This window comes from Neolamprologus multifasciatus, chromosome 6 (genome assembly GCF_963576455.1).
Source record: "Neolamprologus multifasciatus chromosome 6, fNeoMul1.2, whole genome shotgun sequence".
NCBI classification, from domain to species: domain Eukaryota; kingdom Metazoa; phylum Chordata; class Actinopteri; order Cichliformes; family Cichlidae; genus Neolamprologus; species Neolamprologus multifasciatus.
Genome location: NC_140444.1, coordinates 9,494,172 through 9,563,354, shown reverse-complemented (window position 1 = coordinate 9,563,354; position 69,183 = coordinate 9,494,172). Strand labels below are relative to the sequence as shown.

At 38.6% G+C, this 69,183-nt stretch overlaps 5 protein-coding genes across 5 annotated transcripts; 3 read left to right on the top strand and 2 right to left on the bottom strand.

The window, feature by feature from the left end:
- Window positions 1–12,411: 12,411 nt before the first annotated feature.
- Window positions 12,412–35,910, top strand: hap1 (huntingtin associated protein 1). The gene is given in 17 exon segments (XM_085163094.1): window positions 12,412–12,463; window positions 14,681–14,992; window positions 16,338–16,526; window positions 26,948–27,024; window positions 27,262–27,378; window positions 27,486–27,580; window positions 28,665–28,773; window positions 28,929–29,007; window positions 29,093–29,223; window positions 29,316–29,390; window positions 29,724–29,935; window positions 31,545–31,763; window positions 31,889–32,226; window positions 32,469–32,657; window positions 32,891–32,993; window positions 34,281–34,671; window positions 34,673–35,910. Coding segments are annotated over 17 exon segments (2,730 nt in total). The 3' UTR covers window positions 34,715–35,910.
- A 90-nt stretch (window positions 35,911–36,000) lies between these two features.
- LOC146516380 (uncharacterized) lies at window positions 36,001–39,203 on the bottom strand. Its single transcript, XM_085161443.1, has 2 exons — window positions 36,323–39,203; window positions 36,001–36,158 (listed from the first exon to the last, which is right to left on the bottom strand). Exons 1-2 carry the CDS (start codon window positions 36,855–36,857, stop codon window positions 36,082–36,084), a joined length of 612 nt encoding a protein of 203 aa, XP_085017569.1. The 5' UTR covers window positions 36,858–39,203; the 3' UTR covers window positions 36,001–36,081.
- Window positions 39,204–40,624: 1,421 nt separating this feature from the next.
- On the top strand, window positions 40,625–44,938 carry LOC146516379 (keratin, type I cytoskeletal 19-like). The gene is made up of 9 exons (XM_085161434.1): window positions 40,625–40,974; window positions 41,596–41,724; window positions 42,093–42,175; window positions 42,376–42,532; window positions 42,731–42,892; window positions 43,001–43,126; window positions 44,185–44,414; window positions 44,504–44,538; window positions 44,642–44,938. The coding sequence occupies exons 1-9, from the start codon at window positions 40,699–40,701 to the stop codon at window positions 44,746–44,748; spliced, it is 1,305 nt and encodes a 434-aa protein (XP_085017560.1). The 5' UTR covers window positions 40,625–40,698; the 3' UTR covers window positions 44,749–44,938.
- A 6,272-nt stretch (window positions 44,939–51,210) lies between these two features.
- Window positions 51,211–53,431, top strand: LOC146516378 (keratin, type I cytoskeletal 50 kDa-like). Its single transcript, XM_085161432.1, has 7 exons — window positions 51,211–51,776; window positions 51,953–52,035; window positions 52,145–52,301; window positions 52,412–52,573; window positions 52,671–52,796; window positions 52,891–53,108; window positions 53,205–53,431. The coding sequence occupies exons 1-7, from the start codon at window positions 51,285–51,287 to the stop codon at window positions 53,314–53,316; spliced, it is 1,350 nt and encodes a 449-aa protein (XP_085017558.1). The 5' UTR covers window positions 51,211–51,284; the 3' UTR covers window positions 53,317–53,431.
- A 3,041-nt stretch (window positions 53,432–56,472) lies between these two features.
- krt98 (keratin 98) lies at window positions 56,473–59,311 on the bottom strand. The gene is made up of 8 exons (XM_085161433.1): window positions 58,899–59,311; window positions 58,467–58,549; window positions 58,185–58,341; window positions 57,617–57,778; window positions 57,312–57,437; window positions 56,954–57,174; window positions 56,770–56,792; window positions 56,473–56,635 (listed from the first exon to the last, which is right to left on the bottom strand). Exons 1-8 carry the CDS (start codon window positions 59,229–59,231, stop codon window positions 56,535–56,537), a joined length of 1,206 nt encoding a protein of 401 aa, XP_085017559.1. The 5' UTR covers window positions 59,232–59,311; the 3' UTR covers window positions 56,473–56,534.
- Window positions 59,312–69,183: the final 9,872 nt, after the last annotated feature.

Below are 69,183 nucleotides of genomic sequence, written 5' to 3'. Positions count from 1 at the left end.
GAGTGGGATCCATGTGGGACTGCAGCTCATGCTGTGTCTGTCAAAACACTTTTGTTTTAGCACTGATCCAACTTTCAGCTTTTGATGCCTTTTCTTTTGTAATGCTTTCCTGTAGAAACAATAAAGAGGCTGTGCGGTTACACTCAGTAAGCTCACGTGTCTTCTTCTGTAATGTGACACAGGTGATATAAAATGCCCCACATAATGCCAGACACAGCCCACTAAATATGTTTCCTTTTTTAACATTGCGTACACACAGGTCAAAGAATCGTCTGCAGTTATGTCTGTCGTCTTGGCCCCAGACTTACCCAGTAACCTCCTACCAAACATATCATGAATCAGACTACACAGCCAAGTCTGTCTTTCATTTCAAGGGCAAAACACAGTGATATGATGTCTCTGCTTTACAATACTCGCCTGTTTCACAGCCCACAGGAAATGGGCCTATTGTCCTCGGGAGAGGAAGTGGCCTGGTGCAGACCACAAACTGACGGCACTGATGCAGACTGTGGTAAATTATTAATCATCTCTAACAAATGGAAGACGCTCACTCGAGTGGTGGCTGTCCACTTAGAAAAGTTATGGAGCAAAGGCATAGTAGAGTATTGTCAGAGATGTCCCAGTGCTTTGAGTATAAAATACAATTTTAGTGTTAGAAAACTGTAAAAGTTAATGTAACAAATGTAGTCAGAAAGCTTCTTAGGAGGTTGAGTTTTAAAAATATCATTTTACAAAATAACTCACACTCAATGCTGGCTCACGTACTCCCCTTTTATGAAGCCTAATGAGAAATGCTTACTCACTTAGCAACATAGACAAGGATCACTTGTCTATTTTGTCTTAAACAAAATAACTCCATTCAGATACTTAGCTGGTATTGCAAATCTGCCAGAATCTTCCAGCTAAGTTATAAATCCGTCTAAAATTGGGAGCTGTTTCACCTCAAACAAAAGTTAACTCATAAGTAACTGAACACTGAATTAAACAGACAATTTAAATCTTTTGGCAGATTCAGTGTGTCACCACTAGAGGTAGACAGAGACTCAGACAATCGGCATCGGTCATGTGATCACATCCACTCCGTGTTCGCTTTCAGGGTTAAAATAGGTCGGCATTTGCTCACATGTTGGAGTTGGCTTGGCAAGACGTAGATAAAATAACGGAGGCAGCTTAAAATAACATATAGCTGCTACAGACATCCCTTCCATAATAACAACACGACAGCTATCAGACAGAGAGAGGTTGCTGTCGCTAATAGAGGTGGTTACGCAGGAGACATGCAAATCAAAAAAATCTGAAATGTGTTTATTCCAAGTGTCAAACAAATGCTAAAATGTATTTACCTATTAGAGGAGCATCTCGTTGCATTCACAGCTACTTGTAATCTAATTCAACAGTGAAAGTTTGTTATCTGTCTGTCACACCCTGTGGAAGCTCAGACAGCGTCAGATAGGATGCCTAAAAATATCCACAGGGTGTGATGATGTGATTTCTCTGGCTTGAAATACTTTTCACGTGACGAGTTGCTTCGACAGAATCAATTTGCACATGCTATCCTGTCATTTAAAAGATGCAAAAGATGACACCAGGGGAAATGAAAGTGTTTGGATGTTCCTCTGGGGTTGAATGGTCAACGAAATACTATAGGCTTTTATTTTTACTGTAGGATGTGATTGAGTTATTATTTTTTTCTTGTTTTTTAACACTTCTCTGTGCAAATTTTTATACTGATTTGATACCATGTAAACAGGGCCAATATTGACGATACCAATACACATACCGATACCTTTAACTGAAAAAAGCAGCTTAGGCAGAGCAGTGTTCCCTGATTTATGAGATAAATCATCATTAATTTTGAACATGTTTACTGTGATTACTGTGATTGTATTTTCTTTCGATAATAATTAGTTAACACAGCAAAACACACCTTTCAGCTTGTCGTGTATTCTGAAACTGGTGTTTTTGTGAGATCTGGAATGTAGGCTATACCAGTCTGTATCAGTCTCTAAAGCTTCGGTTATTTGAATGTGCTATAGGCTACAAGTAAAATACACCTGACAGTCAATACAAAAAGGTCCAGATATTTTTCATATTTGAGGTATATATATATATTATATTTACATATTTTTTCCAATTCCAAAATAAAAGCATTTATTTAACAGATTATAAGGAGCTAAATACTGAACTTAGAGGGTGGAAACAAAGTATTGATCCTTTTGTGCAAGTATTGATCTAATACTGATACAAGTGTTAGTATGGATACTAAGATATTTGGATTGATCCGCCCATTTCTACCCCACAGACTGTTTTTGCAATTTCAAGGAAACTGATCTGGGTTCACTCCAAATGTGTTCTTCTTTTGCCGACTTTGCACTTTAGCCTGGTGTAATTTTGCAGATAATCACACAAACGGACAGACATGCAAATAGACATACAGACCCCAAAACAAATCAATGAATTGATCAACAGCTTGTAAAAAGTTTTTTTTAAATTGGGAATATAGCGCGTCATTGGAAAAACTACATGTCCCATGATGCCTCACTCTCAAGCTGACCAAAGGGAACGACCAGCCGTTCAGCTGAGCCTCAAGTTTGCTGAAGGAAACTTCAGCGCCGACCACGACCTTGAACAGATACACATGAAATAAACACGTAAGTTTAACTTATTTCTTTTTCTTCACCATGTCGCTGACATTTCGCACACACTTTTGTCTTTTGTTTGTTTCTGCACTGTCCAAAGGTGGCGAAAGGATATTTCCGTAACACTGCGGGAGGGTGGGCGACTCCTCTGTGGGTGGATGTGTTGATGCTGCGGTGTTCATGGTGTCATGTTTTTAATCTTTTAATAATCTGAATAACTTAAAATATGAGTTTAGTGACACTTTGGTCAAACCTAAATAAAACTGAGAGTAATAAATAAATAAACTACTGACATCCATGACTTCCAGCTTGACTTCTCTGGGGTTCTGATATTTATGTTATCCATAATAATGACTATAGGTGACAGGATTACTGGTCAACTGTTAGCCCATTATGACATTAGGATAATTAGTAGTTTTCTTACTATATAAAATGGGGGGTTTTGCTCCTTTCAGTACAATAGCCATTTTTTCCTTTATCGCCTCCTGTGATATAGCACCTGTGGGCTCAGCAGTCCTTCAGTCTCCCCTTTTTGCAGGATGTAGTCTTGAAGTTAACAATGGTTCCTGTAGGCTTGCACATGATAACATTACTACAGAATCAGGCAGCAGTGAGTCACAGAAGGTGCACCCTGTGTACACACGCAAACCGGTGGGATATGAATGGCACCTTTGTGTACAAAATGCCCTACATTCACTGTGTGCTGCCTGAGATGTGAAGCAGTGACAACACAAAGGCAGAATAGTAAACACTGCTAAATCAAGTCCAAACAGAATGAATGCTAAGCCTGTTGTAGCTCAGGAATATGTAACACAACCAAGGGGAAAGAACAATTAACCCGTGTTTTACTGTTCACCTATTATTGAAAAACTTTAACAAAGATATATATTTGAAATGCTAAAATTACTGTTTGGGAGCTATTTCACATGTTTCTTGTTTATTAATTGGAATGAATTGATTACGTTATGCATTTTTACAAAGATTAGGCTCTTTCTTAAGTTGTTTTTTCTCGTGGTTGTTCAGATAAATTGGACTTGGTTTTATAATAGTCTAGTGGAGCTGTGGACACCTCAGGCTATATAGGTAGTCACGCAGGTATACAAACACCAGCTTGACCTCCTCAAGGTACAAGGTAATATATTTAGCATTTACCAGAGGCAGTAGGAAAAATGATGCTTTGTTCTTTCCTTACTTAAAATAAATAAGCCAGTAAACTTCACAGATTTTGTCTGGTAAGTTGAATCCGTTTGCCTGTGTGTATTTGATTGAGTTTCACTTTAGGGTGGCATTATCAATAATACAGTTTTTAAACTAAGGCTGCTCAAATATGGCAACATTTCTCAAAATTTTGCAGTTATAACTATGATTTTTATTTTTAGGACTAAAATTCCTTTAGTTAAAAAAAATTAATGGATTTACAGAACTGTTCATTGTAAATTCAGAATATAATCTAAATGGTAAATGGTCTGTATTTGTATAGACCCCAAAGCGCTTTACACAACCAGTCATCCACCCATTCACACACTGGTGATGGCAAGCTACAGTGTAGCCACAGGCGCCCTGGGGCGCACTGACAGAGGCGAGGCTGCCGGACACTGGCGCCACCGGGCCCTCTGACCACCACCAGTAGGCAACGGGTGAAGTGTCTTGCCCAAGGACAACGACTGAGACTGTCGGAGCCGGGGCTCGAACCGGCAACCTTCCGATTACAAGACGAATGCCCAACTCTTGAGCCACGATCGCCCCATGAACAATAACTTAAAAAGTTTTAAAAAGTTAGGCGACGGTGGTGGGGGAAACAGAGGTGTCTTGTGGGGATTTAGGCTCAGACTAGTTGGAGTTCCTGAACAGAAATGAGAGACCTTCCAAAAGCTGCAGACAACCACTAACAATCTATCCACAAACCTTTTAGGGTTCCACTGGAGTTTCACAGTGAATCCAAAATAGTTTGATCCTCATTATCCTGTTGTCGTAATTGCTAAAATCCAAAGTTGTAACTAAAAAGTAAGCGTGCAGCATTGTGTTTATAATATTTAAGGACTTTTGTTTCTCTTTATAAAATGAAAACGGATAATACTGATCAATAACTGATCAATAATCAAGTAGTCCATCTCATACTGATATGACAGTAGAAAAACTGCTGTTTTTTGGCCACTCATTTCACTTTTAATCTCTACTTATAAGTTTGACTTTATTCATGCTTCTAGTCCCAAATTTGTGAGACTAGGGTGTTTTTTTTTCTTTTATTTCTTTCGAGATATTTTTTTTTCTTAGAAACTTCTACATGGTGTTAGATTTCAATTTTTATTATCTTAAATGCTACCTAAAGTTTTCTTTCCTTCAGTCAGTAAACAAGAATGTTTAATGTAGACGTTGCTCCTTTAAAAATGTATTCAGCACAGCCAAGGAATTTCTTCCTCCATGCTTTTTGAAGGACATTTTATGTGATCTCATTGAATATTTATTCCTTTTCTATGATATCATGACTGTGGCAGTCTTGTTGCTATTTTAGACTAGGTGGAGAAAAAAATGACCAAAACCGGTTAGAAGTGTTTTTTGGAGGCATGGACTTTAATAAAAATCGTTCTTTTTCTGATGTTCTGTCTGAACTGATACACTGTGTTTTGTTCACATGATTAAGTTAAGCCTCATGTAAAAAACAGGTGGAGGCCTGTGTTATCCGGTGAGCTGCACGTTACATTAGTTACTGTACACACACCACTGCTGATGAGCTATATGTAAACATTTGCTATAATTAACATTTTACTAGTAATTATTTTCAAACTGTAAGACTAAATCTATGTCCATAGATTAAATTATAAGATAATAAATAATCAATGACTGATCTCTAGCTATAAATCCGTTACCTGCTGTGTTAGGAAACTTGTCATTGTTTCTCCAGCTATACGATTAAATCTAGTTGGGATAATACAGTTAAGGCTAAAGCCTGGATCCCTGTGGTATTTGAATGATGCAAATCAGTGTGTACATGAGGAAAAGGGAAGTCCTGTCACGCCTTATCACGATAACCGAAACACGTGGTAACTGACAGACTTGTGTCCTTTCCTTCTTTTAAGTTGCCTTTATCTGCCCTTTGTGGCTCAGGCGCACAGCATAGTAAACCAGCACGCCTTTTGCCTGGACGTCCCTCCTCCTCCTCCCTCTCATTGCTCCTGCAGCCCCACCTCCACCCTGCCTCACTGTTGCTCTCTTTCATTCTGACAGGACAGAAGCCGGCCGGTAAACCAGCAGTAGCATGAGAAAGCAAGTCATTTGATCAGGAAACAATAAAGGAACCTTTACCCACTGCACACACAAAATCAAATGCTAAGAAAACTGCTACAGCAGCACCCCGGTGAGTATTTTTCATGGTTTTATATATTGAGTACTCATGAGCTTGTCTGCTGTTATTAGCATTCTAGCAAGCTGTCCTGTTGTATTTAGTGGGCTGATTAATGTAAGCAGCAAAGAAATGATCTGTTTATTTTTATCCACTCCTGATACTTGTCAGCATGATTGAAGTCAATGAAAGGATGTTTTGTTTGTATAATAATGTTGCTTTGTGCTTGAAGCAGGACACGATTAACTGCCACAAGCTATCCAAGTCTCTAGATTATTTTATCTTTGCCAATCAGTCTCAGCAGTTCTTAAAACTTCGCTTTAGGCTTGTGTCTTTGTTCTTCTGAAACAGCCCTAAAAATTAGATGTCACACAGTAGTTTCAAGTTCTGTCAGATGTGATGAATGTAAGTGAGACTTCCATTATTTCAAAAAGAAATTTGTGTGATGGGTATTAAGGTGTAACATCCATTCAGTGTTAATGACTGAAAAAGTTGGCCTCTATCATTACCCATGATTGCATATTGCAATAGTCCCTTGCTTGTTTAAATTATCAGAGAAGGGATTATAGATTAAAAATAAAACATGCTATCAAATGCACCACATTTTTTCCGAAAATAGCCCAAAAAGTTGTGCAGAGACCTGTTGGCTGCTTGGTTTCTAATACAGTGGGTTCTGATACAATGTTTGCAATGCAGCTCACCAAATGTATCGCACATTGGATTGGTTCTCAGTTACAAAGGTCCTTCTTCAATGTGTGACTAATCAACTTGCATCATGACGTCTTTCAAAAAATTAGGATTGTGGTAATCCTGCTTTACTGCCTGACTTAGGACTTTGGATAGTCCTGATGAGACTTTACAGTCTGTATTAATTATTCTGGCCTTGCTTTTTGCTCTTCCAGTAGTGTTTCTGTCTTGAAGGTCATACCAGTCAGTAACGAAACAATCGCTTACTTTTCTACTTACTTTTTTTTATGCAGAATAGTTGTAATTCCTGATCTTAGGTATCGTTGTGGGGACTAACTTGAAGAGCAAAACATTTTTCAGCATCTCCAAACAGCAGATCCTTGTAGTTTTAATGGACCACATATTGAGTGAACAGAGCAGATTTCCCTTCAGAGAGTGAATGTTTGGTATTTAGGTTTTTGCGACCACTTTCTTTCACTTTGACTTGCTGTCTAGATATAACTCTCCCAGTTGTCAGGGTGACATTCCTGCTCACAGTAAAATCCCCTGTTGTTCCCTGTGTGCCTCTTCTGATGGGATTTCTATTTCATCACCATATTTATTTATAACAACTCATTTAGCTCTTAGCTGATGTGGAAATGTAACCTTAAAACCAGCATGATTTTTCTTTTTTTTAATATATTCAGTTGTTATTATTTAAAGATATTAAGTTGCTGTCCCTCTTTCCTTCACTTTTTGTCATCAGGACTGCTTCTTGAATTCTGTGATTTTTCAGTTGGCAATGCAGACCAAGAAACGTTTTAGGCCGATGCTGGTATTTTCTATAAAGTCAGTTAATTGTTCAATTTGTGGAAAAGTACACATGGAATCTTACAAAGGCTTTGATCGCAATAAAAAGCAGAAAAGGAAATGAAAAAGCAGGCTGGAGTCACTGCAATTTTTAGAAGTTTTAGGTCAGTAAGATCATTTCATCCAATTCATTATGATTAAGTAATAACCATTGAAAAAAAATATCTTAGATTCTTTAGCATTTCAAGCAATGAAGTGTTCAGACACATAGAAATGCAAACACTGACACGGGCTTACAAAAACCCCACCACAAACAATCAAACAAACAAACAAACAAACAAGTTATGACATGCAACATCAGACCAACATACAATCCTGACACACAATCGATGAAAAAGAGAGAACCTCATAGAGTCCTGTGAAAAACTAAGTCCACCCCATGATTCAGTTGCTTGTAGAGCCATCTTTAACAGCAATAACTTGATGGAACAATACATTTTCTTTTGTCTCTCACAGTGTTGAAGAGGATTTTTGACACACTTTTCTTTACAACATTGATTCGGTTCATTGAGGTTTTTGGGCATTTCCTTATGCGCAGCTCTCTTAGGGTGCCGCCACAGAATTTCAGTTGGATTGAGGTCGGGACATTTGCAACACCTTGATTTCTTTTTTCCTTTTTAATAATTTTGTTGTAGAATTGCTGCTAAGTTTTGGCTCAGTTTCCTGTTGCAAGGCCCAGTTTCAGTCAAGCTGCAAGTGTTGGACAAATGGTATCGTATTTGACTCCAGTATACTTTGGTATACAGAGGAGTTCATATACATGCTTCACAGCTGGTATGAGGTGCTTGTGTTAATCTGCTGGGTTTTTTTTTTCGACAAATGTGGCGCTGTTCATTTTAGCCAAACATTTCCTTTTGTCTCATAGTCCAAAGGACCTTGTTCCAGAACTGTTGTAGTTTGTTCAGATGCAACTTTGCAAATGGTAACTGTTCTCCTATGTTCATTTAATAGAGAAGAATCGTTCCTCTGGTAATCATTAAGACACACTTGTTGAGTCTTTTTCTAATTGTACTGTCATGAACTTTAACATTTGATAACTGAGTCCTCTAGAATCAGAGATAGAGCTATGGATTTTTCAATTTCAGTGTATTTGAGCATTGTGCAGTCTGACCTTGGAGAGAATTTGCTGGGACATCCACTCCTTGTGGACGTCATCCTTATGGAGATGTTAGCAAACACCTGAATGATATAGGCAAGCAACCTGCAAAAACTTCCTTTTTTATAAAGGGGGTCACACTTGCTGATGATCAGTTAAAGAAGTGCATCTGATTTACCCTCAAAATTCCTATAGAAGCCGTGAGGGTGTATAAGTGCAGTTTTTCACATGACTCTGAATAGTGAGGTGTCATCCTATATTTCACTTGAACCTGATACTCTGCCTAGCCCTACTTTCAAATCTGGTGCACTTCAATATTTGTTATGTATTTGCATCGCTACCTGTCTTTTGTCATTATGTAGGCTTTGCATTTACATTGTGCAGATTTGTGGGCGGTAATTTTCTATAGATGTGTTATTAATAGTACCATAGATGTAATTTCGCACTGTATTTGTGTTGGTCAAATGATCCGATGACACAAGTCTACCTGACCGTGTTCGTGTGAACTTGAAACTCCCATTTCACAGCATTATCTGCGTCTCCTTTATGACTAATAAACGTGTCCTTTTATGGGAACATGCTAGATATTGGTTGCTAATGGTTAACCAAACAGTTTGCCCTCCTAATTCATTGCTATGGTGAAGCTCGGTGCTTCAAAACAGCTGACATGTCCAGTAATGATTACGATTACGTGATATTTATGGAATTGGAGTTATCAGACTGACACATTAATTTAATATTAGGAAAAATTAGTTTGTGTTTGATTATGTGAGAAACATTGTCATTGTTATTATTTGTTTTCACTGTTAAAATATAAAAATTCTTCATTAACTTTTAAACTTTGCAGCTCAGACTATAGTAGCTCTGGTGTTTTATTGTTAGGGACTTTTCACTTTTTGTCTTCTGTTTATAAGCATTTTTATATTTTACCTGCCATGTCACAAGCAAAATATTAAATTAAACCATGACTTTCAGTTTGGGTGAGCATCACAGATACTGTAACCTTAGCAGCAGATTACTGCATATGCTGGTAACACGGATGTGCATGCACTTCTCATCAAAGAATATATTGCAGTTGGATTGGACTATAAAAGTCTTGTGATATGTGTGCATGCATATGTGTGTGTGTGTGACTGAACGGGTTGTAAGTATTGTTTGTTGTCTTAATGGTGCCCTTAGCGCATGGACTGATGCACGTCCACTTATCTGTGCTGTAGACGAACTGTTAGGTCATCTTATCCTCCCAGCTGATAAAGTTCAAATATTTAGTCAAACCTGACGTTTGAATCTTGACTTTTTAACAGATCATTGATGTCAGAATGAAAGTGAAAATCGATGAAGCTTTTAAATAACGTACAACTTAAAAACGTGATTAAAGTTGTGATGCTAGCTTTATAATATCACAAGGTCACAGTATAGGAAGTAAAACATAAAAAAACATTTTTTATAATACACTGCCTCTTGACTCATCCTCTTATGACACATGTTTTCATTTTTTTTTTTTTTACTTAAAGCTTCTAGAATCTCCCAGTTTCTCTTAAATAGCTTTTATTAACTCCGTTGTCTTTGGACACCAGATTGCCCAGTAGATTGCTAGCAAACAGCTACTTGTGTATCTTGTTTGAGTGATAACACTATGTTTTTGTTTTCCTCCTTTGCTCTTATATTTGTCCCATGTTTATCTGTTAAACCAGAAAACCTGTATTAAATATCATCTTTTCCCTTTTAAAACGGCAACAATCCTTCGAAAAACACTCAGAAAGGTTATTTGTGTCGTTGTGAGATCCAAAGCTAACTCCATTATGTTAGAACCAGTTTTGTCCTTTAATATTTACTTATTAAATTTTGCTCTGTGAGATTTCTAACTTCATGAAATGGTACATAAAATAATACTCATGATAAGAAGCCAAATTTGCCAAATCCAGAGATCTCAAAGTTTACCCAGTGGCAGCTGTTGGTAACACATTGTATGGCTCTTGAGCTGTAATATAGCAGCATAGATCAAAAAAGGAGCATCTCTCTTCAATATGAACATCTGTGTAAGTAATAGGGGAGACTGCTGGTTAAAACTGCTCTAAACCAGCAAACATATACCAAGATTGCTCTGAGCAAACACTTAAAAAACACTAACAAAGTGTTTGGTGTGTGTGTATTTTTTCAGTGTGGCCTCCCTAAAGTGCTTTGAGGACACCTGATCTAAATGCTAACGAAAGGTCCTTCATTTTATTTTACTGGACCATTCTTTGTGAAAGGAAAGGATGTTTAAGTGCAGTCAGACTGATCCCTGCTTTTGTGTGTCCCTGTATGAACTGTACTTTACATCTTTCCCTGGTCACATGTGAACTTGCTAAAGTATTTGCACGCTTCTGTTTGTTTCTTTGGCAAAGATAAAATCCTCTCACAAACAAGTGGTGTGTAGCTTTATTCCCTAATGAGCTCAAATCTTTGATTACTGAGAAAACAATTTCCCCACAAAATGCCTCACATTGTTTTATTTACAGAGTTCAGTCAAATTAGGAAGAGTTATTTTATTTTGCACAAAACAATACAAAATATTAAAATGTACAAGTAATATATACTTATAACTATTATTCTTAAAATATTATTCCAAACTTATATATATGTTAAAGAAGATGAGTTCTTAAGTCACATTTCGCACAATTTTACTAAAAATGTCTTGCTCTGAATTGGTGAGTAAGGTGATTGGATATTAAAGTTATATATATATATATATATATATATATATTTTTTTTTTTTTGAAACATTGTTATGCTCTTTAGGTAATATCCTGGCTTACTGGGATACTTTTGCTATTGATTTGTTAAATGCTTACAAAATCCTTTCACTTTGCTTTCACACCCTCCCTGTTTTTCTCTTTTACTCTTTTACTATATAAAAATAAAAACTTAGAAAACCCCCTCACTATCATTAAAACTGCCTGTTTCCTTTGAAACTGGTTGATTACAATTTTTTTTGGGTCAAGGCTATTCACAGTTCCTTTGCTACATAGTAAGTTTGGAAGAAATGTCAAATGAAAAAAATGTTTTATCTGAAACATTAAAACCAGCAAAAAAAGAAGACTGCTACTTTGTGTTAAATGATGTAAATAACTTGCACTTTTGTTTTTACTGAGTTTTAGGCCAGTTCTGTTAGGAGCAGTGCAGAAGGGATCAAGAGAAAAGAGGTTTTCAGCTAGTGTGCAGAGTCTACCTTATTAAATCTGCTGGTGAAAGAAAGTGTTGACACTCATTGTCTTTTTTTACCCTTTCTCCTAAGTCCCTCTGTGTCAAATGCACCCTTCCTTCAAAAGCCTCGAGTCCAGGCGTCCTCTCTCCCTCCCCCTCCTAGCTCTATCTTTCTCTCTGTGTGCCTCAGCTCACGTACACACCCTCCTGGAAGGGCATTGTTTGCAAAGAGTACCAATGTAGAGCTTTTCAAACACCCTTTACCTCTGCTGAGTTCATCTCAGTCTAGGCTCCAAGGTCAAAAGCGGGACTTTCTGCTTGCATCACACTATTTCAGTTCAAGCCAATAGCACAAAACACCATAATTATCATTGTTTTGTGAGATTATATTCTGCCCCTATCCTAGTTGTGGGTACATTTTCAAAAATCTCTGATGGCATTTTAAGTCTGTTTTGTGTAGTTTTTTTCTCTTGTTTTAGACGCTGGTATAATAATCTCTGCAGTTTCATTATGTTCTGCTCGAATCGTGTCCTAGCTGATTAATCAGCTGACTGGCATTATGCCTAGCACAGTAAAAGGACGGAAATACAAAGGAAAGAGAGATAACTAATAACCATGCCTCCAGTGTCACCCCTCAGTGTGACAGGGGTTTTGCTTGCCTTCAGGGGTAACTAACCAGTGGTGTAACTGCTAAATTGTAACTGACATTGCATTAATATGAGAAGCTTGGCTGTCACTGTTCTTCTCTTTTAGCTTTTTGTGTGTATAGAATAATTAATTTAGTTCATACCTATTCTATCCATGGTCAGTTTTATTTTATTGCTTTAAGAAGAAGTCTTAGTTAGAACCTGTACTTTCTCCTCAAACCTCTCATAGATTTATTGTCAGAAATTGTGGGTCAGGTCAGGTTAGGTCAATATGAAAGCTGAAGTCTGTGACTGTAGTGTGAGAGAGGACTAATTTGAGCATGTTGGCCACAAACCAAAGCACTCACCTGATTGGATGGGCTGTGCAGTGGAGAACAGACACCAATGTGGATAAAGAGAAATCTGGGGGGTGGTGATAGGGATACTTGTGGCGGGGGGGCTAATTCGTGATGGTGGAACTGTAGTCTTGTGTCATGTGCATATTGCCCAAGCTGAACTAGTAGCTGTTGCTTTAATTGGCACTAAGCCTTTGCCCTCTGGCCAACATGTTTATTGACTGCAATAACTTGGCCGAGGTATCAAATGTCCTTTTGTTGCCTCCTGGGTAAACTAGGAAGCCTTTATCTGTGACTTCAATTAGTAAGAGAGGCATTATTTCAAAAATAATGCAGCGCTAAATATAAGCTATTTGAGCTCTGTGAGAATATTTCCAATATCCATAAACACACAGTTAAAAATGTTTTTGTGGAAATTTTCCCACAGCAGCTAGAGTGACTCAGACAGGACGGATAAGGTGAGATGATGTAGTATGTGACAAGTTCTTGCTGTTTTGCATTACTTAAAATAACAAGAAGCACTCAGAGAGCATGAACCTCCACCATGGCAGCTCACTTTCTGGGGAGTATTTACTTTTAAGGGAATTATATTGTATTTTGTATATGTTTATTGTGTTTTCTTCTTTTTAAAAAATATACTTTAAGAACTTTGGACTGCAGTAAAAACAAGTGTAGAGAAAATATGTGCCCTGTTAAAACCCATTTTAACATACTTGATATAATTCTAATTATTTTTTGTGTTGATGTGGATTTTTGTTGAATTTTAAGTTTTTGATCATAAGTTTATTTTGTTTTGTCTCAAAAATACTTGATATATATTTAATCAGTTATAACAAGGTCATTATAAAATTACGGAATAAACTATACTCAAAGTATCCTGTGCCAACATGTTAGTGTGAAAAGCTATTGTCATTTTAAATAGCTCTATATAACATTGTTATCACTTTGACCTTCAAATTACTTTATTGATTGAAGGAGGGGTCGGAAGTCAAATGTGTCGTGATGTTTTAAATCTTTATACACCTTCTATATGCTGACAATACACACCACACATAAAAGAATAATAGTTATAACTTATAAGGCTTTTTGTCAATTTCCACCTAATAAATCACTGAGTTGACCTTGAAGATCTTGGTGGACGTGAGCCAAATAAATCATTAACATGACACCGCTCTACATCCCTAGAACATTTTATCAGATTTAATTAAACATTTTTCAAACTATAGTGTTTATAGACAGAATGTATGTGTGTATATATATGTATATATATGCATATGGAGAAAATGTTGATTTAGTCTTAGTCATACTTTAGGTCATAGTTTAAGTATCTAAATTCTTTTAGTTTTAGTCTATTTTCAGTCGACTAGATATCACAAGATTTGTTGACTAAATCACTGGAACTAAGTTGTTCCAGTGACTAAAATACAAACTGTAAAAATTTGTTGTGTTGTGAGTTTCTCCAAACAGTTTACAAAGTGTTGTAGTTTCCTTGAGATCAAATGTGATTTTTTTTCCCCTGCTCTTCAGGAAAAACAGGGGGTTTTTCACACATATAATGTTACTGCACAAGGATATTACTCCTGATTGGATCACTTCCAAACTCATCCGACCTTTAGGTATTGTCTCACTTTCGTCATAACTAAAAGGCTGTTGACTAAATTAGCGGTCAGCGAAATTAACACTGTTGTACATACATATGTGCATGTTCTAATGTGTACAACTTTAGCTGCAACTGTTTTTTTTTTTTTGTCATGGAGATAACTGCAGATGGTTTCTGAAACCTTCTAATGTTTCTATTCTCTTTTGTTTCCTCCCCTCTCTTCCTCTTTGTCCTCTCTCTAGTCATTACCTTCAGTCTCAGTCAGAGCCCAATGCCCTGGATGCCTGTGTTTTCCCCCTGAGCAACCGGGCGGCCTCAGTCTCCAAGTGGGACACCTGGCTCCGAGTTGACCTTCACCCTGAACCCCCCAGCCCCAGCCAAGCTGTCCCACCCTGTCTCAACCCCCCTCACTTCTTCTCCTCGTTCTTCTCTTTCTCCTCCCTTCTGGCCCCCACAGGCCCATCTGGACACCCAGTCAGCCTTCTCCCTCAATGAGGGGCAGGGGGAGGCTCAGGGGTCCCTGGACGTGGACCCTCAGCCTCTTCACATTGCTTCACAGGAGTACTTAAGTGAGCTGGGACAACAAGCCCGCCATGATGTGTCAACTCTAACTGGTAGGTCTTTATTTTTTTTTTTAATGGTGGTTTGAAAGTCAGTGCCCCACCTAAATATACAAGTGAACTAATCTGATCTGCATGTTCCTTCAGTTAATTCTGACTCAGTGTGCATCTATTAAGGCAGAGCTTCCCAAAGTGTGGGGCAGAGCCATTGCAGGGGGGCGCAGTATGAAAAGGGGAAAAAAAACAAAACGCTTGGACACTGCTAGTACGGGGCGCCCACACAAACGCAAAGCAGGAGATGAAGCATAGCTGAATATGTTTCCAAACCAACTTCATTCTAAGCCAAAGACTAGAAAATATGGTGAAGCAAATCTTCCCTTTGGTTTCACCTGCACAAGTGCCAAGATAGGTCTCCCCTGCAGAATTGGTTTTCCCTGTATCAGGAGCACGTGCTGGGCTCTTCAAATCATGGACAAACAGTATCCCACATTCTTGATTTTTAGTTCACAAACACTTGTTGTAATGACTAACTACTCCTGACATTTTGGAGATGTTTGCTCTTTATACAGTAAAGTTACAGCAGGATACAAATAATATCAGGCTGATCCTGCCACGATTTGTTCCCCCTGTCTAAATCACGGACAAACAGTATCCCACAACTGTTTATGGTTTTGAACCCATTTTGCACAGAGAGGCATTTTTTGAAAAATGTATTGACAGCAATGTTGAATATTATTACACAGGAAAAAAAAGTGTAAAACCTGCAGATAGTCAGATTAACAGTATTTTGTCTCTATCTGCCATTCTGCAAATCATCTGATGTAAACAATAACGTGGCGCACAGCGTGATGTGAAAAAAGGCACATACCTTTGACGTTGCGTGACGAACTCTGTATTCCTCGTCCACACGTAAACGCAAAACAGGAGTTTTAAAAAATCTCCATTTTCGGTGATTCGAAATGCCGTTTACGTGTGGACGAATTTTATTACTACCTGTAATTTATTGCAAATTACTTGTATTTGCTTAATTGTTTACTAAATGTTTGAGGTGTGAAATAAACCGCAATGGAGCAAAATATGGGTGTGTGTGGTTAAAGGATGTGTCTGTGCGTGTGCGTGCGTGCGTGTGCGCGGGAGGTGGGGGGGACATTTTTCTTGTAAAACAAAGGGGGGCCTAGCAAAAAAGGTTTGGGAACCACTGTATTAAGGGATTGCATTGCATTGCAGATTCAATCATCTGTCAGTAGAGGGCAGTGTACACTTGCAGGTGACATTGGCTTTGTTTAGGGTCTTAATGTCCACTTTCTTTCTTTGTTTTTCCTCTCTCTCATATTAATCCATACACTCATCAATCTTCATTAAAAACATACATGTGCACACAAACAATCCCCACACTCAGACCTTTGTTCAGATCTGCCAGAGCTTGAGATAGTGAGCCTCCTATCAGAGGGTCAACCCAACTACACTCTTCGAGCAGACAGTGTGTTTGGATATGACAACGACGACTGGCTGCACACCCCTCTGGTGCCACCAGAGGTCGTACTGGGACTCACACATGACCAGATTGAGGAAACACTCAAATACTTCTGTGAGTACTGTTTCATTTCAGCTCTGACTGAACTGTAAAGTTGTTGTTAGAAAGGCTATAAAAATGGAATATTGACTTCTTTAACTCTTGTTAAAGCAGCAACAAACTTGTTGTACTGTAGCTGTTTGTGAAACATGCACAGTGAAGGAATTTTAAAAAATTAAACATCAAAACTGTTTCAGTTTATTAATACTCTGGAATGTCTTTGTTTCAAAACTCTCTTCAGGTTAAACCATCAGCTCTTGTATTAAAGTTATTACTTTAAGTCACAGGTGTCGAACTCCAGGCCTTGAGGGCCGATGTCCTGCAAGTTTTAGATGTGTCCTTGATCCAGTGCAGTTGATTTAAATGGCTAAATTACCTCCTCAATATGTCTTAAATTCTCCAGAAGCCTGGTAATGGACTAATCATTTGATTCAGGTTTGTTGAAACAGGGTGATATCTAAAACCTGCAGGACACCGGCCCTCGAGGCCTGGAGTTTGACACCACTGCTTGAAGTCATTCCAAAACATATATTATCTAATTTTTCATTCATTATAAGTTTGGTTGTTTGTTTGCTGTGGGTTTTTACCTCTTTGCCCTTAGAGGCTGAATGGGTATTGTCGCCACTCCCCTGGGTGGTGCGTAGCGTGGACACCAAAGTTTTGTAAATGTGATAACTCAAGAACGAGGAAACTCAGGATTTTGTGATTGATATTGTAGGTGCATAAACTAAAAATCTTAGAATCCCTCTAAGGTCAAGGGCAGGGGTCAGATTTTCTGAAAATCTTGTGAATGAGATAATTGAAGTTGTAGGATTTTCAAAATAATACCTTACTAAAAGTAAGGAAATGTGTGTTTGGATGATTTTGTTTCCTGTTTTTTTTTTTTCCAATGCTTCTTTGCTACAAATCCTATACTATTAGAAAGCCTGTTGATTTTCTCCTTAAATGGTAAGACATTTGTAAGGGAAATTCATTTTTGGGTTGGGCAGCAGAGTTGAGCATGTGGGTTGCTCCCATGAAAAACTTGTCAAATCTTCTCTGCTGATGCCAAACAGCTTTTGTTCGGTGTTGTTTGTTGGATTTGAAGATTGAAGTATGAAGAAACAAGACATTGTGACAATTTATTAATTTAACAAACGGTGGAGGAACCATACACAGGCACAAAAGCTTGACACCTCCTCCTCGTGCTGGTCACGCACAGCTGTGGGACAGCGTCACAGTCTTCTACCAGCATTTGTTTTAAGTCAGCCAGTTTGATTGTGTTATTCATTCTGGAACGAATGCTGTCTGCTGTCTTTGCAAGCTCAAGCTGATTCCACAGGTGTTCAGTAGGGTTGAGATCCTGACTGCAGGCAGGCCATTCCATCCTCTCCACTCCCAGATTTTGGAGGTAGTCTCTAATAAACCCTGCTCTATGGGGGCGAGTATTCTCATCTTGGAGCACAGAGTTCTATTCCAGACTGTGGAGATATGGGATTGCCACTGGTTGCAGAATCTCATCTTGATATCTCTCTGCATTGAGATAACTCCAAAACAAGCCTTGTTTTTCTAGTGAGGGAGATGTCGCCCCACGCCATCACACCGCCTCCAACAAAAGCAGATATCCTGTTGGTGCCGTAATCAGCATAGCATCTCTTTGACCCTAGGATCCAACTGCCATTGGCAGAATCTGGAGTCATTGCTGAACATAACTTTCCTTCACATTTTCAGGTTCTAGCGCACATGCTGCTGACACCAATGCCAATGGGCCTGATGATGAAGGGTAGTCATGGCAGGCCTCCTGGCATCTCTGGAGGCCTCTCTGGAGTGGACATTAGAGACTAGCTGTGTGTGGTCTGTCTGGTTAGAGAGTACCTGGGGTAGAGAAGATTTGCCAATTTCCATGGGCAGAGCCCACATTCTCATCTCTGCTGCTCAACCCACAAATGCATTAGATGTGGCACATTTAAGGGGGAATAAACAGACTTTCTAACAGTAGTTTGGAAGCTTTATTATATATATTTATTGCTAAGAAGCATTTTTGCAAAAAAGAAATAATTAACCGAACACAAATTTCCTTATTTTTCTTTACTACTTTATTTTTTCCCCAGTTTATATATGCCGTGAATTGATAAAGGAATTGTGCAATCAGGTTGTTATCTTGTACTTCTGTTCAATCAGATCTCTTTTTGCTACCACAGTCTCCCCCTGCAGGACGTTAGAAAAAAAATGCAACTTTAAATATATGTGCACTGATATCTAGCTTCAGACGTTAAAGTCTGTGTTTTATATACAGTCTATGATTATCATAGGCCCTGTTGTGTAATTCGTTCATTTAATATGTAAACGTTTGGGGGCAGTAGCAGGAAAGTCATCAAGCTAAGCTCCTTTTGTGATGTGCTAATAGTTACCCTATGCTAGTTTGTCCCTTCTAGTTGAATTAGCGTGACTCTCTCACTTAAAAAAATACAAGTATATTTAAAGTCGTACAGTATAATTACAATTTCAAATGTTTTTCCTTCTGTCAGTGTATTCCTTCTACAAGAATGCTTGATCCATGGTCGGGCAGATATTTCGACTGAGATCTGTTTAAGGCTGCCATCTAATCCTGTTTATGTTAAATTAACTCGTTTCCGAGTAGGTTTGACCTTACCGACATGTCACTTTGACAACCAACCAAACAGTTTCAGAGAAGAGGTAATTCCAGGATGACATCAGATCGTGAACAAAGCTGTAATCCAGCTGAAACGTTAATCCAAGTATGGAAAATGACCCCCTGACTCAAAGTACCTTTTGTAGAAGTTGCAATCATTTTTCAGTTTTCCAGCTCTGAGTCTTTATTCAATGTGCATGTTTGCGGTCAATCAAATTATATTTATGCAGAATTGGTTTTGCCATTGTAACTGAAACTGTAGTATCTATGGATTCATGCAAAATTAAATTCTACTTGTGTTTACAGACGATAGATAAACATGATGATAAAATATTTTAAGTTGTGCTAAAGTTTCCTGAATTGCTGCCTTTTTAGTGGGCTCAATCTCCCAAAATGTTTCATTGTTGCCATAGGGAAAAAAAGTTTATTTAATTTAGTAAACATGTACTGACTTCAGCTCCTCATAGTTGTTTTTACCTTTAAAACATCAAAAGAATAATAACATGCGTATTTTCACAGGGAAGTAAGAATTAAAATGTAGAGATTATCCCAAGAGAAAAATCTAACAATCATTGTGTTAATTTTTCGCCTTTTGTTTTAGAGCTCAGTCTTTGCCCGAGTAAAGTTTAGGTTTGGTTTGTTGAACATTAATATGTTACTTTTGATGGTTGGCCAAGAATGTTCTCACGGCCACTTTGTACTGGATAAGGTACTCAAGGTAAGACAATAAATGTGAAGGCGAGCCTGTAAACATAGTAATCGAAAACAGACTAGTTAGCTGTTGTGCAGCACACAAAGCACGTTTCGGTTTGCTTTGTAAAGATATAAAGGGAACAGTACTCACAAGAGTGAATATGAAAATTTTCATAGTAAGCTGCATTATTGTGTTTATGGCCTATAAAGTTTGGTGAATGTGTCATTGCTATATTTAGTGCATTTAGTTTTTATTCTGATCAAAGACTGGATAAACTAACCAGTCATACAAACTTACAGTTTTCGAGTATTAAACTTGGAATATTAAATCTTAAACCTTTCCTTTCCATTTATGCTAAATGTTTTATTTTATTATTTTAAATGGAGAATAAATATTTCAGGAAGCTCCTTTTCATAATGTTTAAACCTGCTGGTAGGAAATCAAAAGGATCTTCCATCTCTCTGGTCGTACTGTGCACCTAACCTCCCCCATGCGCACACACGCACCACATTTAGGTGAGTCGCAGATGTCAAATGTCACTAATCCGATTAAGCAGTCATGACTTCTAAGCAGTTTATGCTGCAGCTCCGCAAACAGCCTATCCTAATGGCGACTCTGACATCACTACAAAGACAATGTTGGCAGTCACTTGCAACACTGATGTTAATACATTGTCCGTTTTAAATGAAGTCATCATGAACTACTGTAGGGTAGTTGCATGACTCAATGCATCTGTTGTTATTGTCCTGAAACACGTTGACTTGCTCTCAAATGATAAAATAGAGCTAATGAGAGAATCCTAGAATTTGATTCTGTAGTTCTTTGAGGTATTAAATATTGAATTAATAGTTTTGTTAATACATTTATACCCTATTATACTATTGAATTTTTCTGTAATTATAGTTGGATTTCTTTTCATAAGGAATATTTTTATATATGAAGCTAAATATGTAAATAACTGCCCCATTACCGTATATTGTGTTTTTGTTTGTTTCTATATTTTAAAAATTTAAAAAGGAGTTAGAGTGGTTTCCCATCCCTATAACCCTGATTTATAGTAATAGGATTGCATGTTTGTGTCCTCATAATGCTAAATAGGCTCTATTTAGGCATCTCATGATGCCAACCCACGTATTGCTATACGGAACAGGACAGACTAACCTGACCCATGCAGACTGTGCCATGCTGCAGTGACTCTTTTTGGCATGTGGCATATGGTGTTGTTTGAGTTCTTTACTTAAGCTCACACCCTCTGTGCTTTCTTTGTGTTTTGTTTGCAGTCTTGCACTCATTTGATATAATGCTAGTTAATGAAAAGCATTTTTCAATCATTTCTAGGATTGAGATTAAATCTCTTTCTAAATATTTATCACAGTTAATGTTGAAATTGGTGCATATTTTAGCATTGTGTAGAATATCTGGCGTGTCACCGAATGTTGAATTTGTTTAATAATATTTATATAACGATAGTAGATCAAACCACGTACACAATGTATAAAGGCGTTGTCTCAAGGTGCTCTATGTTGTAAGGTAAATCCACATATAATCATTGATGTTGACCCCACTCAGTTCATTATTTTGGTTTTTTAGCCTATAGCTTTACTGTTGTACTTTGCTCTTTCTGCATTTTTGAACATACAGCTAAAGAGCCAAAAACCCGCTAAGTTTTTGCTCTAAAGATCCAATGTAGCAACTTGTAACATTGTGGAACATATAGGAGCTAAAAATGAGACTTTCTTGTAAGTAACTGGTCAGAAAATAAATAAATAAATATAATTGTTTAGCATTGGAAATTGTTTAACCTAATGTGAAAACGTATATGAACTGAACAAACAATGAGTAGTATAGCCAGTTTGTCAAGGAAGTATTAAGACAATTTTTTTAGCACTATCAAAAATAACAGTAATGATTCACAAAACCAGTGATCCCTAACAAGGAGTACATGGGAAGTAACCATGAAGCAGCTCAGGCATGCAGTAAAAGGAGATTCTTTGGTTCAATTAGAAACATTGTTCTACAGCATATTTGGATATTGATTCATGTTTTACCTTTCCATAAATGATCATAAAGTTATCACAACCACAGACACGAGCACTACGTGATGACTGTGCACAACGTTTTTTCTGTAGATGCCCTGAAGCAAAACAAGGTAGCAAGTGACCTTCCAGGGTGTTCCCACGCATGCATATGATCTCATATCAGCTCATATCAATGATATCAGCTCTCACTTTGCAGACTTTAATCAGTAACATTTGGCTCTTAGTGAACAAAGAACCACACAATGAGTTACACAAGGGTCCTATTTCATGTTATTGAGCTCTTACTCAAAGTTTATAAGGTGATCGTAAGAAATATATGTGCAAGATTTTCTTTTTTTTTTAATGAACGTGCTAGACTACAGGTTTTCTTTTGTTTCTGGCTGGTGACTTGAAAGTGAAGTTTTTGTCACTTTTTTTTATTACTAAGGGCGAAGTCCACACATCATTACTTCCTTATAACCATTTGCTTTTCTTTTAGTTGTGTTGTCTCTTGTCTCATGGTTGAACCATTCCTTCCGTGGACGTGCACGTAATTCACGTACATTCTTCAGGGAATAACAAATGCATGAATGTGCAACGTGATCTCTTCTGTCTTTTACAGAATTTGACAGGCACACAGTCAGTTTGTGGGTGAAAAATTAATTAGAAGGTAAATATTTGATTGTAAGAAACTGCTTTGGCTTGGGCAACAACTGAAGTCACAAGATGCACAGACTGGACATATATGATGAAGATGTAGAATATTTGTGACTTTTATATTATTTCAGTGTCTGTAATATTTTTACAGAGAAAAAAAAAAAACTTCTTCATTTTATTATTATCTGTGAAAACTTACTCAGTAATTAAGAACAGGGGCTTTTGCCTCCATCAGTCCCCTGTGGGGGTGGGTGTGACTCTGCCTGCACCACTATTACGCAGAGCCCCCTCCTCTATCTGGTACTGCGTATGTGAGGAGAATTAGACCAGCCACTGGCATGGAAGGAAGCTACTATCTTGCTCGGTTTACAGGGGTGGGTGGGCTTTGTGCAGCATCCTTTTGAACTGCACCAAATGCCCCAACCAGAATTATTGTCATTTGTAGTCTTGTGTCACTCATATCTTTTAATTATTGCTAACAATAATTAATAAATATCAGATTGTATGGCTTGCCATTTAGACTTTGATGCCTCCTTTACCCCTCCTCCTTTTCCCCCCTCTTTTCTTACCCGGTAGTCCAACGTGGCCAGGTGAAGGGAGGCAGGCATGACGACAGATGGCCCTTACAGTCTGACGGATTATATATTAACAAGAAGCAGCTCAGATTCTCATGCACACGCAAATAGAGGCGTATACACTCACTCACTCACACAGTGTAGTTGATATTGCTTTACCCTACACACACGGCAGCAGATTCATGCCAGAGACACAAATGGTTTGTCACAGCACAGCTGACAGACAGCAGGAGTAGAAGAACGAGGGATTTAACTCATGGACGGAGATACAGAGAGCAGTTTTTCATCCATCACCATGGAGGTGTGGAGCTCCTCAGCATCTGAGGGAGACGAGGAGGAGAGGAACCATTCCAGTCTTTTAGATGAAATAGCAGAGGAGAACAAATGCCACAACAGCAATAACAATAACAACAACAACAATGACAACCTTTGCAGGGAGGTGACACAAGGTGAGATGTGCTGATCCTCTTCTGCAGAGCTCATACTTAGAAAATAGAAATAAGAGAATGTAGAAGTAAAGTATTAAAGGTCAAGTTCAAGTGCAACTCAGATATTCTTGCCTGGTGTACTCTGTAGTACATTGCGTTGTCATGGTCCTCGTTATCTAAGCACTTTAATACTTAATGGTGAGCTGCGTATACTGCAGGGTGCAGTTGTGTCACTGAAGACACACTGTGCAAATGAAGATTAACCTTTAACAAAAAGCGAGTCTTTGCAGACCCTGCTTAAAGCTTTAGTTCAAAATTAGAGCATCAAGAGGTGTAAAGTTTTGTAAGTGTATTCAGTTTCAGTTTTTCCTTTTAGTGTTGTGAAGGTCAGAGTACCTGTGAGTGTGTATGCCCATGCATGCTGCAGCAGCACAACCAAGCTGTGTATGCAAGCGATCAAATTATAATTCTCAGTCATTCCATTTTGTGTTTTCTCTTTTTACTGTATGGATCCAGCGTTACACTATATATGTTTTTTCCTTCCTCCTGCAACAAACAAAGGACAAAAAATAGCAAAAGCAAAATTAGCTTTAGTTATTGCAGGACAACTTAGAGAATTTAGACATATTTCTCTTTCTAACAATGACTACTGTTTAATAGATGTGCTTTTGAGGAACAACAACTGCAGGTGCATTACTGTACTGCTGCTCTAGTTCCAATCCTATAATTTCAGGAGCTTTTTCCTAAATGTGACTGGTGCATTAAAATGCACCAATTTAAACTGACATTTGCCAAATTGAGACATTTTACATAACATAAGTTTTTTTTGCTTTTTCTCCAGATCAGTTTGTATACCAAAAAAAAAATCTGGTACTGCTCTAGTACTTTATAAGTAAATGCATGCCTATGTAGGCTTGTTTTTATCTGAATGACTGTGTGACATGTTCCAGGCCTTTTATTTAATGTGTGCATTTATAGCTGTGTTTTCCCCCCTCTGTGCTGCATGTTGTGTGGGTGTGCATGACGGTGCAAACCAAATGTTAATCAGAAATATAAGTCCTATATTTCTTTTTAGTGACACGTACTTTAACTTAGATCTGTCCCTTAATACTGTTATTGACTTGCTTAAACTGCACTAAATGTACAGACAGATTTGCACTAGGAAGTCTTGTGAGACAAATATTTTATCCTGCCAATCCTATCAAATGGTCACCTTCAGAACAATACAGATCAAGGATCACTGTAAATGTTATTCCTGGAGCTCATCTATGTCCGTTTGATCCCTCAATCTAACAGACGTCATAAGCGCACATAAGTCATTAAGGAACAGTATTAGACTTGCAGTCCATTGAACTTTACTAGATTTAGCTCAGCCTAGACCCCAAAACCTCTACCTGGATCTGCTCTGTGCCGTGACAGCTGGGTTAAGAGGAAAAAGATTAGGTATTTTGGCCAGTGGGATAGAGGGTGTAAAAAATACACAGTACTCTAACTTCAGTTTAATGTTCTTGTAACCACTGATATTAGGCAGTAAAATGTAAAAAAGTAGAGTGTTTCTTCTTGGTTTAACATGTCATTGTTTCGGATATGTGAAAATGAAAATGTGTTCCTACCAGTAGTCCTGCTGCAGACTTTCCCCTTAGCACTGCACTTTCAGGACAATAGGATTTAAAGAAGTTAACCTATTATCTGATTAACCTTTGTTAATTTAAAGATTCTATTGTGGTCATCACATTAGTGCACAAGTAGACGTGCATCACTGTGACGATTTGCTGTTTCGTTTCCAGTTTGGATTATGATTGACCTTGAAGTCTTATCTCTATTGTTGAAATGTTGCAGAACATGTGACATTTTTTCATTAGCAGATTAAATTTCAGGGTTTTTGTAACACTTGCATTTGTTTGATTATGCTCACATTTTAAAGAGATTGGATTTTAATACGAGACATTAGACATTATCTCTGACCTGACTAGTGTTATCATTCAGTGGAGGCCGGGTATTCAAGTGCTTTTGCCTTGCTGCAGTGTCCTTGAGAAAAACATATTATCCTGCCAAGTGACCTGTTACATAGCCAACAGTGAGCATTAAAATTGAATCCAAAGGGTAGCAAGCATCATTTGTCATCTCTGTGTGTGTCCTAGAATCAACTCTTTGGTTTTGACACATGATCCCCACTACTGCTCCTGAGAAGTCTTCAACAAAATAATTAAGTTCCTGATCTCACATATTTTGACAGTGACCACATTTTTCTTTGATCTTAGTAAAAATAAATCCTGTAGATGTGGTTCATGCTATAAGTTATGGCCAATATAAAGTGTGCTTACACAGAGCAATGCGGTACAGTCCAGCCTAAGGTTGGGTTCCTTCCATTAGGCTGATTAGATACTGACACAGCTATCCAATCACTGTGTTTCTAGGCCAAATTCAGGACAGTCTAATTGTGTGCCAGGCAGCTTCCCATCTCTTTAGCTAAGCTTTCGTCTGAAGTAAGATTATGCAACTTTAGAGATGCAGATCCAGCCAATGTCTGCACATCTTTAAGCAGATTCTAAAACACTGTATATATGCATTTTACACAAATGAGGCATGCCACTAAACAGTACCTATAATTAAAGGCATTATTGCAAAGACAGAAACAAAGTGAAACCCCGATATCATACCTATTAGTAAATGTCTGAAAAATAATTTAACCTATTGAAATTTAGAAATGATGATTACATGAATACCATTAATGTAAAATCTGTCTTATCTGTCCTAAACGAATGACTGATTAATCCTGTTCACCACTTCAGCTTTAACTGGCTTGTTTATGTCTACTTCACTGTACAGGATGTAAACAAAGTTACAGGTCAATAGCCAGCCACTGTTATCCTTTCCTGATAGGAATACCTAGTCAGTTTAGTCCCTGTACATAGACCTATATTAGCATCCAGGAGAACGAGGTCTTTAGTGGCGTCTTATCTGGGCTAAAAAGGATCAAGCTAAGAGGATCAGTTTGTGGCTGACCATGTGGAGCTGTTGTGTCTCTAGATCTGGTTAATGATAAATAGCAATAATGTAACTTTATCAGGTAGGCGGGTCTTTCTTCACTCCAGTGGACATCTTGTTTTTATCTTTTTGATAATTCAGGTTCACCAGTGCATCGACAAATGCAAACAAGCACAGCAGCTTTGAATAGAAAAAAAGAGATGTTACAATAATGGACAAGAAATATCAGGAAAGTCTTTACACCGTAATATCATGTAACCTATTAAAGGTATTTGTAAAGTAGAAACGGGAAGAGATCAAAGTGACAAAAGCAATCTAGATGTCTAGTTAGCCTTACACCATCCTACTGTTAGCACGACTGACTTCTTGCTGTTCTCTTCCATTACCATCTACAGTTATGTCTTTTCCTTCATTCATTAAATCCATCTCTCACTCCTCCCTCAGTGCTGTCCTCAGACAGAGTTGGCCAGGTCACCAAGACATATCATGATATCAAGGCAGTCACCCACCTGCTGGAGGAGGTAAGACAGAGACAGCAGATGAATGGAATTTAAGAGGATTAGGCTTATCTGCCTCACAGATCATCACTGTTTGCCACAGTTTTCTGCATATTTTTGTCACCCCTCTCAGTGCTATCTACTAACGTTTTGGTCTTACATAATTACAGTTTCAATTAGTACAGTGTAATCAAATCATTTTAAACTCTAAACATATCTCAATGTATTTATTAATTTATATATTTGATTATGACTTTGCAGAAAGAGCGTGATCTGGAATTGGCAGCACGGATTGGCCAGTCGCTCCTGAAGCAAAACCAAGAAATAACGGCACGTAATGAAATGCTGGATGAACAGCTTGAAATTGCAAAGGAGGAGGTAAAAAGAAAGGCTCCTGATACACACCTGTATAGCGAGATGGAAATATTTCATCTTTGTTGTGCCACACTCTGCTGTGCTTAAGTGATCGTGACTTGTTTTCCTAGATTGCTCAACTGCGCCATGAGCTCTCGATGCGAGATGACCTCCTTCAGTTCTATGCGAGCACGGAGGAGATTGAAAACGCTCAGTCGCAGTCACCGTGAGTACACAAATGTGCACATATGGTGTAACGCACAGGGTTGAATGATGACGAGCTGCTGGCAACTTGTTTTGCATATTGTGTATAAGTCTTACTTTAACATATAGAGCTTTTTTCTGACTAAAATTGTATTTGTCTAAAAATCTGTAACAGAGGTGCAATGCATCCTATACTCTTTAAAAAAAAAAACTAACTATGCTTCAAGATGTTATCACAAAGTAGTTTCAGTGGACTTCATGCTGTAGTGGTACCAAAATGTTCCTCAGTGTTTATGATGGTAAATGTCCGCTATGAAGGATTGTGATTACACTGTTGGTTACTACCTTGGGCTTATACATAAGTAAACAGACGTCAGAACATCCCCACTGATCCTCTCAATGTCTTCAGCTAGTAAAACCCTCCCCATCAGCAGTTAATCATTCCTATTACACATTATTAGACTCTGTTAACTTAGATTCATCGCAGTGATCCATGCTAATTATTTTGAGTGTTAATTATATTAAAAAATAGCCTATTTATTTAGCACTTGATCACTCTTTTCAGAATCAGAATCAGAAAGGGTTTTATTGCCAAATGTTGAGCAGGTTTACAACATTAGGAAATTGCTGCGGTACTTAGCACAAACATACTGTCAGATAACGCTTAAATAAACATAAAAATAAAAATTAAAAGTGCTAAGTAGATAGATATACACATGATTGCAGGTGGTAATCAGTGCAAACATGGAATGATGCAGTGAACACAGTGTAGGGTCATGTGTTAGTGGTGGGAACAGTCATGTGGTTGTTCATGAGTCCAACAGCAGAGGGGAAGAAACTGTTCATATGGCGAGAGGTTCTGGTGCGAAAGGACCAGAGCCACCTGCCTGAGGGGAGCAGGTCAAGCAGACTGTGTCCAGGGTTAGAAGGATCAGCTATGATCCGAGCTGCACGCCCCAGTGTCCTGGAGGTGTACAGGTCCTGCAGAGATGGGAGTCTGCAGCCAATCAACTTCCCAGCAGAGCGCACAACATCAACATTTTCGTCACTTTTCTTATAAAAATTTGAATTTTATTTAATATAAATGCATTTCTTTCTTTCTTTAGAATGAAAAGGAATGAATCATCAAGTTCACTCACCAACTTCATCCACTATGACTTCCTACAGCAGAAACTGAAAAGTTTAGAGGAGGAGAACCGCAAGCTCAGATTAGAGGTATGCACCAACTTTGAAATTAAAGAGATATTCCTGTTTGTTATGTGTTTATTTATTCACGTATTTGAAAATAAATAGTACAGTGCACACAGAGTTTTCAAGACTGCTGTTCAGCATCACATATGATAATTGATTGTTAATAATTTTTTCTGCAGGCTACTGAGCTCTCAACGGAGACATCAATCTACGAGGAGCAAGAACAGGAGCTGATGATGGTGTGTGTGGATGAGCTCTGTAAGTGTCACAGTCATGCTTCAGTCAATGAAAATGGGAATTATAAGTCAGGCACAAGGAAATTTATGGGACTTGTGTGTTTCAGCATCTGCCAATAAGCAGGTGGTCGACTTGTCGGAAGAGCTAGCGCGGAAGGTAGAGGATTGTCTCAGGCAGCAGGAGGAAATCAGCTCGCTGCTCGCTCAGATCGTTGACCTGCAGGCACGCTGCAAAGGGGTGAGAGGCTCACACATGTGCACAGCTTTTGTTATGGATTATATTAAATACTTGTGTTAAACCTTTTTAAATTCTGTTCTCTTTCCGTCTAGCTCACCCATGAGAACGAGGAGTTAAACCACCAGCTGAATGCCTCCCGTGAGAGCCAGCAAAAACTGAAATCTGAGGTAAGATACTCGCTTTGTAATCTCTGTGACTTCAACGGCATATTTGGTTTTGGATTAAGATGATTACATGAGCTCAGTTTTGATTTGTCTTTGTGTGTGGCTGAAAAGCTCTCATAATATAGACACAGATGTAGAGTTTGAGGTGTTTACAGAAACCCATTTTTGGCTTTAGATAAATATGCTGAATATGCTGAAATATGTATGTGTAGAAGCTTATCTTAGCATTATATATTCAGCTGCTCCTGTGTATTTTGTCAGTGGCATGACACTCCCCCCCCCCCCCCCCCCCCCCTTGATCTACAGTTTGACTGATTTGTCACCCCCTGTCTCTAGCTCAAGGACTTGCAGGACAAGTACTCAGAGTGTAAGGACATGCTCCACGAAGCCCGAGAGGACATTAAAAATCTTCGAAACAAGAGCCTGCCGAATAGCACCGTGCAGCGGTACACTTCATTGGCCTCAGTGCTCCCCATGGACTCACTGGCAGCAGAGATTGAAGGCACTTTCCGCAAAGGCCTAGACACCCCAGCTCCCTCAGAGTACAAGTGAGTCTGTGACCTGCGTCTGTTTGGCTTATATGCACATCTGAAAAAAATCCTTATCCACTTTGTCTGGTCTAAATTGACCAGATTGTACCTTGGATATTGAGTAGCAGTTCCTGTTTTCATAAGAATTATTTTCTAGAACTACAGAGATAACTAAGGTTAAACAAGTTCAGCTCTGGGAAACTACCTTTATACCTTAAGTACTTAAATTCTGTGGTAGTTCCACTCCCTGCCCTATCACACCTTAAACTTAAACGCCTTCGTCAAGTGGCTTTTACTTTTATTACTTTTATAGCAGCTCAGCTTTTATTACACACATTCCTTACAGAGGAAAAAAACAGCAGGTACAATAGTACTGACTGAGTTGATGCATGTTTGAAAATAATTACTGGTAAGGTTTAGTATGTTACATGCTTATATGTTGTTGTGGTAATTTTTTAGATTAAATTTGTACGATTTGGATTTCAGGGAATAACAAGTTTTACTTGACTTACGTTTTTTAGTACGTAATGTTTTCTGTTAAAAGAACTACATCAATGTCAATGTTGAATAAATGCTTAATGTTAGTTTTGTATTTGATAATTAATGATTTTATATGGTGTTAGATGGTGTCAGGAAGATGGAGTGGGCCAGTAGTTGATTACAAACTAGTATAATTTTTATTGTTTTGCATTCTCTTGTATAAACAAAGAAGAAGAACATTACAAATATGTTTTAATCAGTCTGTGAAATTCTGAACAAATTAATAGTGGAGACAGTGACTTTTCCCCCATGAAAAATGATCCGTAGAAATGAAAAAGGAAACGCACATCTGTTCTTGCTTTTTCTTCTCCTTCATCTGTCGCTCGCTCTGTGCATCTTTTTTATGGCATTTTGCATTCAAAGCAATCTGTAGTTTGTTGATTTAATTTCTTGTATGGATGCATTTCCCGTATTTGGGTAATTCTTTTGTTTTAGGAGACAATATACTACAAAGAACAAGAACATCATCAACCAAAATGTTAAACAAAGTGAACCAGAATTTGAAATTCAAATTGAAGTGAAAATCAATTACAAATTTGACCATTTATTTATTCAACTTCTAACAGCATATAATAATATGTCATATACTATTTGAAAGATACGTCACTGATATATAATAACGCATTTTATTTGAAAAAACAGAATCTCAGACTTGCCTCACTCTTTGCATCAGCCTAAGATCCATAGAGCGAGGGATTCACTTTGCCAGCAGGCCTGTTAAGCTAATAGACTTAGTCTAAAAGTATTGTAGGTCACACTTAAAACTGTTACAGCTACATTTTAACTGACACAGCATGACACCTTGGTATATCCCAACACTGACCCCTTTTGCTTATCAGTACCATACTGGTACTGTTACCTGGTAGTTTCTTTTGCTAAAAGAGTCTCCAAACAGAGGAGAATCTTTTAAGTTCAAGTTTGAAGGGTTTTCTTTGTTGCTTCTAAATGAATGGCAATTATACAATTTCCCTCCTGTAGCTTGTGTAAAATTTTGATGAGTTTCAATTCTGAATAAATATTTTTTTGGAGGAGTGTGAATGTGTAAGAGAGACACTCATGTCATTACTTTTGCTGTTTCCTCTGGCAGGAACCACCCCTGGCGTGTTTTTGAAACCGTGAAAGTGGTGAACAAGGCTGTAAGGCAGCGGTCTCAATGCCACTCACCAGGTGTGCCAGGCTCCAGCCCGGTGTCTGCACCTTCCAGCTCTAACAGCACCCCTCGGACCAGCTACTATGGCTCCGATAATGCCAGCCTGAACTTGGAAGACAAGCCGAGCTCCAATCATGCTCAGAAGGAAGACAGCAGGTAAGACTGCACATCAGATGCCACAGTAATGCCTAAAGATTTGACACAGATTTTACATTTTGGGATACAGTTTGAAGCTGTAGGATGTTGACTTTAAAATAATGTTGTTAATTTTTCCTTTTTAGCGTTAGCGGGCCAAAACGTTTAGGTCAACCAGGCACACCAGGAGGCCAGGATCTTGAAGCTGCCTTGTGCAGACTCTCAGTCCGCCAGCAGAACCACTCTTCTGACCGACCTTTCTTCGATGTGGAACGCGAACGTAAGCTCCGTGCCTTGGCAGCAGACAGTGAGGAAGGCGAGGGCTCTAGTGGCTTCCTGACGCCAAATTACAGCCTGGCCTCCAGCCCAGCTGCTTCAACAGGCACCAACTACTCCAACGGTAGCTCCCGACACTCCTGCGGCTCCTCGGGAGGATCCAGGTCCTACCTACCTGACCGTCTGCAGATTGTCAAACCTCTGGAAGGTAAAACTTTTAGCTTTATGTTTCTCTAATCATGTCTTCAAACCGGTTTCAGCATTTGTGCAGTCTTGATGAAGCATAAGAAAGTAAAACAAGACAGAAAATGATGAGCTTCTTCACCTTAGCCTCTGTAGTAAATCCCACGGATGAAAAGCTGCCCTGCTCAGAGAGCAGTATTTGTAATGCATCTATATTGTATTACCACACACTTCAGTGGCAACACCTTCTGAATCTCTACTCTTCAGGCTCAGTGACTCTGCACCAGTGGCAGCAGCTGGCCAAACCAAACCTGGGAGGTATCCTGCATCCACGCCCGGGAGTCCTAACTAAAGACTTCAGGGAGCTCGAGGTTGACATACAGCACGTCTACAGCTTGAACGACCTAGAGGAGGATGAGCCAGACCTGTCACACCTCTCTGGAGCTCACGGCATGGGTACGACACATTGGCACACTACACACACAAGTCAACTAGTTGTCTCATTTCTACTCAATTCCAGATGACATATTTACTGAAGTGCATATCTTCTCATTATAGAGGATAGCTCCCATTCCTTGCAAAATTAGTGCAGGGTTCATCTTCATTCAGTCTTTTAGTGACTCTTTAGATGTGTGTCCTTTCCTACATCTGTAGTTTAACCTACCTTTTCCCCCTCCATGACCTCACAGTCTCTTCATCGGGTCCCAACCTCCCTCAGACCCCTCCCACACATCCCATCACCACCTGCCAAGTCCTCCAACCCTCCCTAATCATCCCCTCCTTCTCCACTAGGTAAGAACATACTGTTTTGGGGTTATTTCGTCTTTGCTCATTGTGTTTTTTCACAGCTCTGGCCAAGGTAAATACTCTTAAGGCAGTGTTAGTTGGATTTTTATGAACCTTTTAAACTAGATTTACTAACCAAAACTTTTTTTTCCAGTGTCAGTTTCATTAAAGCGGGCCTAAATTGTTTGTTTTCTTTATTTTGTGAAATTGTGTTCAGCAATACTAAATATGGGCAAAGTTTGACATAATGAGGTCACTGTGTATGCTCTTTATGACGTCAGAGAAGAACACTATGGCCATCCCAGGCACATAGCTCTTAGCCCCAACCTGCTTTTTAAGTATTCTGTTTGCAAGGGACAGCCAATCAGAAGTAAGCTGTCTTATAGGAAAGGTGGCTTTAAAGGCACCAACACTAAAATGGCTCATTTTATACAGAAGATGACTTGAATTAATTACTTCCCCAAGGCTCTAAGGCTACTAATTTAGACTCCAAGAATAAAATTGTGGAGCTGAAAATGAGCACGATAGGTCCACTCTAAACAGGTATAGATATTACAGATTACAGTTGCTCTGTCTTTCCTAACTTCCATTCTTTACCCTCTCAATGGTAGAAAACGTCTGTCGAGGCTCTTTCTCCAACTCTAGAAGGAGCCATCAGGGAAAAGTAAGCCTGGTGTTATAAATGCACTCTGAATGCTTGATTAGTGTCTGTAATATTAACAACAGAGGCATGATCTGCAGCACTTCCAGTCCTCACTCTGTGCATGAAATGAGTGATCAATAAGTCTAGAAAAGAGTTTACTGTGTAAACATTTTAATATATTTATAAAACATAGATCTACCTAAATCTAATGTACTGCCTTGCCTTCCACGGTAAAACAATTAAAATTGTTGGTTCACTGCTTTTAGATGTTACGTAGGATGTAGTGGGAGGTCCGTAAATGTTACTTGATACGCCATGAGTCCTACTTCCGTTATGCATGTTATCTTCTACTAACGCTGTGCCTAACGTTGTAACATCTGCTCTTACTTGTTTTTGCTCCCTAATGAGTTTTTTATTATATATTTTTTTACCATCTCTTCCACTTTCTTCCACACCAGATCTGTTTTCCTCATCACTGAGATATTAACATCATGTTTCTCCACTTTTTAGTGTTGATGTGCTAAACTAACCAAAAAGTCTCACATCGTCTTTTTTTCCCCAGTCGGTTTATATGAATATGCATGTGCTTGTAGAGGAGATGTTATGTCATTTGGTTTTAATATTTTGTTTGTTTCTTTTTTTTTTAATAGCCTTCACTCTTTCGGCCTGCCACCTTCTCGGGACCGTGAGCACGTGAGCACTTCACCAGCCTTGCAGCAGCACTTTGGCCAAGGAGGCCAGACAGCCACCACAGAGTTTAGCACTTCATCACTGGGACTCCTGCAACTGCTGCAAGAGCGCGGCATCTCAGCCTCCTGTCATCCCCACCACAACCTGCACTACAGCCGCACTGGAAAACCTTCATTTTCTACAGTATCAGACAAAAGAGGAGACTTTTTCTCACACAAAGAAGGACGAAGGAACATTTTTAGCTGGAACTTGGTGGAGAAGCTTCAGAGTCTTGGGTTGCACAGAGTGGCAGCCTGGGGGATGAGGGGCCCCAGTGACAAAGACAGGGAAGCAGTCAGACCTCCTCCGAAAGTGTGATGCATTCACCTCCACACTCCTCTCTCATTCACCATAGTGACTTTGCATAAAGCCATGCGATTCCTACTGTGCACTTCAGTGCCCACCACAGCACCCGTGTCTTGAAAAGAAAAGCCACAGAATGTGTTAGAGCCATACTTTCAGTTATTGGTAGTGTGCAGTACAATGTTTTTCTATGAACTTGTGCACGGTAAATTATTCTTTACATGTGGGACATTTTCATCTCAGGAAAACCACCTGATCACTGCTGTGTTTGATTCACACTTTGCTTCTTTTTACGCAAAAAAAGGAAAATGATGAAGAAAAGAAATATTTTATACTTTCGTGTTTTGACTTTCCTTTTACAATTTGCCCCACCCCCAATCACTGGTTTTAAAAAAACCTCCTCACTCGTCATTTTATTAGTTTCCAAAGAGAAACATGAGCTATGTGTAAATAATAACTGTCATTTAGGGAAATGAAAAAAGATGATTTGCTGTAAATTATTGAGAGTTAAGAAACCACAAACAAACCAATGCTGTCCCTGAAAATGCACTAAAACGCAGTCTGGTCTTCCTGCTTATTCGCTGCTATGTTGACAAAAGCATATAATATATAAGTTTGTCAAACTATACTTAGAAAGAAGCACTGAGAAGAAGCTTGACGATCCAGTGACTGAACTGAGTAATGTTAATAATACTGAGCAGTCTGCCTTGCAGTCCATTACTTGCTCTCACATGAACACTTCCATTTCACCTCTAAGCTGTTTAAAGTTACACCTTTATGGACTTTATTCTGAGCCAAACCTCACCACAACCAAATCGGATTTGCATGCTGCATGGAAGACGGTGAAGCAACATGTTGACTGCAGTGACTCAAAGTTTTGTTTGTAGAAATCTGCTGTATAAATCGTGTCATCGGGGATTTTTAAACCACTGGGATTTAAATTTAACCGAAATCACGCTGGGCATTTCAGAGTGATATCTGTGACAGTAGGCGCAATAAGTAATATTTAATAAGTACAAGAGTTATCATGATAATTTAAACAGCATCACTCTGGTTGATCAATCAGCTCTGGCGAAAAAGCCACAGGATAATGTGGATTTAAAAGGGAAGAATTCATAAACAGAGATTTGTGTTTCTACGTAAATTAACCAAACGACTGTTTCTGTGCGCTGTTGTTTGCTGTAACTCTACATGTCAGTGTGTTCGTAAACTGTACCACCTGTGAATAAATGTTTTCATTTCCACCAAGTTCACTTTTGACTCTTCGTCCACTCATGACCAAAGATATGGAATAAAAACAAGTGCAATAAATCTGCAAAACTGTTTATTTCGAAAGTTGCATGGGAAGTAAACGTCCACTTTTTTATAAAATCTGAACAAAAAAGCAGTGCGCCAGCTCTCCAGCTGTTGTGATGTGCCTCATTCTGTGTCCCGGCGGCCAAAATCCACCCAGCCCTGGTAGTCCCGATCCGTCATGCACTCGGAGTTCATCAGCTCTGTGAACAAACCATTCCTACAGTACATGAACCACACACAAAAGGGTTCAGTATGCAAATCTGAGAATCGTCTTGGACCTCCGCCTATTCACGCATTGCTCTAATTAGCTGAAGTGAAACAAGATGACAATCGCAGAGCTTTCCCACCCAAATGTGCAGCATACCTGAAATTGCTTGCATTATTTGTTTGGTCGTTATCTCGCGCTCATCAACTGAAAGGTGCGCCCGTTGTTCCAGCCGTGCAGAGTGAGTGCGGGGTGCTTGCCTCTGTCTTCCAGCCGAGTCTTTCGCCATCTCATGTTTAGTTAGAAGCTGCTTGAGAACATTTGTCTCCTCAGTCTCTCCGGTTTCAGTTGTGGAAGCTGCTCCAGACACAAGCAGAGCAACCAGCAGCGCAAATACCACGAAAACTTTCCCTGACATTCTCTCTGCGCAGTAAGAAAGAAACATTTGAGTAAACATGAGATGTATTCTAAAAAAAAAATTAGGTATCAAAAATGGCAAACTTACTGTACCTGTGAAGATAGGATGAGATATGTACACAACAAAGTGCGATGAGCGTGATGTCTCCAGTGCACAACTGCTGATTCCCAGCAGGTTGTCTCTTTTATACCCAAGTTTGGTGTCAGCATAATGGCTTCCAATCAAATACTGATAATGGTGTTCACCACAGAGCGTTTGATTAAGAGATGGATACATTGGAAAAAGGATGTGCGCAAAGGAAATTATACAAGTTTACATGGAGAAACACATCGTTATATTTGTCACTTAAGACCTTTTTTGCACTGCAATAACAATAAAACAACTCGATGTGTTTACACTGAAAATCCAATATTCCCTTAGAAACCATTCAAAACAATACAAATCTGATGTAACAATAACTTTAGGGAGGGAGGAAACACAGGTTTCCTGTACCTGTACAGAAACGTACATTTAAACAACGTACCATTTCTTTCAGTTTTTTTTTTTAAAACTGGTAGTATTTATTGAGAATACTATACAAGTATTTCAATTTGCACATTATATGTTGTTTACATTGCTACTCTTCATATTTTTATATATTTTCATCCATTCTCTTCCATTTATCCTTAAAAAAATTGCTGAGGGGCTGGAGCCTATTCCAGCTACCATGGAGTCAAGAGTCATGATACACCCTGAATGGGTCATCAGCCTGAGGCAGGGCTAAGACATAGAGACAGACAACCATTCGCAATCACATTCACAGCTATTTATTTCTATTAGCATGAACTATGTAAGCGAAAGTAAAGGAAGGGAAAACAAGATACCTAAAATAACTTAATGAATCAGAATCATCGTTGAAATTACCCCCAATTATAAAGCGAAACACATCACATTCATTCATACTTGGATTGAATGTATTTACCTGCATCTTTAAAGAAAAAAAAGTGGAAAGTTACATAGAAGTTACACAGATGTCCTTCATAATGTTCAGGCTGTAAACATTTCTGTGAAACGTTTTCTTGACATGTGTTTAAAAAGCGAAGTTAAACGGTGATACATCAAATATAAAATGTGCATAATTTATTACTGCCATGCTGCAGCCTGTACTTTCCACATGACGTACACACCACCCTTTTAGCAAAAGTCATACTTGCTTGGATAACATTAGCTCTGTTTACATACAGTACTGTATAGATTTTTTTTTTCAAGTGTCCCAGTTACTCTGAATCCAGCGTCCCCTGATAACGTGTGATGTTTAACTGCTTGTAGAAACTCAGCCTTCATATATTTTTCTTCCAGGCACTGAAAGTGTGGTCTGTCCGCTGTGAATGATTGTCTGCTACTTTGATTTATGCAATAAAAATGATTACAGCACAATGGAGAGCAGTATATGTACTTCATGAATCTACAAACTACAAACTGCCTCGGGGTATTATAACTAATTTGTAATACATACAGAACACGAGCCTGCAAGTTGATAGAAGGGCATATGTGACCTTTATCCAACCTCAGTCTAATATCTTCTAATACACTGCTAGACAGATTATTACTGGTCTAAATATTTCATTTTTGTTCTCTGCAGACTAAAGGGACACACACCCATCAGTAAAATCTGATAATGTCCACAGACACCACCTGCTCTTGACAAACTGCTCCTTTCACTTGTTATTTAGTTCAGATTCATACCCACACACACTGTTAGCTCAAGGCTGCATCGGATGTTTGATGCAGGTTTTAGTCACTGATTTTCTCTTGTCTCGTCTCAGGTACGCATCTTCAAATTCCTTCATGCTGGTGAAAGGTTATGATAAGACTTTTACATTACACATGAGTAGTGTTTCCAATGCAAAACGTCCCGATAAAACGTTCCCTTTGAAATTCCAAATATATCCCAGAATCGGACCTCGCAGTTTAAGGAATAATTTAGCTGATATTCCATAAATTATTTTTTTTGTAAAATCCACAATAAAGAATACCAAACAGGATTGTTTTGAAGAAAGGTTGAAGTTTAAAGACAAATCGAGGTGAGGGCTGATTAAAGAATATTTAACAATATGATAAAGCTTATTTGGCATTTAGGTCTGAAATCTGTATACATGTAAAGGTTGGTTCCACTGAATAGTGCCATGTAAAATAATACAAGGTACTCAGTCATGCATGTCAGCAGTATGGGTGTGTTCCACAAAGGTTAAAATGATTTTCAGGTTTACTCTGACCACATGTTACCTGAGCTTCCAGAGAAAAAGGTGTGACAGCGTTGTGTCTTGGTATGTTTGGGTGGGGGTGGTGGTCTGGAACAGAGTTCACAGCTCTATTTGGACAGGTGTATATTTAAAATCATTTACGGTGCCAACAGCTATTAATCTTGTTGTCTGCTTCTTTCAATTCACAGAACAAAAATAGCTTTAGCCTCTCAAACAAAATTGTGGTTGAGCAGAGGAACCAGTTTCTAATAGTTAAATCCTTTTTCTTCCAGATGAGTGCATGTAAAACCTCGTGCATATAATACTTTTCATTTTGTCCACAAGTGTCTTTGTCTGGTGCAGTTTGAGATAAGGAGAGACTAAAAACATAATACAAGAACACAGACACAGATTACACTTTATTATTTTAAAGATACTATATTAGAATATATATATATATATATACACACACACACACACGCACACACACACATATTCATACATATTTAGAGACACAGTAAAATATGTAAACGTGTACAGTAAACAAGAAAGTTGTCCCAGTACTCTATTCACTCTTTGCAAACACAACTTTTAGCAGCAATAACTTGAAGTAACTGTATTCTGTATCAATGTATCAGTCTTTCACATCATTGTAAAAGAATTTTGGCCCACCTCTCTATCCAACATTGAGTTTATTCAGATTTGCTGGCTTTCATTTTTGTACAGCTCTGTTAAGGTCCTTTCCTGGCATTTCAGTCAGGTAAAGGTCTGTAATTTGGGTGCCCGGGTCCTGTGACTGCAAAATAAGCCCAAACCCTGAGATATCCATCACTGTGCCTGACAGCTGGTATGAGCTGTTTGTACTGATATTGCGTGCATTATGTCTAGACATCTCCACGCTGATCTCGTCTGTCCAAAGTACATTGTTACACAAATCTTGTGCTTTGTTCAGAGGCAGATTTGCATTGCCAAACTATTCTGCCATGCTCTTTTTAAAGAAAAGAGGCTTTCCACTGTGCTGTCTAATCTTTTTCATCAGTGTTTCTCAAGCTAACTGAGGCCTGTAGACTCTGAGATGTAGCTCTTGGGTTTTTTACAGAGCGTATTTGTTGGTTTTGCAAATTGTTTGTATTAAAACTGTTACCAACATACCACTCATTGTTTGGTATGTGCAGATGAAGCTGTCTTACACCCCCAGAAAGGCTTAACAAATACCACTGGCTTAGGCATAATTACTGCTCATAGGTGGTTGTGATAGTGATCTTTTTGTTAAACTTACCTTCTCAGTCAGGGTGAACATGAAAAAGCCGATCACGCTACCTGCCATGATGCACCTGCTGACTTGCACTTTAGAGGAAAAAAAACTTAACTATCAAATGCAGTGAAACTAATTAAAAAACAAAGAAACTGATCATATCAATCCAAATACCGTCTCCCCCCATTTTTTATATAAATATTTTACTCTTGTTTGTTGTCTTTTCAGCTTCTTCTGGGTAACTCACTTAAAATCATCTGAGCATTCATCTGTGCCCCATAAAGTAACGAGTATGACGTGTAATGAGTTAACAAGAAATAATTAGCCACATCTTAGGTTTTGGCTGGATTTCAGCATAGTTATCAGTTAAGCTGTCTGACTAGATGTTCCACTTGTCTTTCATCAAAGTTTGTCTAATGGAGACTTACACACCCAATCGATGGAAACAAAAACAAAGAAAACAAAAACTATTATCTGCATACCACACACTGTTGTTTTTGCATGGCATTTGAGACTGCCCCCCCCCCCCCCCCCCCTAAGAACCCTATAAAATACCCAGCTGTGTCTTGCAGGATCACACCTCGGAGACATTCCTTCTGTGCTCACCATCAGCCTCGCATCACGACAACCTCCTGTCACCATGGCAGCCTCTTTGACCCAGCAGAGCAGCTACAGCGTTAAGCAGAGAACCTACAGTTCCAGCAGCCTGGGCGGATGGAAGCAGAGTGCCAGGTCCTCTGTTGGCTACACACCCAGTGTGCATGGCGGAGCTGGAGGTTATGGGACCCGCATCTCAAGGTCCAACTCTGTCTTCTCTTTAGGGTCCGTGGGCTCGTATGGAGAGACTTCTGTAGTCGGTGATGGGAAGGCAACCATGCAGGACCTCAACGACCGCCTGGCTGACTACTTGGCAAAAGTAGGTTTTACTGATGAGCACTAGTTGCAAGAATTACTCCCCCCCCCCCCCCCCCTTTATTTACTTTTCACATTTTGCATTTGTAATCACTAGTTAATAAATAATAAGATTAATTTCCATATAGTAAAATAACAGTTTCTAACAGTACATATTGACCTAATCCTAACCCCTTTTATTCTATTATCTTATCCTATTCTATTGCTTTTTTCCCTTAATTTTTTACTGCTCTTAAACTTGTACTTTCTGTTTTAAATTTGTACTTGACCAAAAAAAATAAATAATAAAAAAAAAAATCCCACATGTGGGACTAATTAAGGTTTCTCTTATCTTATTGAATGTTTTCATGCAGCACTAATAATGGGGTGTCTTTATATTGTTGTAGTGAGTAAAGGATCAACATACTCACATACAATAATGAACACACAAAAAAAAACAAAACAAAACAAAACAAAAAAAAACATATGAAATTTTACCAAATGGAAAAATGTAGAACAGTTGCTTTCAGACAAATAATGATAGCATGCTTGTATGAACCAATATTTCCTCGTGATGAAATAAAATAAGGTGAGGCATTGAATTCATGTGTGGCGTCAAACTGATGAGATGTGGTTATATGTGCAGGTGCGTTCTCTGGAGGCCAAAAATAGGCAGCTGGAACTGAACATCGCTGAGTTCTGTCAACAAAAGTCAACTGTTGTTACCAAGAACTACGGTGGCTATTATTCCACCATCAGTGACCTGCGAGCCGAGGTACCTCTCACACTTTACATAACACAACACACTGAAAGAATGATAAAAAAAATAAATAAATCAAGCAAACCATTTTACAGTGCACACACGAAACCTCGAACATTTCCAAACATCCGAAGTAAACATCTATGCAGGCGACTGAAACATCTTTCCATTGTTTTACTATCACAAAAATTATTGACACCAATTAATGTTGAAGTGTGGATTTGAAGGGTTAGAACCCGTTGTACGCTGTGACTGATAGATGGCATCCAAAGTAAAGCTGAACTGCTGCGGAATGCAAAATACTTTGCTCAATATCAATAAATGAAGAGTATAGCCTATACGCGGTCAGAATTTCAGACAGTTTATTCATTTTCTCCAATTAGATTGCAAGAAGATTTGCAGAGAACCAGGCCATCCACGTGCAGCTTGACAATGCTCAATTGGCAGCGGAAGACTTTAAAATGAAGTAGGTTTACATTCCTTTGTTGCTCCGTGGTATTTCTTTCTACCCCATATTACTTTATACCAAATATGAAAAGAAATCCCACTACATTTGGGAGTTTTTGTTTTATTCTTTAATTTTTTTTTCTTTTGAGACCCTACAATCGTTACCCCCATCAAAATCGTGAAAATAATGTATCTGAAAGGGCTGGTTTTCTTCTGTAGATATGACATGGAGATGAACTTGCATTTGACCGTGGAGGCTGACGTATCCCGTCTCCGAGCAGTCCGCGACAGCTTGACTCTTGGCATCAGTGACTTGGAGCTAAGCATAGAGGATCTGAACACAGAGCTGGCGCAAATGAGGGCAAATCACAAGGAGGTAAAAGGCGTATAATAGAAAAAAAAACTATTAAACACTGCTAAAGAGATTGCGTGAGTCAATGTTTGCTTTCCATGGTGCAGTGTCGCCATCTGCTGGTGGTGGAAGCGCTTACACTTCTGGATGGATTGGAGATTTAAACACTTTTTTTGTTTGGTTGTGTTTTTTTTATTTGTTTTTTTTTTTTGCATGTTGCAGGAGATGAGCCAGTTGAGCATCCAATGCAGTGGCTCTGTAAATGTAGAGGTGGACAGTGCACACTCTATAGATTTGACAAAGGTCCTGGAGGAAATGAGGGAGCAGTATGAAACTGTGGTGAGCAAGAACAAGCTGGAAGTGGAGAAATGGTTCCAGTCGAAGGTGAGGTTCCTAAAATGTTCAAAATGACTCCGGTAGATCCTTATATATATATAAAAAAAAAAAGTTAAAATTTTCTTACTGAATTTTGAATGCTTTTCTTTTAAAAAGGTGGAAATTCTCCAGAAGGAAATCATTGTTTCCCAAACAGATGTGAAAACGTTTCACAAAGAGTTGTCCGTTCTGAAGAAGACCTACCAAAGTTTGATGATAAGCCGGCAAAGCGCACACACAGAGGTATGGAATAACAACCCAAAAGTACTGGATATGAAGGTTTTGTAACTAAAGCCAAATGCACATCGCAGTGTTAGGTCTAATAAACTCAGCTTGCTGAAGCTAAGAAGTAGCAGACCCACTCTTTTTTTCTCATATTGTACTTATCTCTGGTATCTTGGTGCAACAGCTGCAAGCAGAGGAGGCAGGAAAGAGAAACAAGGAGAGGAGAGACAACAAACAAACATTGTCTCGGAGGCTCATTTAAAAAAAATAAAATCAGTGTTCAACACTACGACATAACATAACTGCCGTATTTTATGAACTCACATGTGATCATGACTTTTCAATATTTTTTAACTAAAATCATTGTGACATTTTGCAATGTGGCAAGAAACTCAAGACGGTTGGGGTGAGAGAAGGAAAACAGGATAAAGACATGCTGTGGAAGAGAGACAGAGATTAATAACAAGTCTGGTTCAGCGCAGAGAGGTCTATTAACACATAGTGACTGAGCAAGCAAATGAAAAAAAAAAATAGAATCCTAGAATATAAAATGCATCATCTGAAACAATAACAGAACACTAATCACCCCTTAAATGTTCAAGGAATTAAGAGTTATCTGCTATTTTAATTCCCCCTGTTTATGACAGTCATGAAAAACCATATTCATGAACTTATGAATTTCAAAATAATGTTGGTGGTGTATTTCTGCTCAAAAGCTGAGTTAAATGAAAAAATATCCAAAAAGTATGTTGCAAAAAAGCAAACAAACAAATGAAAAAAACATTAATAAAACAAATAAAGGACAAATATACATATAGCTTGCCTATATTTGATTGGGAAATGCTTCATACTGGCTGACATCAGCAGATGTCGAGCCTGGTTAAAATTACTTTTGCTATTTGAAGCACATTAGGTTCGTAATGTTTTAATTGTTAGCACGAGGGGAATGATTAAAAAATTAAATCAGTTTTTTCCAAACATATCAGGACATATATTAATTTGCTGTAACAGAGAGGAAGTGATTCTTCCCACTGACTGTACTCACATGGAGCTGTTGTAACCTCTCTGTCCTGCAGATTACATGCCTACAGGAAAATTTGGAGGAAGTGAAAAGTCGCTATAGTCTTCAGCTTCAACAACTGCAGGTCACCATCTCCACCCTGGAGATTGAGCTGCAGGAGCTGAAGGCCTCTCTTCTGCGGGTGCAAACGGAATATAATGAGCTACTGGACATCAAGATGAGGCTGGAAATGGAGATTGCTGAATATAGGAGGCTGCTGGAAGGAGAGCACTATGAAAAAAAGGAGTAAGAAATTAAAAATGTATCTGTTTTTAATCTATTATCAATTAAAGCAAACAAAAATGTTTTAAAAAAAATGTTTACACTCTTCTTAGGGTGGTGGTCATCAGCAAGGTCGTAGAAGTGGAAGGTAAGAATCTCCATCACTCACTGAACCAGAACTTCAGATCTTGTCGCTGTAAAACTGAATTAAGCTCTTTACACTATAGTGATGCGATGCATTGTTTTTGCAGAGCGTAAACCCCACATTGAAAAACGAGTGAAGACAATCATCGAGGAAATTGTTGATGGACAGGTGGTCGCCTCCTCTGAGGCCACCCAAGTGGAAACAGTTCAGTAACCTGTGCTCCCCTCACCCGAGCTTCTAAGTTGTTAAAGTGCACGCTGGTTTCTTCCGGGGAGTTCTCTTTGTTTTCATCTCATTATAAATCTAAACATTGCAAAATGCAGAAAATGCTCATCTTTACACAGTGCACGAGCCTTTGGATAAGTATGAAACCAATCTATGAATAAAAGGCTGAAAAAATTAATGATGATTGACTGATTGATTGTATTTCATTCCAATATATACCGCAAATGAAAAAAATATCACTATCATTATTTTTTATTCTGAGTTATAAATGTTTTTTCACATCCAGAAGAGGAGTATATTTTGAATACTGACCTTGCTTTGGGATCATTTCATCACAGAGCTAACAGAATCAACTTAAAATATAAAGCCACTGTCTCCTGTACTTTTCTTGTTTGGCTACTGAGGTAAAAATCATAAGAGTATGTGAAAACAATACAAGTATTTAGCTTGTAATTTCATATTTAACCACCAGGTGTCGCCTTTGTTTTCGTTTTAAAAGTGGTCCTGGCCCAACTTCAGTGGATTGATTGTATAACCTTATTTTGCTAAAGTGGAAACAGATTGTTGCTACACAAGAGACTTCTAGAAGCATGATCAGTTTCCCTTACAGAACAATAGACAAAGATCTGCAAAGAGCATAGAAATGAAGGCGCATTACAGATGCTATTTCCGAACTATTGGAAAAATGGGTGACACTGGATCACAGGCATGGAAACACACAAAAGAAAGGAAAGAAATAAAATATCACAGAATACCCGTGTTATGCAAGCTTGTGCTCTAAGTATGAGTGAAGATGATGTTTGATTCATCACAGGCATCTTTATTTGGGTGGAGCTGAATCAAGTGGAGGCTTGAGATCTACAAAAGGCTTCTCAGTGCTTTGATGAGTTAATCTCCTGGTTAAAATGACTCAATCCAAAACTGCCTTCTTTTCAGTGCTTTTGTATTCCAGTACTTTGCCACACTGGTCAATCCTAAGTGCTATTAAATGTAATTATCGCACTTAATTGTAAAAGTGAACCTTGCTGTTTCAGCTGTTTTCTACACAAAGAAATATCAAGTTAAGGCAAAGCAGTCATTCATACAACTCGTCATCTAAGACTAAACCTGAGCATAAGTAGTTCATACAAAAATGTACAATTGTTGGACCGTATGCAATTTTGGTTCCTAATTTATGTACATAAGGTCGTAAATTCAAGTGAAATTCAAATGTTACATTTACCTCAGGGGTTCAAATGTATGCAGTCACATATGGTGGACAGATTGTCAGTGCACGTATGTTTTTCTGTTGCACTCAGTCTGTGTATGTTTGATAAAAAGAAACAGAAATTGTGTATTTTACTTGCTTGCCTGCATTACAGAGGGAATATTCGTACGGCATAGCATAGATATTGTGGTGTTTGACTGTGTGCACATGGTCTCTTTATCTATATCCCCAATTTTTTTAATGGTAAAAAAAGCAAATCTGTCTCAGTGAACATTGTTATGCTGTCTCTGCTGTAAATTTCCAGACCTATTGAATGAGATATTCCTTGCTATAGAGGGTGTGGCCAGTCATTGCAGGGCACTGGAAGAGGCAACGAGACCAGTTTGGGCCTGAATCATAATAACTCAAAACATTCTCAGAAAAAAGTACCTTATTGCACCTTTAGACATATCACAGCGTGGGCTGATACCGTCTGTGGTACTGTCATTTTAACCTTGACATTGTCTATTTTGTAACTTTGTGGTTTGTACGTTACAAATGTTCCCTGCTCATATACAAGCCACATATATGCAGTGATAAAAAAGCATACAGCATGACTCATTAGCTTGTAGAAGCCTCTTTAGCCGCAGTAACTTGAAGCAACCTGTGACTTTATCTGTTTTTTAGATCTCTGTGGAGGAATTTTGGCACACTCATTTGTACATTGTTGGTTCAGTTCTTTGAAATTTGTGGGTGTTCATTTCATGCACAGCTCTCAAGAGCCTGCCACACTATTTCAATCAAGTTGGGGGTCCGGATTTTGGGCCATTGCAACTCCTTGATTCTTTTCTTTTTCAGTCATTCTGTTGTAGATTTGCAAGTGTGCTTGGGATCATTGTCTTTTTGCATGACACAATTTAGGCCAAGCTTTAGATGTTAGCATCGCATTCAATTCTAGAATACTTTGGTATATGGTCGACTTAGTGACTGCAAGGTGCCAAGATCCTGTGACTGGAAAACAATCCCGCATCATTACCCCTCCTTGACCATGCTGACAGTTGCTATGAAGTGCTTGTGCTGATATGCTGTGTTTGTTTTGCCTAAAACTGTTCTGTGCATTCTGAAAAAACATCTCTTTTTTGGTCTTAGCTCTTCACAAGACATTGTTCCAGAAGTCTCTGTTGTTCAGATGCAACTTTGCAAACCTAAGCATTGGAGCCATATTATTCTTTCTCCTAAAAACCCTTCCAAACAAGCCACATTAGTTTAGTGCATTGAATTGTTATGATCTTAACATGCTGAGGCCTGAAGAGGTTTTCAGACTTTAGGCTGTATTTGCTGTCCACTCCTGGAAAGATTGTGACTTTGTGCTAAAATACACCTGAATGCACCTAAAAAAGAACCACAAAAATGTATACACGACTGGTCGCAATAGTTATATTTGTGTAGACTATACCTGTAGAGAATGAAACGGACTTTCGCTGTACCTGTAAATCTGAGAGTGCAGACATGGAGAAAGGCAGATGAGCAAAAAAACCCCCAAATGATTCTGTAATGAATCATCAAAACTCTCACTTTTTTGCCTAAAGGAGGGAGATATTGTTTTATATTGGCTCATATGTAACATACTCACACCCAAGAAAAAGCACTCTGAGCTATTCGATCATGTCACAGCACATTTTTAACATGGTGTTCCTGTTCTCACCCCAAGCTGCACTTATTTCTGTCAATGAGGCACTTCATACTCAGGCCTGAACACGCCTTTCACATTCCAAGAAACTGGATGCGTGACACAGTAAATCTGTCAGAAGAGTTATGGACACGGTTTTTGGCAAAAGTCCAGTAAGTTTAACCGCAAGTACACTTCTCCTTCACGCTATATACAATAGTCTTCCACAATGGCATAAATGTAGTGAATATTGTTTTTAGTCTTATCTTCTTATGAGCTGATTATGCCTTTAAGTGAATGGCATCAGCACTGGTTCTCAGGAATATCTCAATTACAACCATTCATACTTCATTCATAATTTCATACTTCACACAACGGCTCACCTTGCCCTACACATACAATTACGCTGATCAACAGAACTGATGTAAAAACCACAGCACGGTCTTTGCTGTCAAAGAAAACAAGTGTGCAAATTGTTCCGCAATCAACAAGAGCGTAGGCTCACGCCCGAAGGCAACGGGTGACTTTTTAACAAGCAAACATTTGACACTTTTTAAATTATATATTTAGTACAAGACCTTGAACAAGACCTTTGTGAAAATTCATTTTTTATTTTGATTTTTTCCCCCCATTCAACATAATTACAAATGCAATTCCAAAAAAGTTGGGACCCTGTGTAAAATCTAAATAGACACAGAATGACAAGATTTAGAAAATCTCCTAAACCTATATTTTACTCACAATAGAACACAGAAGGGCAATGTTTTTCACTATGTAGCATCGGCTGTCTTCTTTTAACAGCAGTCCGTGAACACCTGGGAACTGAGGAGAGCAGTTGTTGGAGTTTTGAGACAGGATTGTTGTCCCATTCTTGTTTGATATAGCTGCCCAACGTCCTGGCTCTTCTGTGTTGTGCTTTTTGTTTCATGATGCACCAGATGTTTTGAATTGGTGAAAGGATTGGAATGAATGTGGTTTAGCATACTATACTAAAACACATACTTTACCGAAATATGAAAAATCTTTGCCTGAAAAAGATGTCAGCATTGGTGGTGCCTTTCCAGAGGCAAGCTGGCAGTTTCATGGCAACTAATGCTCCCCAATGCAGAGATGCAGTCTCTCAAACTAAGCATTGATTGGCAAGCTTGACGGACCCTTTCTGCTTCAGTCCAGAGAATGGAGTGTTAATATCGTCCAAAAAGAATGTCAACTTTCCATTTGTCTGACCATGGAACAGTTTTTCACTTTGCCTCAGTTCATTTTATGAGAATGAGAATGAGCTTTGGTGATCCAGAGAAGACAGCGGCTTTTCTGGATCATGCTCATATATTGCTTCTTCGTGGCATGATCCAGCTTTAACCTGTATTTGTGGCTGGCACAACGAATTGACAGGATCATGCCTGCTTTTAACGCAGCACCACCTGAGGGTGATCACAAGCATCTAAGTACTGATTTTCAGTTCCCTGTGCACAGAGCTTAAGTTATACATTGAGTAACATTAAATGTTTTTTTTTTCAGGAGATTGGTGAACCTACACTGACCTGTACCTTTGAAAAACACTTCTCTAAGATCCTCTTTTTAAACCTAATCATGTTACTAAACTGTTGCCAGTTAACCTAATTAGTTGTATTTTCCTCTACCTGTTTCTTTTTAATTCCACTTACTTTTCCAGCCTTTTCCTGCCCCATCACAACTTTTTAGAGAAGTGTTGCAGCAGTCCAATTCAAAATGGACTCATATTTTCCTTAAAATGATACATTTCCTCAGTTTAAATGTATGACTTGAATTCTATGTTCTATTGTAAAATAAGTGTTTGTGCTACTTTTCTTTACATTTGGATTTGCATCAATAGATCATTTTTTATGACAAAGGGAAGTGCACTCTTGGGTGTAGAAGTTAGTGGTTATATTGGAGAAATAACCTGTCTGTGCAGGTTTTGCCTAATGCCTAAGGAAACATGAGCTGTTCATCATTTTGACAGGATTGTTGACAGCAGCCAATTAGCCACATTATTAAAATGTTCATACCTAGAAGTTACCAGCATAAATGTTCCTTTGTACTCTCACAGTAGCAAATTTATTTTTATTCAAGCAATTTATTTATTTTTTAATTAATTGTGTTGGTAGTAAAATAGTAAGACAGCATAAGCTAAGTCAGCGTTACTGAATCACTTTCATGACACTGACGCTTGTTGCTAAAAATGTTCTGTCATTTACAAGACATTATTATTTCTTTAACATTTGTTTTTCTGACCAATCTTTTTGCATGTTATACACTCTAAAATGTTAATCAGCAGAAAATCCAAAAATATATATTTAGCAAATGACACTGAAGGGATAAACTTCATCTAAGTGATTCAAGTGCACTATTTGTTATGCTCTGTGCACATAAATTATCCTCTGTTATGAATAACCAGTCAGCATCTCAGATATAATTTACAGCTGTTTAGCATATGCTAGAGACAGGTTTGCAACTTGCAAATGATTAGCAGCATCTGGTTTTGCTAAGTGGTAATTGCTAAATCTACTGTGTATGTGCAAGTTCTGCAACAGTCATTTCTCTGAGGCAAAGGGAAACTTTTTACTGGCTAGAAACAAAATAAATGCACTGTTAGAATCAATTTCTACATTAAAAATTAAAAAAAGGAGAAAAGAATATAAAGACACTATAGAGTAAAGAGAAAAGGTAAATGTTTTGCAATTTTTCAAACCTTTCTAACATTTGCACCAGACTGATGTAGAACCGTTGAGCAAAATCCCCCAGTGTATTGTAAATGACTTACAATTGGTGTGGAGAGATGGAAAGAAGCAAACAAGCAAGAGCTTGTTCTTATTCGGGCATAATGCACACGTCAAAGTACAATGCCAAGCAAAGTCAATAACAAGCAAGCACATTTCTGGTGAGCTTTCCAGCAGTGCAGTGCCAAATCTTGAATAAGGCTAAGTCTTCTTTGACATCTATAATACTCTGCCAGGCAAACCTGCAGGCTATTGCAGGGCAAAACGAACAAACACATAAAAGATGATATTTTAAGGTAACATTGAGGGAAAAAAAGATGTGTGAGAATAAGTGTGCTGTTGGCTGAGAGTCAAGTAAAAAAAACAACAACTTGTGTTTGCAGTGCTTATTACCTTGGGAACAAAACAGGTGTGGCTTGCCTGGTTTGGCTCTTTTTTTTCAAAAATTATGCTACAAAATTAATGAGGTCCCATCACCTGACAGAACAGTTTTAACTGTATAACTAACTTGAGGCACATGTTGATGGGTGTGGCTGTTTTACAATTTACACAATGTTCTGCAATAATAAAGATACTGGTGTCCTCATGCACAATAATATGGAACAACGGAATGCAGAATAATATTGAATGAAAAAAATGACAATATTCAGCATGAATTGAAGCCAGTTGTAAAATTTGGATACCTTACAAATGCAGTAAATACTTAATCCTACTTTCTCCTTTTTATGATTGCACAAAATGCATATCTGTGTGAACACTTGGGCTGAACACCCATTTTAGGTAATGCTCCTCCCTTTGTGCCTGCATGACCCCACCCACACTGAAGGCAGCAGCAGCTTTTTGCAGCATAAAAAGGGTGCAGTAGCAGAGCTGTGCATCTCAGCCATCTCCGTCTGTTCAAGGCAGTCAGACCACCTGAGCAACTTTCACAATGCTGTCTTTGGGAACATCCAATAGCAGTTATTCTGGGCGCTTTGGAGGTTCAGGCATGGGTGGAGGTGGAGGCAGTGTCCAAAGGATGTATGCTAGAAGCGTGCACGGTGGTGCAGGTGGACAGGGAGCAAGAATTTCGGTTTCTGGTGGTGGTGGTGGTGGTGGTTTTGGTACCGCTGTAGCCTTTGGCGGCGGTTCAGGCTTTGGTGGTGGTGCAGGCTTTGGTGGTGGTGCAGGCTTTGGTGGTGGTGCAGGCTTTGGTGGTGGTGCAGGTTTTGGCGGCGGGGATATCAATGTTGGTGCCAATGAAAAGGCCACCATGCAGAACCTGAATGACCGCCTGGCCTCCTACTTGGAGAAAGTGCACAAGCTTGAGAAGGCCAACGCTGAATTTGAGCTCAAGATCAGGCAGTTCTTGGAAAATAAGACCTCCCCTTCAGCCCGTGACTACTCAGCTTATGAGGCCACTATTGCTGACCTACGAGATAAGGTATGTCACATGAGTAGTGAATCTGAATGCTATACCATGTTTGAATTTATTATGAAATGCATGGACTTTAAGAAGATGCTTTCGAAATATAAGTCAGAATCAGTTGTTTTTAATGTTTGCACGAATATAAAGACATGTAGTAGTTATTTAAAAAATGGTATTTCATAATCACACAGATCCAGGCCTCCATTTCTGTCAATGGAGGCATCTTTCTGGACTGTGAGAATGCAAAACTGGCAGCAGATGACTTCAGAACCAAGTAAGGGATAGTAGTGGTTAAATGCTGTTGAACTTTGTGAATTTTTAATTTACACTAAACAAACACAGAACTGTTGAGATGAAATATCTCATCACTTGTGGCCTTGCAGGTATGAGAACGAGCTTTCTATGCGTACATCAGTGGAGGCAGATATTGCTGAGCTGAAGAAACTATTGGATCAGCTGACACTATGCAGATCTGACCTGGAGATGCAGATAGAAGGCCTCAAGGAGGAGCTCATTTTCCTTAAGAAAAACCACGAGGAGGTCAGTAGAAAACAGTGAACAGTCATTCAAGCAAATTAAAAATGGAACAAATTTATTCAACTGTACAATACAACCAACTCAATTAAAATACTGAACCATTTGTCCACCAGGAAATGGCATCAATGAGAACCCAGATGAGTGGTCAGATCAATGTGGAGGTGGATGCAGCACCACAACAAGACCTGAACAGTGTTTTGGCTGAGATCCGTGACCAATATGAATCTATAACTGCCAAAAAAAAGAAAGAACTTCAAGCTTGGTTTGATCAAAAGGTAAGACTGAAGAAGATCTGATTTTCAATGCATAGATTGTTGTTCGAAGTTATTTAGTGATATGTGAACTTTGCATTGAGTCTCATGTCTGTTGCAGTCAGATGAGCTGAGCAAAGAGATGACTGCGAACACAGAAATTCTGCAAACATCCAAAACAGAAATCACTGACCTCCGTCGCACATTGCAAGGCCTGGAGATTGAATTACAGTCACAGTTAAGCATGGTAAATAAAATCATCTGGCTTTATTTGAACTCATTCACTAATCCCAGCTTCAGATTTTTGACAGATTTTCTTTACCTCTTCCTTTCTTCAATAGAAAGCAGGTTTGGAAAATTCTCTGGCTGAAACAGAGGCACGGTATTCTATGAAGCTTCAAGGCCTCCAGATGCAAGTGACAAGCATGGAGCAACAGTTGATGCAGCTCCGTGCTGATATTGAGCGCCAGAGCCAAGAATACAAGATGCTCCTCGACATCAAAACTCGCCTGGAAATGGAGATTGCAGAGTATAGGAGGCTGTTGGATGGAGAGGGCAGGTAAGAAAAATGAAGAATTCAGCCCTTTGACCATAAGCTAGTACTGCAAATTTAAATCTTAAACTGATTTTAACACCAACTCTGTACTTTTCACAGCATGAAAAGCGCTGGACCTCCCAGCGTCAAACTGAAAAATGTGGTCGTGATCACTGAGGAAGTAAGCGATGGCAAGGTGGTGTCCTCCAGTACCACCACCACCAATACATAAACTGTCACAAACACAGCACAACGTCTGGAGTACACAAATTGCACATCTAAGTCACTACTACATCCTTCAAATACTAAAGTGATGCAATAAAAGGCTCTCAGTTTGCTGACTTGAATTTTGTCTTATTTGTGTCTGCTTAATTTCAAATGTCATGATAGTGACAGTTCCACAGTTTTTCATTAACCAAGAAGGTATTTTTAAAAGGTATATTTATATTTCATAAGGTATTTCATGACATTGGTAAATACTAAGATAATATTAGTATTTTGACAATATAAACTTGGCTGAGAATTAAATTAAACATAACAGTAAATATAACGTTGCAGCCTGAGGCCATCTTGCTAGATAGAAAAGCTAAAAGTAATGATTACTCAGGACTGTGCCTCTTTTCAAAATTTCCATTATGACACATGAGCCCAAGATGTTTTATAGTCTTGAGAAAGAGAGCAATAAAGTAAAACATTTCTGAACCTGTTGAGTACACGATGACACAAAAACATTTAAAGACACGTTACAGTCAGTTTAGACTTTATTTCATATTTGGAATAGAATAGAATAGAATAGAATAGAATAGAATAATCCTTTAATTGTCCCACAGGGGGAAATTTGGGTGTTACAGCAGCTAGAAAGACACATATACAAACAAACAGTACACAAGACACAGAACAGAAACATACACATTTTTTACATATTTACATGAAGGACAATGGTTACCAAAAACTGAGTACCATACTGTTATTAAATTAAATAAAATTAAATACATATAAGAGGCAAACCCTGGTTATAGTGTGAATCGGTTTATAAAATAGTGCAAGATACAGCGCTGATGTAAACATCTATGATTGTTGGGAGCAGTTCTGATTGTACAGTCTGACAGCTGCAGGGAGGAAGCACCTGCGGAAATGCTCCTTCATGCATCGAAGATGCAGCAGTCTGTCACTGAAGGAGCTCTGCAGTTCAGCAACATCTACATGCATGGGGTGGGAGACTCTGTCCATCAGACATGTTATTTTGGCCAGAGTCCTTCTGTCTCCCACCACCTGCACTGGGTCCAGGGTGTATCCCAGAACAGAGCTGGCCTTCCTAATGAGTTTATCCAACCTCTTCCTCTCAGCTGCAGATAAACTGCTGCTCCAACATACAACACTGTAAAAAATGACAGATGTCACCAAAGAGTCATAGAAGGTCTTTAAAAGTGTTCCCTGTACTCCAAATGACCTCAGCCGCCTCAGCAGGTAGAGTCTGCAATGACCCTTCCTGTAAAGAGCATCGGTGTTGTGGCTCCAGTCTAGCTTATTATTCAGGTGACCACCCAGGTACCTATAAGAGTCCACTATCTCAATGTCCACTCCCTGGATGTTCACCGGTGTCAGTGTGGTGGGTCTGCGTCTCCAGAAATCCACCACCAACTCCTTCGTTTTCCCAGCGTTGATCAGCAGGTGGTTCTGCTGACACCAGTCCACAAAGTCCAGAGTCCACTGTCTGTACTCTGAGTCGTCCTCACCTGTGATGAGGAAAAACGTGTGTGTGAGACATCAAGAATCAACAAGTTTTTGTTCTTTAAAATTAATGGATCTTCCCACCCCTAACATATGTGATGTGAGCAAAATGTTCACCATGTGGATTCTGATAGACTTCTCCGTCTCATTACACGTGATTAAAGCTGCATCAACCAACATTTTGCCACTAGGGGGCAGAGAATGTGTGCATCAACACTAGAAGACATTTGTCTAGGTTTTAGAAAGATCATTAAAAATGTAAGGATACTGATAAGCTCAGTGATGTTTTTTTTTTTTAATGTGTCTTTAATATAGCAACCTCTGGGGTAAATGTTTTTGGTTTTGAACAGAAGTTGTCCACTGAGACAAAATGCCCAAAAAACCTAACTTCCACAGGTAGGTGAACTCTAAAGAGACACAGTTGTTAAAGCGTGTAAGCAAACAATGTCTGTGCAATCAGAAGAAACAACATTATTATTATCATTGAATCTCTTTACTATAAACCGATCATTATGTCACTCCATCATTAACCCTCTCAAGGCAGGCGTTGCCGATTTGCAACAGTTAAAAACGAACAACCTGATTACCCCACATACATATTTTTTGAGTTTTTTTTACTCAGAAGTACCACTGCAGGACTTGGTTGTGCATTAGCAACAAAAAGTTTAATTTGAGCCTGAGAGGGTTAACCCACTCTTTCCTGGCACTCCCTGTACCTACACCAGGCAGAAACTATTATTATAAGCTGCAATTTTACTTTAGTTTATAAGAAGTAAAAAAAAGCCTTGAGGCGACTTTTGTTGTGATTTGGCGCTATATAAATAAAATTGAATTGAAATTGAATTGAATTAATCAAGCTTGGTAGAGATGGAGTTGAGAATTTGTTTAGTACCTGCTCTAAACTAATTTTAACAGATGGAGGCTTGTTATTTTTTTTCCTTGTACTTGTCTTCAGGAGAGATAAATAAAGGTTGTTTAGTTTGAGCTTACAGTTTTCTGGTACTCACTGAATTTGATTAACCAGGGGTTTAAGGAACAAGAAAAGACTTTACATTACATAAAATCCTATTTTGTCCACATTTATGATAAAATATCTTGGTATTCAACATAGACTGAATGTAAAAAGACACTGATTTGTGAACCCCTGTTTTAACCCTAAATGTCTGTCTGTCTCACTGTGTTTTTCACTCCTGACAGCTGGGATGGGTTCCAGTCGCATTACCCCACAACCCTGAATTGGAGAAGTGGTTGAGAAAATTTATGGAATTTCATTAAAATACTTCAACAGGCACCAACACAACATACATGACTTTGAGTGACTCAAATTTGCCGAGGCAAAGCTTAACAGACTGCTAACAGCTACAGCCACGTCCAAGTTTTCCAGCTGTCAGTCAAAACCTCAAAGCCTGTCTGCTTAAATTAAAGCATTAATAAAACCAACCCCTTTAAACTGTTACGAAAGGAGATTGGCTACAGAAAAGGGGCTTAAATTCACCTTAAAGCTGCAAAATTGACAGTTATTTCTGGTTTTTCATGTCATACATATGTTAAATAAAACCACACTGACTAATGCCACATGCACATGTACTATAAAGTGACAAAAGAGATGAAAACCTACATAATAATTTTACATTTATGTAGACGCCACACATGAAACTTTAATTCAACTGCATGATCTTTATTTTTGGTTCATTCATCCCATATTCCACGAGCTTCTATCTATTCATCCTTAAATTGACCCAGATTATCAATGGTCTCGTTGGTCTGCACCACCCTTCCATCCACAATTCTCTCCACCACTGTGATGACCTTTTTGACCACTAAAGAAAAGAAGAGAAAAAACAAACATGATAAATTCTCAAGACATTTCTTAAAACTGTATCTAATGTAAATTTATGATATAATTTGGACAATTAAAAAAATGATACGAATGATTAAAAAAAAACTTTCTTGCCTTTTGTTGAGCTGCAATAAGTGCTGGTGCGGATTGGGGGTGGGGGGTGGGAGAGAAATCATTAGTTTGAATCATTCATATCATAAACAATTTCAACAAAATCAACAAACGTAGATTTTTTGACTCCCTGACTCACGATTTTCTCATTTTTCTCCACTGCCTCTTTCTCTTCACTAGGTCTTACCTGTCATCCTCCCCATCCAGCAGCCTCCTGTACTCTGCAATCTCCATCTCCAGCTTGGTCTTGAGATCCAGCAACATGTCATATTTGTGCTTGTTGTCGGTGATACTGCTGTGGATCTGGGAAAGCTGTTCCTCCAGGCTTTTGACCATATTCTGAAGGTTTGTTAGCTTCATGGCATAGTGTCCCTGGGTCTCTGCCAGAGTTCTCTCTAGAGATGTTTTCTGTTTGAGTTGCAGAAGAAAATTGTTAAGTGAATAGGCAGTCAGCAATTGTGTGACATACTGCTAACATTCCCTTCATACTTAATGGACAGATAAAATGACATCAGTTCCAGTGACATTAAACTGATGTGTGTTACCATGGTCAAATGGCCCTGCAGTTCAATCTCCAGTCTCTGGAGAGTGTTCCTCAGCTCTGTAATCTCTCTTCGTGTTGTGACCAGAACCTCAGTTTGTGTTTGCACTTCCTGCTCCACTTCTGCAATCTGAGCAGAAACACAACATCATAATTTGTTTCACTCCAGTTGAAAGATCACTTCATGGAAATAATAATAATAATAATAATAATAATAATAATAATAATAATAATAATAATAATAATAATAATAATAATAATAATAATAATAATAATAATAATAATAATAATGATAACTTCACTTCTCACCTTGTTTTGATACCACAATTCGAGCTCTTTGCTGTTCTTTGCAATCACACCCTCGTAGTGCTGCCTGATCTCTGCCATAGCCTCGTTAAGGTCTCGAGAGGGAGAAGCGTCCACGGATACATTAACCTGGCCACCCATCTGAGTCCTCAGTAGAGCCACATCCTGCAGAGGTCAAAGGGCAATAAAATTTCACAAAATATTTCACACAAAAAAAATCACAAATCCTCAAAATAATCTACCTGTTGTTATGATAGTCGTGCGTGTTTTCGGCTCTTTAATCTGCATGTGTGTCCATGTGCGTGTGGTCGGTGCGGGTGTTGAACAAACAGAGGCAATGAGGTAATGGAGAAAGAGAAGAATACATTGAAGTGTGCAGAGAGAAGAGGGGCAGCAAAGGGAAAAGGAGAAGGTGGCAGAGCTGTTTATAAAAGCATGAACCTAACGCTGCATTTCCTCTGTATTATCAGGGGTTAAACATGGGTCATGTGTGAATTATGAACAGCCAGCCACAAAAGCTTGCAATGAAAAACAGATGTGATCTCATAAGGTTGCCCTCTCATAAACTCGCCTCTTCGTGGTTTTTCTTGAGGATAATGACATCTTCCTTCAGGGTTTCATACTGATTCTCCAGATCCAGCCTCAATAGGTTAAGATCATCCGCTAGCTTCCTCAGACCAGCAATGTCTGCTTCCACTGCCAGTCTCATGGCCAGCTCGCTTTCATACCTGAGTGAATTTCACACAAAATGGCACATGGACAAGTCAGCGGGTTATCATGATCAGGAGCTGTGAGTCAGACATGTGTACATGTGAATGTAGAGGGGTTAGAAACATACAGAGGGCAAACTCACTTCACTTTAAAATCATCAGCAGCCAGTTTTGCATTGTCAATGTCCAGGATGGTCTTGGCATTGAGCATGGAGGCAATACAAATCTAAGAGTGGGCAAAAACACATGGAAACAGTCAGAAAACAATCAAGCTCTTACTTCAGGTAACAACATCTGAGTTCCTCTCTACACCTGTGCTGCTTCTCTGTGTAATTAACATTGTAATATTCAGGACTTTTAGCAGGATGTAATTGACAGAGTGAATCTAGCATGACAGTCATGAAAATAACAATTGTTCTAACTTATGGGTCAGTATCTAAGTCTTTGACAATGATGAATGAGCTCATCTAACTGAAAGGTTAGATACCAAAAGATACCTCTTCTGTTACACTTACATTGAACATCGACAAGCAGGAATTGCTCAGGCAGACTCTTATCTGTATCTTTTCTCTTACCTTTTCCTTCAGATCCTCGATGGTGGCGAAGTAACCAGAGTAGTCACGGGAGACCACGTTTCTGCTCTGGTACCACTCCCGGATCAGGTTCTCCAGGTGCTCATTCTCCTTCTCCAGCTTGCGCACCTTATCCAGGTATGACGCCAGACGGTCATTCAGGTTCTGCATGGTGGCCTTTTCATTGGCCCCAACATGGAGGTCGAGACCATCAGCAAGATTCAAGCTTGGTGTTCCACAGCTCATCTGGGATGAAGAGATACGGACTCCACGACCTCCTGCTCCACCATAGACACTCATGGTATTCTGCTTGAAGCTTCTTGTCCTCATAGACATGTTGAAGGGTCTTGATGTGAACCAAGTAGGATAACTGGAGGTGATCTGCAGCTGAGTCCCTAACTTTGGTATTGTGGTTATATAGTTGCCAAAGTGGGATGGGCCTTGCATAGGCTGAAAGATAAGAATGCAGTTGACAGATCAACCCCCCACCCCTCTATGCAATCTCTCCATCACCATGGGTGTGGTGACCAGTGGGTAGGGGTTCATTCACCTCTTTTCAGGTCAAACTTGTGATTCCACATTTTGTTGCAAGTCAGTGAAAGCAGTGATAAGTTGAAAATTCCTTTTTCTAGATAATCCTTTCATCAGTTTGTTTTTTGCCCCTCACTTTTTGTTTGCTTAGATGTTGGTATGAGAAAAACATACATTTCAAATCCAAATCTGAATACTTTGTTTATCCTAGTGTGGAATTGCATTACACTGAAGTGTGGATATGAAATAAGAATGATATAAACTGCAGTTTGTTAAAATGTCTTGTTAAGTACTCCAAAGGTACAGAGAATGTATGAAACAGTGAAAGTTTAGGTTCTTTTAATCCTAAGAGACTGCAGTGTGTGGCTATCCCGTAAAATAGTTGCTCACCCTACTTACTCATAGCAGTGACAAAAATAACACATACCAGCGATAATTTCACCTGTGTGGTACTCTATGTCAGCTGACGTTATTTTTGCCACATAAGCTTCTAGGCAATAGACAAAAGACTGTATTAATTAAAACTTACACAATGTAACTGTAACACAATAAATGAATGGATGTGTTTATATTTTAAGTGATCACACAGACAAGAGCATGCAGCACTTGTCTGTACAAGAAACTCCAAATTTCAGAACAGGAGAAAATACAAAGGGAAGGAAAATCTAGCACAGGGCTGATCCCATGAGCCACCAGCAGTTCTGTGTTAATTAGCAATTTTAAATCTTGTTTGTTATTTATTTATTTTTTTTAAATAAAAATGACTATTAAAATGTAATAGATCTTAGGGTAGGCAAATACACAGCCAGTTGCTCAATCACCAGTATGTACATAGTGATGACGCTAATGACAGAAGTATTTTATTAAGTGATCATGCTAAGCTAAGAGGTTGAACATGGTAAACATTACACCTGCCAAACATTATCTTGTCACCACTGTCATTGTGAGCATGTTAATTTGCTGATGGGGCATCAAGTAAGATCCACAGAGCGAGACACTAAAACACAAACATGTCCTAAGTGGAATGTCTCTGGCATTTTAGAGAAAGTATACCTAACAGAAATGTATCTTTAATTAGCGCTTATAGCTGATTGTCTTATAAAGGTATTAGCAATCTTTTGGGCTCACAACAAGTAGGTTACTCATAAATGCAATATGTTTCACTAATTGCGTAAACAACTTGCAAAAGTCAGATGTTAACCTATCGAGAATGCGCCAGCTGGTTTTACTGGTTTATAGTTATCAGGCCATACTCATGAAAGAAAACAATCACCTTGTACCCCCTCCCCCCAACAACCTATCATCATTCAGTCACATAGCCTGGCTGCCTCTCTGCCATCTGAGTTGAGTTCTTCAGCTTCCTCATTCAGCAGTCACACCGATAAGCTGGGAGAGGCCAGAAAAAGGAATGAGTGATGGTTGATTTGCATCTAAGGAATGACAGTCAGTCTCAGTCTGTTTTGCAAGAGAGAAAGTAGCATTAGAAGCACAGAAACTACAAACTATATTTTTTAATAAATAATATTATTATTGATCAGGTGATTCCTATTTTAAACACTTGACTTAGTAGTCCAACTTTAGACTGTGTTGTGTGTGTGTGTGTGTGTGTTATATCTCCGTTTAGCATCATCAAGTGTGACAACGTTTAAAAAAAGGTAATCTTGTTAGTATGCTGGTCTGGAGTATTCAGTTATGTGGTAACAAAAGGCTTCAATCCTTCCTATTCCTTGAGTGAAACTCGCATAAAATTCACCCAAAGCCCATGTCAGACTCTACATCCTCTTCTTTCTGAAAAGAGTAAAGTATTCTACAGTCAAATGTGAAGCTAACTGTCCAAAAGCTAAAGTTTTGCACAAACTGGGTCATGCAGCAAGACAATAATCCCAAGCATACATGCAAATCTACAACAGAATGGCTGAAAAAGAAAAGAATCAAGGTATTGCAATGGTCCAGCTGAAATCCAGTCCTCAACTGGACTGAAATGCTGTAGCCAGACTGACAGAGCTGTGCATAAACAATTACGCATAGACCATATGAATTGAAGCAATCTCTAAAGAAGAGCGGGTCTAAGTTCCTCCACAACAGTGTGAGAGACTGGTAAGGTCATACAAATACCAGCTGTTTTACTGTTATTCCTGTTTAAGGTGGTTCAACAAGCTATTAAATCATAGGGTGTATTTAGTTTTTCACATGATGTCATCAAGACTTTGAAAACATTTCCCATGACTGAGCTCATGTTGATTGGCAGCAAAAAACTGTAACTATAAGGTACAAACAATGAAGATACAAGAATACCTTGTTCCCATTGCAGTAAATTGTTCAGTCCTTAATCTGTTTTTTTATTCATGTCATCTCATCTAGTTCATGATAGGAAAATGTATTTATAAAATAATATATATAAATATAATGTATATATGTTTTTTTTTTTATGTATATCTATTCCATTTCTTTTGACTGATTTTGAGCAATACAGTAAGTTTTGGAAAGTCAGCCTGATTTCCCCAAAGCCTCGGGGGCTTAACAGCCATCCAGCGAAGAAGCAACCTGATGGTCTCGGTTGACCTGACGGACAACTTTTCACTTTACCATAATCCTTTCAAAAACTTTTCCCCAGGCTACTGTTGAAAGATCTTTTAGTTGACTTTGAGATGAAAAAAATGTCGCACTTCCTGCCAATGCCTTGTGGTGTTACTACAGGTTCACTGATTTGTATATCTGATGGCATATCTAGGCACACTTGCATGCTTTTTAAAAAGTTGAAAAACTTCTTTTTTGAAAATAAGAGTTCATAGATGGTGACAGCAGCTGTTCAACGAGGGTAAATGTAATCGATTTATGGAAGAGTGAATTCCAATGTCACAGCATTATCAGTTTAAATCCCACTGATCCTAAATCTGAGATAGCAATGGATCTAAATGATTGTGTGGTTAAACGACCATCCAGTGTTTAAAGGGGTGGGCACGGAAAGAATTTACAAGATTCAACTTTAGACCAATCCTGACCAAGCATGGGCTCACCACCTTCCATCAGCTCTCCACACCCACTTATTTTGCTGTTTCAACAAGAAGACCAGGCAGACAGATCAAAAGGAACCCACATTTTGACTTGCAATAAAGATCCAGAGCTCCACTGTGTTTCTTTTTACTCTTTACATAACTTCAGCTTCTTTTAGTCATTAAATCAGAAACATTCTGCAGCTGTCATTACATGTTGGATACTCTGTGCATACTTGCGAATGAGCGTTTGCTGAATAGTTACACACTTTGTATGTGACTCTGTGCGTCTCAGGGAAGAGCAAGACTGTGTGCCTGTTTTGTGACGTGATATTCATGTTTTAACTGCAAGATTATCTATTGTTAAACTAATAATGTTACAGCATCAATTTCCTTTTATCATTGATTGTATTTATCTATCGGATGCCTCAATAAGAGAGGAAGATGATGACGAACTGTCTTTTGGAAAATTAAGTTTAGCATACCAGCTGCTTTCACTTTACACAACTTTCATGACCCCTTTGGGTGTGGCAAGGTGAGTCACTGAAAACATGCTTGTGATACAAAAGTGATACCTTTGGATATCGCTAGATGGTGCACTTCTACTGAGAATCTCACCTGTATGCAGGGTGTGGCCCTCTGAGAGTACATTAGCCCAACAAGACCTTATCTGACCTTCTCCTTGTGTCTCTGTGTCTAATCTTTTTATGTTCTATTAGTTTCTTTAAATATTTAGTATTAGATGTTTTTAGAATAGACAACAGACCAAGCATGTAAGCAGATGGAAGTTAAATTGTACTTTTCTTTCCTTCATTTTCTGCAGAGGGTAGCTTTGGGTGCACTAAATTAGCTGCATTTACCAAACTCTGAGGCAATTAAGTAGAATCCAGAAAGTGCTTGTAGTACTTTGAGAAGAGAAGAAGCTCTCCTTTAAAACATTGAACAGTGGCTTCACTGTTGGAATGAACCATGGTGGGTCAACACACTTTAGTTTGCTCAAACTACTGTTGATGAATGGACATGAGTGAGTCTATATGCACAGCTGATGATTTACTGCATGATGAGAGAGTGAATATAAACCGAGCACACAAAATCCACCATATAGATATGCACACAGGTTGGTACACTGACACTTTGAATGTTCAGTCAATAAATTAGCCCAGGACCTTTGTCAGAAATATTGCTGATTGTGTTGTACAGACCTGATAGTTAAAGTGTATCTGATAATGTCTGTGGAAGGGTGTGGTACATTTAGAGACTCTAAGGACTCTGTTGCTCCATACAGACTGTGATTCATACTTTCTCCGCAATGAGCTCCACTCCCTACTGTTTGTGCATTGTATATCTGTAACCAAGACGGAGTTGCATTCATAGCTAGACGTTGAGGATGTTTTATTTATTTCTTTATTTGTTCATATAACTTGGGAGCTCCCTAATAGATGATAGATCCAGACAAATATGCAACGACACTGTTCTCATTAATTGCTGAGTTAATATTGACACACTCTGGTGCAGTAAGGCTGCACAGTATATCCTGCACAAATACCTTGAATTATTAAATTTGTATTCCCTGAAAACAACTGCACACCAGATGCTGAAACTAATAAGAATTACTTAATTACAGCTTTACTTTTGTTTTCAACCACGTCTTTTGTCCCATTGCTTTAGTTGTGTTGCACTAACACATAGAAAAACATATTTAGTATACACATCCAGTGATGCATATACTATTATATACTGTACATATATTTATTAGTCTCAGATTTAGCCATTCTTATATTTTGCTTGTTTTATGTTATTGTATTTTTGCACAACTCTGCTGCTTGTGAAGCTCGCACACAAGAATTTCACTCGCATGTACTGTACCAGTGTACCTGCACATGTGATGTGACAATAAAAGTGATTTGATTTGATTTGACTAAATGCCAGCGTCAGCATGGTAACATGACAATAATGAGCCTATCACAGACACTGTTTATTGTATTTTTCTGTGTTTACTGAGCAACCTCGACCTGAACAATGATCCATTGATTAAGTGCCAAAAATAGCACTTCCTATCGTGGCCACTTGAGGTTACTTTCAAATGCCAACATGTGCTGAAATGCTCCAAAATTATTTTGCAAATTATGGCTTTCTGTCTGGTCAGTGCACTAATATCCTGTTGGCGAGCGAAACTGGAGTATTTGCATTCATGCAGGTCCAAATAGTACTTTTAATAGATGCACCGATACAGATTTCCGCATTTTGCCAACAAAGTTAGCTGAATAATCTAACACTTTCCTCTCTTCTGTTAAACTAAACTGCATCTTTACACACCAACGGATGACATAACTGTGGATCTATTAACCTTCTATGTATATCTTTACCCTGTTAGTGTAGATGCTAGTTATCACAAATCACAAGGTGCAGCTGAATTTGATTAGTTTTGCTCTTAAATCAAAATACTGGACAAGTGAACATTTTGTTAAAACAGTGCTAAATGATTTCAGCAGTTCACATGACCTGGCCAGTTTGAAGAAGTCCCCGTGTCTGACACATGCATGTCTAAGTCCATCACTTATGAGAACTTTGAGAATACAAGAGAATACACCATAATTCTGTTGTTAACGTTGCAGTTTGTCTACAGCGTGTTGTAAAAACCAACTCCGATGAATAAAATGCTTTGCAGGTATCAAATACAAGACATGTGTTAGAAAACGAGTGTGATGAGATACATTTAATCTGGTGTAATCTACAAATAAAAAGGCAATAATTAAACTTTATTTGGTTCATGTGTGAAATAGATTTCAAGAGGCAATAAAAAAGAATAAAACGGCACTGATATGATATGATGTGCCAATTATTAATAAAGAAAGTAGCCTGGTTGTGAAAGACATGGGAACACCAGCCAACTGTTATTCTCATTGTACAACGAAACTGACAGCAAGGACACTTTGCTCGGTATGTTCAGATAAAGGAATCCAAACCATCCAGAACACTACAGAATACAATAGATAAGGTTCAGGTATACACAGTGACGCATGCACACTGCCATCCTTGTTGTTGCCATGCTACAAACAGTCTTCCAAATAGTGGAGTATTTTGATGTTTTGAGTCTATGGTAACTTTGAGGGGAACAGTGGGCTTCCTCTCATGTTCTTAGGTTGTGACCTCTATTCAATGTTGTTTTAACATTGAATAGAAACCATCTCATTAGTCCTTACAGCTGAGAAAAGGAAACTGAACACAATGAATGGAGCACTTTATTGTTCCCCCTGTTACTGTTAGCTGCAAGTTTGCTTCACTATGCAGTCATTATTTGTGGTTTATTTTAGATGTAAGGACTTAAAACATGGGTAATGAATTTTAGTCTAAGAGCCACATACAGCTCAACTTGAGTTAATCTTGATCGGACTATTATTTTAAAAATAAGCATTTAAAAAAATGTGCAATTTCATATCAATCAGTCTACATTATTAAAACGAAATGCAACTGTGGGAACTCAATGAAAGGCTGTAACATAGCCAGAAAACAGATTTTCATTCAGACGTATAAAATGAAGTTCAGACAAGACTTCTGCAGGCAGTAGAGTGCATTGTTGTTTCATGAACTTTTATCATGACATGATATACACAGAAGAAAGAAAAGCACTACTGTGATAGAAACATAGTCACAAAAGCTGTCAAGCAAGTCATGAAACAGAGTGTTATCTGAACAGGTTGCAGGTTATAAACAGTCTTTATCAGGTGATCTTATCTTCATGTTGACTTCTTGGTAAGTGAGCAGTAAGCCAATTTGACTGAGGGTTTTGAAGTAGGTGGAGGTGGAGTAATATTTTACTGGGTCAGATAGACCATTACTCAGTATGAATAAAAGCTTCATAAAGGACAAGCTCAGACACCTTAGGATTGCCACAAAGGTAGAAGGGGCGGCTAACAGGATTTAAATGATTTAGCTTTATCTATTAGGCCACTGATGGAGGACTCTGGAGGATTTTTTAGTAAACATTGAGCATAGACTTTGTTCTCAATCATCATCAGCTTCATAAGAAAAAGCTCATCAATTTGAGTCTGAAGCTCAGATCTGAAGACATTGTCGTCACATGCATCACATCACTGTAGTGAATACATTGTAACTGAAGGTTGCATTGATACTTAAATAAAAATGGACATTAAGAAGAAAGGTGTCTGTGTGAGTCGCCTGTCATGGAGATTATAACCTGCTGTGAATACATGAGTCATAATTTTGGTTTTAGTGAAAACACCCAGCTTGATTGACCGACCCAAGTCAGACATGAGGTCAACCACTTTGCTTTAACACGTTTCTAAAGTGTACTCATCTGTTTTGGTAATGAATCTGCCCGTACCTGCATATTTCTCAGCACCTGTGCCAGGTTTGATTCATGCTTCATCGGTTACAATGCCAGGAAGTCTCAGTTTAAAATTTTTTTTCCCAAGTGTCGTTTAGACAGCATGTTGCATATAAGATCAGAGCTCATGAGAAACCTAGCACCAACTCCCCCAGGGTTTGGTGCATTTTTTCACCTTTGAGCTTCGAGTGGGAGTTTTCTACATACTCACTGTGAGGATATTAGTTTAGAGCATTCATCTTTCATTCACTGTTTTCATAATGTGAGTGCTGGCACGCCCGCTGAGACATTACATATTAAAGGTGATTAAGGGTTATACAAATAGACTAGACATGTCTTTATCTCCACTCAAGTCAAGGGAAAACTGTAACTAACAGACACTTAAAGACCGTAAAAGGCTATAATAAACACCTAGTCTTTAATGCTTAAAAAAAAAACTTATTTCAGCTACACAAAGGCTTATTTTTCTTAAATGGTGTTTTGGCAAAACAAAGTAGAACTGATAAGGAGATGATCTGATCTGCAGGATTAAATCTTAGCTGTTTTTAAAAGAATAAGAAATACTGATTGCTTCATCAACCTGATGACACAGAAGCATTCTGTTACTCATAAATACACATTGTTTCGTTGTTGTAATGACCCTCAGGGCTTTATTCAGAAGACAGTGACAGAGAGAACACTAACTTTAGTGTAACCACACCTTTGAATGTTAAGTTTGTTTAGATGTCTGTGCTGGACCCCACCCTTTGCATACAAGCTCTAAAAAAGAATCTATTTCCTTTAAAAGGACAAAGAACCATCATACATGAGGAATGCTTTAACCTAAGTGCTAAAATGATTTGGAGATGGGGGCAAAACGGACATTTTAAAATGTATGTTTTTGTTGTTTATCCTTTTGGGATACGCACAGACATGCACAGTTGGGATCTTGGGCATGCCGACCAGGCCTTTAACTCAGGCGTGAAGCATACACATTAAGATGCTGTCAAACTGATGGAAACAAGTGCATATCTGGAAGGTGCTTTATGCTTTAGGTTTTGCAGGACACTTATACTTTCTAGACCATTGTGGTTTCTTACACATGTGCACTTTAAATATAAATATGCACTCTAAGCAGAAAGCTACAGCTAGCTGCTTGACTTTGACCATGCAAAGTTACTGCTGGTTGCCTAGCAGCTTTCCTGCACTCTGGCCCACAATTATATCTTTATAAATGTCATAAGTAGAATTTATAGTAAGATGCACGTTTCACTCCAATGCGCCTAATAAATTGTGCAATACTGATTCATTTCAAGATTTTAAGTAAGAGGGACTGTTAGCTCTGTAGCTAGTTCTGGTCATGTGACCCGTGTCTTGCAGGCATTAACAACCCATCGAGGTTTTTTGCATCATAGGCATGAAAGTGGCATTGCCGCGCTCGTCAAATAACATGATGAAAGTAAAAAAAGTAAACTAAAGCAAAGCTGAGTTCTAGTTTGAAGGTTAAAATGAGCATTAAGAACTTCTAACGGTACAGATGTAGTCTAGACAAAAATCTGTATCTGTAATTTTTTAGGTAGCTTATGTAACCCAGCTAAGTATAGAGTGGCCAAATTCTGCCCCTTAAACAAAGTACAAAAGAAGCATGATTTACTTTTCCCTCTGACTGTAAACTGACCCCCCTGTGCCTCTTTCGTCTCCCCCAACTGACACCAGATGCTAGAGCACAGAAACTGGCCAGAGCCCAACACTGAGATAACGACAACGCACACATGTGTACACACTGAACCACCCACACATTCGTGTGCTAACACATAAGTTGCTTGCACAATTTGTTGGGGCTCTGTGTCATCACTCAAGAACTGTGACGCATTCCAAAACCAACAAAAAGAGCGGACACACACACGCAAACACACACGTACGCACGCACACAGGATACAAGACTGAGGGGGGATGTTGTGTGTGAGAATAGTGAACAATGGGTGCTGATGTATTCTCTTGACTAAAAAGACAGAAAACAATGTTAGTATGGGTCAAGGCTGGTTTAATGCATTCAGCACCCAGTAACACATTTATTTATTACACATTCTTTTTATCTAACTGAGAGCCATCACAGTGACAAATTAACATGTTACTGAAAAACATGGGTCATAAATTCAATTAAATAGAGACTCATGGAAACTTTTGTTTTTGCAAAGTGCTCATATGAATGTTGCCATATGGTGGAACATCAAAAAAATAAATCTGGAGCCTTTCCATTTACAGTGAGATACCAAATGGGTGGTGTGATCATGACTATACTGGCAGGTATTTATAAAAGCATACACAAAAAGTATTAACACAAAAACGCACAAAGATATTCACACACACACACACACACACACACACACACACACACACACACACACACACACATTTCATAAGAGTTCCCTCACAG

Coding starts and splice junctions, on each gene's coding strand:
- LOC146516378 (XM_085161432.1), top strand. CDS start 51,285: ATGCTGTCTTTGGGAACATCCAATAGCAGTTATTCTGGGCGCTTTGGA. Junction 51,777..51,952: donor TTGCTGACCTACGAGATAAG/GTATGTCACATG, acceptor ATAATCACACAG/ATCCAGGCCTCCATTTCTGT. Junction 52,036..52,144: donor GCAGATGACTTCAGAACCAA/GTAAGGGATAGT, acceptor GTGGCCTTGCAG/GTATGAGAACGAGCTTTCTA.
- krt98 (XM_085161433.1), bottom strand. CDS start 59,231: ATGTCTATGAGGACAAGAAGCTTCAAGCAGAATACCATGAGTGTCTAT. Junction 58,550..58,898: donor TCGAGGATCTGAAGGAAAAG/GTAAGAGAAAAG, acceptor GCCCACTCTTAG/ATTTGTATTGCCTCCATGCT. Junction 57,175..57,311: donor TGCAGGGCCATTTGACCATG/GTAACACACATC, acceptor CAACTCAAACAG/AAAACATCTCTAGAGAGAAC.
- LOC146516380 (XM_085161443.1), bottom strand. CDS start 36,857: ATGTATCCATCTCTTAATCAAACGCTCTGTGGTGAACACCATTATCAG. Junction 36,159..36,322: donor AATAATGCAAGCAATTTCAG/GTATGCTGCACA, acceptor GTTTGTTCACAG/AGCTGATGAACTCCGAGTGC.
- LOC146516379 (XM_085161434.1), top strand. CDS start 40,699: ATGGCAGCCTCTTTGACCCAGCAGAGCAGCTACAGCGTTAAGCAGAGA. Junction 41,725..42,092: donor TCAGTGACCTGCGAGCCGAG/GTACCTCTCACA, acceptor TTCTCCAATTAG/ATTGCAAGAAGATTTGCAGA. Junction 44,415..44,503: donor GAGCACTATGAAAAAAAGGA/GTAAGAAATTAA, acceptor CACTCTTCTTAG/GGTGGTGGTCATCAGCAAGG.